General features: G+C 40.0%; 1 long non-coding RNA gene across 2 annotated transcripts; it reads right to left on the reverse strand.

Moving 5' to 3' along the window:
- Nucleotides 1-44,920: 44,920 nt before the first annotated feature.
- Nucleotides 44,921-56,383, reverse strand: LOC134357902 (uncharacterized). 2 transcript variants are annotated; one of them, XR_010020751.1, is made up of 4 exons: nt 56,212-56,383; nt 53,924-53,956; nt 50,895-50,989; nt 44,921-50,539 (listed from the first exon to the last, which is right to left on the reverse strand). It is a non-coding gene; the product is annotated as an uncharacterized LOC134357902 (long non-coding RNA). The 2 variants fall into 2 exon arrangements; XR_010020752.1 differs by lacking the exon at nt 53,924-53,956.
- Between the last annotated feature and the right edge of the window lie 15,706 nt (nt 56,384-72,089).

The following is a 72,089-nucleotide window of genomic DNA, read 5'->3' on the forward strand; positions in this document are numbered from 1 at the left end:
AGCGGTTGGGAAGATATCGGAGTCAATTATTGAGGATGAGGTCTCATGGTACTTGATGGCACATGAAGGCACATGATAAAACAGGCCAAAGTCAGCGTGCTTTCTAAGGGAAAATCTTGCCTGACTAATGTGTTGGAATTCTTTGAGGAAATAACCAGGATAGACAAAGGAGAATTGATGGATGTTGTGTACTTAGATTTTCAGAAGGTGTTTCACAAGGTGTTTAACAAGATCGAGCCCATGATATTAAAGGAAAGATCTTGGCATGAATAGAGGATCGGCTGATTATCAGGAGATAAAAAGTGGGAATAAAGGGAACCTTTTCTGGTTGGCTGCTAGTAACTAGTGCTGTTCCATAGGTTTCAGTGTCAGGCCCGCTTCTTTTTACGATATGTATAAAACGGTGGATATGCAATGGCAAGCATTTAAAGGTTGCATGGTTGAACTACAACAATTGTTCATTCCAGTTTTGCAAAAGAATAAATCAAGGAAGGTAGTGCACCCGTGGCTGACAAGAGAAATTAGGGATAGTATCAATTCCAAAGAAGAAGCATACAAATTAGCCAGAGAAAGTGGCTCACCTGAGGACTGGGAGAAATTCAGAGTTCAGCAGAGGAGGACAAAGGGCTTAATTAGGAAGGGGAAAAAAGATTATGAGAGAAAACTGGTAGGGAACATAAAAACGGACTGTAAAAGCTTTTATAGATATGTAAAAAGGAAAAGACTGGTAAAGACAAATGTAGGTCCCCTGCAGACAGAAACAGGCGAATTGATTATGGGGAGCAAGGACATGGCAGACCAATTGAATAATTACTTTGGTTCTGTCTTCACTAAGGAGGACATAAATAATCTTCCAGAAATAGTAAGGGACAGAGGGTCCAGTGAGATGGAGGAACTGAGTGAAATACATGTTAGTAGGGAAGTGGTGTTAGGTAAATTGAAGGGAGTGAAGGCAGATAAATCCCCAGGGCCAGATGGTCTGCATCCTAGAGTGCTTAAAGAAGTAGCCCAAGAAATAGTGGATGCATTAGTGATAATTTTTCAAAACTCGTTAGATTCTGGACTAGTTCCTGAGGATTGGAGGGTGGCTAATGTAACCCCAGTTTTTAAAAAAGGAGGGAGAGAGAAACCGGGGAATTATAGACCAGTTAGCCTAACATCGGTGGTGGGGAAACTGCTGGAGTCAGTTATCAAGGATGTGATAACAGCACATTTGGAAAGTGGTGAAATCATGGGACAAAGTCAGCATGGATTTGTGAAAGGAAAATCATGTCTGACGAATCTCATAGAATTTTTTGAGGATGTAACTAGTAGAGTGGATAGGGGAGAACCAGTGGATGTGGTATATTTGGATTTTCAAAAGGCTTTTGACAAGGTCCCACACAGGAGATTAGTGTGCAATCTTAAAGCACACGGTATTGGGGGTAAGGTATTGGTGTGGGTGGAGAATTGGTTAGCAGACAGGAAGCAAAGAGTGGAAATAAACGGGACCTTTTCAGAATGGCAGACGGTGACTAGTGGGGTACCGCAAGGCTCAGTGCTGGGACCCCAGTTGTTTACAATATATATTAATGACTTGGATGAGGGAATTAAATGCAACATCTCCAAGTTTGCGGATGACACGAAGCTGGGTGGCAGTGTTAGCAGTGAGGAGGATGCTAAGAGGATGCAGGGTGACTTGGATAGGTTGGGTGAGTGGGCAAATTCATGGCAGATGCAATTTAAAGTGGAGAAATGTGAAGTTATCCACTTTGGTGGCAAAAATAGGAAAACAGATTATTATCTGAATGGTGGCCGATTAGGAAAAGGGGAGGTGCAACGAGACCTGGGTGTCATTATACACCAGTCATTGAAAGTGGGCATGCAGGTACAGCAGGCGGTGAAAAAGGCGAATGGTATGCTGGCATTTATAGCGAGAGGATTCGAGTATAGGAGCAGGGAGGTACTACTGCAGTTGTACAAGGCCTTGGTGAGACCACACCTGGAGTATTGTGTGCAGTTTTGGTCCCCTAATCTGAGGAAAGACATCTTTGCCATAGACGGAGTACAAAGAAGGTTCACCAGATTGATTCCTGGGATGGCAGGAGTTTCATATGAAGAAAGACTGGATGAACTGGGCTTGTACTCGTTGGAATTTAGAAGATTGAGGGGGGATCTGATTGAAACGTATAAGATCCTAAAGGGATTGGACAGGCTAGATGCAGGAAGATTGTTCCCAATGTTGGGGAAGTCCAGAACGAGGGGTCACAGTTTGAGGATAGAGGGGAAGCCTTTTAGGACCGAGATTAGGAAAAACTTCTTCACACAGAGAGTGGTGAATCTGTGGAATTCTCTGCCACAGGAAACTGTTGAGGCTAGTTCATTGGCTATATTTAAGAGGGAGTTAGATATGGCCCTTGTGGCTACGGGGGTCAGGGGGTATGGAGGGAAGGCTGGGGCGGGGTTCTGAGTTGGATGATCAGCCATGATCATAATAAATGGCGGTGCAGGCTCAAAGGGCCGAATGGCCTACTCCTGCACCTATTTTCTATGTTTCTATGTTTCTATGTGTCAATGATTTGAATGAAGGAATTGATGGTTTTGTGTCCAGATTTGCAGATGATACAAGTATAGTGGAGGGGCAGGTAGTGTTAATGAAGCAGGAATGATGAAGAAGGATTTAGACAGATTAGGAGAATGGGTAAAGAAGTGGCAGATGCAATACGATATTGGAGTGTGTATGATCATGCACTTTGGTAAAAAGAATTAAACCATGGGCTAGTTATAAATGGGGAGCAAATTCATGAATCAGATGTGTAAAGGGTTTTGGGAATCCTTGTGCAGGATTCCCTAAAGGTTAACTTGTAGGTTGAGTCAGTGTTGAGGAAGGCAAATGCAATGTTAGCATTCAATTCAAGAAGAGTAGAATTTAAAAGCATGAATTTAATGTTTAGGTTTTATAACACAACTGGTGAGGCCTCACCTGGAGTATTGTGAGCAGTTTTGAACCCCTTATCTAAGAAACGATGTACTGACATTGGTGTGCGTTCAGAAGATATCACTAGAATGATTCCGGGAATGAAAGGTTCTTTATATGAGAAGTTTTAATGGCTCTGGGTCTGTACTTGCTGGAATTTTGATGAATGAGGGGAGATCTCATTGAATCCTATCAAATGTTGAAAGGCCCAGATAGAGTGGATGTGGAGAAGATGTTTCCTATAATGGGGGAGCCTAGGACCAAAGGGCACAGACTCAGAATAGAGGGATAACCATTTAGAACGGAGATGAGGATGATTTCTTGAGCCAGAGGGTAGTAAGTCTAAGGGATTTGCTACTACAGATGGCTGTGAAGGTCAGGTCATTTGGTACATCTAAGCTGGAGCTAGGCTGCTAGGTTCTTGTTTAGTCTGGGCACGAAGGGATGCGGGAGTTGGTAGGAGAATGAGGTTGACAGGGAAAGTGGATCAGTCATGATAAAATGGTGGATCAAATTTGATGGATCAAATGGTCTAATTTTACTCCTCCAGTATGTGTTATCATCCTGTGATCATGGGACAAGGTACAACTGAGAAATTGGTAGGGACAAAGAATAGATCCATGGGGGAACACCAGCGATAATGATGTATGTGTACAAAATGAAGTTATTGCAGGTTGTTTGCCTTCTTGTGAAAGACATTTTCCCAAGTACCGTCAGACTAAAGTCCAAAGTGTACAAAGTGTGAATAGTGCATAAATGATCTCATTTACCTGGAGGATTAAATGAGGAGTTAAATGCAGTTGCCAAGTTCAGAAAATACTGGCTCTTGGATCAAGATTGAGACACAGGTCATATGGGTCCATTTTTTAAATAGACACTGTACATCCTCGAAGAGCATTACACGTATGCATGGGATCTGAAGCTGGTTTCCCGAATGAGCGGCAGATGGCAAGTCAATTGGATTTCACTAACCACATCTGTAACACCTTGACTGATGGATTTGTGGCACATGCTGTCTACCCGTGAGCATGTGGGAAACTCAGTGTGCAGCAGAAGCCCACACCACAGGATTTGTTTTATTTTTGAGAAGGCTAATACTGCTGCTGTCCTTTGAGACAGCTTTATCATATTAAATGGTCTTCACCCCTAGCAGACAGTGCATACTGCTGTCCGGTGCTTCAGAGTTACATTTCATCTTCCCATCACAATAAGGAAGGTCGGTGGAAAAGTGACATGCTGCAGAGTTATTACGAGACAGGTATTTGCATGTTATAATGAAGCACTCCCAAAACAGAACACAACATGACATAATGTAACAGGTAATCTGGAAGAATAAAGAGCAGCCCAGCGGCCGTGTACATTAAGCTTAGCTTGAGCAGAGGGCTTTCTAATGAGCCAAGAGTACATCTTCAAGGATCAATTATGTTGAAGTCTCATCTTAAAGTATCAAATTAGGAACGGTTGAAAAAAGCTGAATGTAATCACTAACCTGCAATATCACCCCTCCTTATTTATTGTAGCAATACAGAAGTCATTCTGTGGAGAAAATTAAAGCACCAACATTTTTTTCTAGCACCAATATATTTTCCTGGTTTGGTGGAAATGCAAATTTCAAAAAAATTGAATGTTCTGTGACAATAACCTCATAGTATTACATAATTTGTTGAATGTTAGAAAGACTGCAAGCTTAAAGGCAGCACTAACTTGAGTTTAGTTGGAAGACATTGACATATAAACTGGGAAGCATTGGAATTTTGATACAGCAATATCTCAAGAGACTCTTGCTAGAGTAATAAAAAAAAAATCCAGATTCTTTTTTTTCATGGGATTCAAGGGGGATTGTAGAATGATTGAATGTCAAACTTCTTTTTTGAATAAAATAATCCAAATAATAACTGTCCTGGTCTTCCTCGATTTTAAAAGGAATTAGGAAGTGCTGCCAACATCTTTTCCTGGTCTGCCTTGTGTAATGAAGCTTCTGATACAATAGGTAGACCACCAAATGCCTGGAGAAACTTGTCTTTGTGCTTAATTTAATAATAATTTCTGTCTGATATTTCAAGGATCAAGGCAGCCTTATTTTAAATATTGTCCATTCATTCCCATGGCCAAGTACCACGGGAGTACAGCAATTAAAATAGGAAGTCTGAAAGTGACCAAGTTGTCGAAATATGACCTTACCTCAAAGCTCTGAGGCAATTACACCCGGTTTGTCAAATCTTAAACATGTAGCTCTGATAACATTTTCATAATTCAGGTTCATTTTTTATTATAGGTACTTATTCCAAACCACTTCTGCTTTATTTCTGTTACTGGGACATTAAAACATTGTAACATGGCTGGCCTACACCAACACAGGATTTTTGAAAAGGTGATCCTGATGATCATACAAAAGTATTAGTGCATTGCACCAGGTAAATGCCTCCCTGTATATAAAGCAATGGGGATCATGATGTTTTACTTGTGAATTTTGTTCAACTGTTAGCAATGAGACTTCAGCCATTCCCATGGTAGACTATTGGCACTAACATACATTAAGGTGGTCATTCAAGAGGGAGAGGATGCAAGGGAAAGGAGAAGTACTTCAAGGTTTAAGAACTTGGGTGACTCTCTCAGGCTGACTATCCACCTGAGCTGCCGTTTACTGTGGCTGCAGAAGGCCGCAGCAATTCTCACAATTAGGACTGAGACATTGTAGAAAGGCGCAATGCATTATAAGTATGTCAATTTACTGCATGTCACTCACAACCATTATTCCATGATATCACACTCCTGGACACAGAATCTTTTATCACCACAATTTAAGGAAAACTTGGCTTAGGGACTTTCCTGGAGAAAAATCCACACATTCTTACAGTGGTTATATTTCATTAGGAGTTTGAGATTTGGTACGTCACCAAATATTCTCACAAATTTCTACAGATATACTGTGGAGCATTCTAACTGGATGCCTCACCATTTGGAGTAGAGAGGCCACTGCACAGGATCAGAGAATGCTGTAGAAGATTGTAAACTCAGCCAGCTCCATCATGGGTGGCAGCCTCCCCACCAGTGAAGACATCTTCAAAAACGACGATGCTTCAAAAAGGTGGCATCCATTATTAAAGACTCCCTCCACCCATGTTCTCTTCTGGTTACTATTGTCAGAGAGAAGGTACAAGAGCCTAGTAACACACACTCAACATTTTAGGAATCAGTTTCTTCTCCTCTGCCAAATGGTTTTTTGAACCGTGAACACTGCCTCAATATTTTTGCACAATTTATTTTTTTTTTTTTAAATATACTTCATATTATAATTTATGGTATATTTTATGTATTGCACTGTACTGTTGCCACAAAACATCAAAGTTCATGATGTTTCGGTGATAATAGACCAGATCTTGATTCTGATTCACCTTAGAGGACTAAAATCAGGATTAAAAGAGGCAGGCATTGCAGACAAGGCTGGAGTGCATAGTCAGCTCTGTCTAGCTCCAATTCAGGAGATGGTCACATTTATTTTGTTTTCTTTCAGGAGGTTGTGCAAAGGTACAAAAGCATCATTTGTACTCTGGAGGTGATGCACACTTTTCTGCAGGAGCTTAATTGTAATCTCCACAGCAACAACAGGGTCAGGAAGCTGCAATCAGGTAGACACAAGTAGTGACTATGTGAAACCTGTGTGCTCCCATAGAGTCTCAGATCTAAGTGTTGTTCTAATCTCGGCAACCTAGGAACAGGTTATTGTCCTTCGTGTGATCTCACTTGTCAGCGGTTTCCTTTCACCCCAGACAGTCTTTCTCCCTCCATGATCACTCAATTCTCAATCAAGGGGCTGCATGAAGAGTTGAATCTGAGTAGACATCTGATAGAAGAAGGTAGTTTTGATACAAGACATCTCACTGTCATCTGGCACATATTATCAAGGTGGACACAATCGGAGTGGAGTCTGGGTCAAAAAAAGATTGGCACATCACTGCGTAGTAGTTTTTGTTTAGCAGACTGTGCTGAAGTCCTTTATAAGGACAGCATTTTCTCTTACACCACCGTCTCCCAAGCAACAGGCTCACCTTTGCCCCATAGCCAATTATCCTAGTCTGCTGTTACTTGTGGGAAAGAGCAGCAGTCTAGAGCTGGCTAAGGAAATGAGCTTGTGGTAGGTATCCGACATGGAGATTCACAGCCCATCAGTAGATTTGTTGCACCTATCATGGCAAAGTAGAGGAAGGTGGGTCAGAGGGGTGAGTAAGTGGGTGGAAAATGTAACATAGCTCTTGGTCTTAAACACCTTCATATATATTACTCAATGGGAAATGTCACTAGAATCTACCGGAAAGATACGGCTTGAGAACGAAGTTTCATTTCAGCCTTCATCCCCTTTATTTGTGGATTAATTTAAAAGACTTTGGACATCCCATTTATGTTGTAATAATTTTTTGGACAGCAAAGAATGATCTAACCACTATGAAATTAAAGTACTGCTGCCACTGATGATGCAGCTATACAGTGGAATTCACTGTGCAGACATTCAGATAATTATATTCCATAACAAAGAATATACCTTCACTTTCACAGTAAAAGCAAGTTTTCTTTACCACCAACTGGCAAATTCAAAACAGCTATGGAATTGCTAGGGTATCTGTGACTTACTATGTAAATATGCTTGCTGTGACCTTTACTTTAGTGAGGCTCAGTAACTGTTGTGGGGGTTTAATCCCACCTATGACAGACTATTTAATCTGCATTTTTACTGGCTGAACCTAGCTCACTAATGAACAATCAAATTATTGTATGTTATTCTGAGACTACCTTAAAAAGAGCCTATTAATGATTTTATGATCCTGTCCTCTCCGGAACTTCAACATTTTGCCAGATTATTAAGGGGTTAATTGTCCTAAAATGAGCGAAAAATGGTATTATGGTTCTCTGGAATTTTCTTCAAAGACAGATATAAAACTACTTTATCAATGACAGAATATCCAAGAAGGCAATCGACTACTTTAAGTTAAAAGATCCTCATCAATATTGTATCATTTTAATGAAACATTTTTCCCCAGAACACATTGCTATGGTTATGACTGAATGAAACCCTTGTCTGAAAGGCTCAATGACATGAATAAGACTTCACAAGCATCATTTCAAATCTTTCTTTACAGTACTGTAAATGCATAACCATGCAGCTGAGGATTTTCACAGCTTAAAGGTTAAAACCAATGGTGATGGCTTTGACTGTTTGAAATGTTTTAATGTCCAGGGTTTGCTTGTTGAGGTGGAAGAGCCATTTGATTGATATATAGAAAGTAGCAGTTAATGGGACTGGAATAAAAACCAACATCATTAGGCACCCATTACATTTTGTTCTAACGTCAATTGGATCAATTACTTTGAGTGAATTTCTTAACTCAGAGTTGTAAGAAGGTGCCTTTGTCATTGATTGAGCACGTGCATTAATGGTCATCCTTTCATAACAGCTCCTTACCCATTCATAGCAGCATATTATCCATTGGGGTACAAGTACATGGGGATTTCATAGACATCATTAGTTGCAGTGGTACTAGTTTTGTCTTTTCAAGGGCATTTGAGTGTCAGCAATAATGGGATCTTGTTATTTTATCCTTTCAAGCAAGTGATGCACGAAAGTCTTCTCACAGAGCTGATAACGAGGCACAGCATTTTATTTCAAAAGTGTTGCCTCCTCAGAAATATCATTAAGGACCCTCATCACCCAGGATATGCCCTCTTCTCATTGTTACCATCAGGAAGGAGGTACAGAAGCCTAAAGGCACATGTTCAGCGAGTCAGGAACAGTTACTTCTCCTCTGCTATCTGATTCCCAATTGGACACTAGCTCACTTTTATTATTACTGTGTTTGCACAATTTCAATTTAACTATTATACATATACTTACTGTAATGTATTTACTTATTTTTCTATATTATCATGTATTGGATTTACCGCTGCCACTAAGTTAACAAATTTCACGGCAGATGCCAGTGACATTAAACCTAATTTTGATTCTGGTTCTGATTCTGAAAATTTTCAACAACATCCTTGACTGCCTTCCATGTGATTGTCTCCAGATCCACTAGAAGTTCTTTAAGTTGCCTGTCATTGATGAGCTGCTTGACTTGTGGAGTGACAAAAATGCCTTCCTTAATCTTGGCATCAGTTATTCTGACTTGAGTTAATAATTGAAATAACAAATATAGGCAATTTTATAAAACTGGTGTGTGACATGGAAATTTCATGGTGATTTTCATGACTAAAATCCATAAGGTACCCCCAAAAGTATTCAAGAAGCAAAATCTTTGTTGTCCAGTGTAACCTGACATCAACCTTATGAGAACATTTATGAGAAGGGTTTTCATGCATGTTCTCCATAATAGAATGAGTGACAGAGTTACAAAAGCATCCAGTCTTTTGATTGACCAGATTCCGTTACAACGTTGCAGTAGAACTCTCATTAATATTATTACGTGTGGGGTATATTAACTGCAGGAAGAACTGGAAGATGTCATTTGAAAGCTACTACTGATATTGTTTGTATTGAAGACATAGACAAATAAATCAATTATAGGTTGACTACAGATAGGTCTCTTACGATGATGATTATCACAATGACGTTAAAATCATCCCATAATCAAATTATTACTTTCTGCATGTTGACACGTAACTTCTCTTCAGTGGAAGTCACACAGTGCCATGAGAGTATCGTCTACCTGCAGTGGCTCTTTCTTATTGGGTTCTTTCTCATCCTCCTATTCCAGCTGGTGGAGGCAATGGCAATTCATCTGTTGGATTTGTCATTGATGTTCTGGATGTGCAATCCTCACAGCACTGCTCAACACGCGTTCGGAAAATATAGCAATATCAAAAGCCACCTAGAGGTGGGTATTAATTGTCTCTCAGTCCCCAACCATCAGGTTAAACTGACAATAAAAGATCTCTGGCAAAACGAATTCCAAAAGAAATTAGAGTTATATGTGCTTCTAGAAATGTAATAGTGATAAACTTAAATGAGCACAAATTTATTCTATTCACAAAGCATTTTTGATCTGTTATGCTGGAGGTCACATGAGTGGGGGAAGAGGAGGGAGGCACATTGCTACATAAGCACAGTCTAGGACAGCTAAGAAAATGGGTAAGATAGCAGTCTACATGCAGACAATACCACATAAACCTTACTGAATCAAACTATACAAAATCATTTCTCCTCAAGCATAATGTGTCATTGGCGTCTCTAATCCTGTAATGAGCATAAAACTGGACTCCAAACTGAACTCAATAATTTTAAATAACTATCCTTTCTGGTTTACATTAGAGCTAGCCAAATCTGATGCAAAGCATTAACCTGCAATGTTAACAATGTTCTCCCTCTGTAGATGCTGCATGACTTGTTGAGAATTTCCATTATTATAAACATGAGAAAGTCTGCAGATGCTGGAAATCCAAAATTACACACACAAAATGCTGGAGGAACTCAGCAGGTCAGGCAGCATCTTTGGAAATGAATAGATAGTTGGCCTTTTGGGCTGAGACTCTTCTTCAGGGTCTATCATTTCTAATTCTCATTATTGCCTTTCATTACACATTTCTATCAAATATGATGTCTTCAGCAGTTTTATTTTTATTGTTTGCTCTCTCCACTGCCTTCCTTCATAGCTTTCTATTTGGCATATTAGTGTCACACATGGAATACCGTACAGAGAAAATTTTTTGCTGTGTGTCCAGACAAATCTGGACAGATTTTGCCATACATAATTACATTGAGGTAGTAAAAGGAAAACAGAAAACATCTTCTCCAGACAGAGGAGCTCTGATTACTAAACATTTGCATCCCCCCTCCACCAACACTGACACCATCAGTGCTATTTTTTTGCTCTGAAACAAAACTGGTAAGTCCTACATCATCTGGAGAAAGAAGAGTAGTTTTAATGCACCAACAGAGAGGCTGTATACAAGAAAGGCCAGAGTTGCCTTTACTTCCTGAGGAGTCTGAGACCCTTTGGTGTATGCAGGCCTCTCCTTCACATGTTCTACCAGTCTGTTGTCACCAGAACAATCTTCTCTGCAGTGCTGTGCTGGGGCAATGGTGATTGCACAGGTAATGCCAACAGGCTCAATAAACTGATTAGAAAGGCTGGTTCTGTTTTTGGAGTCATACTGAACACACTGGAGGCTTGGGTAGAACAAAGGACCCTATGGAAAATCCTAGCAATTCTGGTAAATGTTTCTCACCCTCTGCATGCCACCTTGGCCGAACAGGTGAGCACTTTTAATAATAGACTGTGCTGCTCCAAAGAGTGCTATATGAGGTCATTCTTACTGTCGGCTATTAGGCTCTATAATCAGTCAACCTATAGCTGGGGAAGTGATTACTTCCTCCTGGTAGACTGTTTGAGGTAACTTATTTTTTATTCTTTCTTTCTTCTCTTCTAATATTTGTAAATCTGTATACCTGTGCACTTGCAGTGCTACTGTGTCACTGTCTTTTCCTTTGGGATCAATAAAGTACCTATCTATCTTTCTATTTATCTATCTATCTATCTAATATTTCAGGTCAGAGACCTTTTGTATGAACTGGGAAATAAGGAAAAGAAGTTACTTGGGATAGAATGATTGGGTACATTGTCCCAATGACTTCTTTCCTACGAGCATTAGGACAGATCAACAAATGCAGGAACCTGGGTACCTGGTCAACTTTCAGTCTGAAGTACCTGGTCTGGGACCTGGTGGTGGGTTGGCACTGATCACGAATCCCTGAAAGAACTGAACATAGCCCAACTGCAGGGAATGTGCAAACACACCGCCTCTATAAAATATTCACTTATATCCCCATTTTTTAACTTTTTCTTGAATGACCCTCAAATGTTCAAGTCAGATACATGCTCTAACAGAATTTCAGAAGTGGTTTGCAATACTTATCCAACCTTCTGCTTAAAACAAATATGCTGTTCTCAATTTATAGATTTCTCTGAAAATTACAACAGGTAGGTCTTGGTCATCAACAGCATGTCAAAGTATTTGTTACACATGAAGCAGCCAGCAAAAGGATAGCGATAAGTTGAAAATCACAGCCAATATGCTATATATTTCTTCTTCTTCTATTATTAATGAAGCATTTGGTATTTGCTGTGTAAATCATTGAGACTACACAAGAGTGGCTCTAAATTTAATGGATTACTTACTGTCTATGATAACATTGCATTTAAGACATCATTCATTGCTAATGAATGAACATGAGTTCACATTCAATCTAGATCATTCAATAACGCCAAGATTTGCAGAACTCCAACTTTTTTCTTACTACAGATATTCAAGTTCTGATTATGGCTTGCTGATGACCTAGTATTTCGTCATGTATACATAGTACCTCACAAACTCCACTGGAGCCATAAGACAAAGGAGCAGCATGAGGCTATTTGACCCATCAAGTTCTCTCTGCCAAGGCTGATTTATTCTCCCTTTCAGCCCTAACCTCCTGCCTTCTCTCATATCCCTTCATGCCCTGACTAATTAAGAATCTATCAACTTCTGCCTTAAATATACCCAATGATTTGGCCTCCACAGCCCCCTGTGGCAACAAATCCCACAGATTCGCCACTCTCTGGTTTAATAAATTCCTCTTCATCTCTGTTCTACAAAGACATCCTTCTATTCTGAGGCTGTGCCCCATCTCCCAACCAAAGGCAATTTTCACAAAAATACAGTTAGATGTTAAAATCTGGCGTCCCATACTGATGAAACTCTGCAGAGCAGTAAATTCTATAGCTTTAATTTTTCAGCCTTGCACAACATGTGTCTCCCATCAAAGACTTGCATGATTGGACATGACTATTCATGTAAGTTCTTTGGACATGGAACTTTCCCACAGATAGCTTGGCGATTAAAAAAAAAGAATATCCAGTTGCTTATTTAATGGCTGCAGCCAGAAGAAGAGCAGCCAAGAGAGGGAAGAGAGAATTGAGAGATCCGTGAAGTTAGAGGATACTCCTGGTATTGTTGCCTCCACAGGACAGGATTTGAAACACAAAACAAGAATTGTTCTACCATTGCTCCCCTCCAGTAAAGGAATTCCAAGCTTGACAGATCCAAAGCATTGAACTGTTGCAAACAGGAGTATTGGCAAGCATTAGACCAGAGCTAATTTGTAGGAGCAACCTATTCTGATCACCTCCATTCTTATCTGAAGAAAAAACTCTACTTAACATCCTGTTGGACCAGTATTTCTTGTGTGGAGGAAACTGGCCCTCACCATACCAATTTAATGCCCTGAAACTATTTGATAATGCTGACTTTCCACTTCTGTGCATTTGTAAGTTCAATGTTAGGGCAAGTAAGTAATAATTTAGTGTGATGTTGAGCTACAAGAAGCATGCTGACAAATGGGAGTATTTTGTAGCTGTTGATGATAATGTCTCTGTCAACTTCATTCATCTGATGGCGTGCACACAGTGACACAGAAGATTGTTGGTTCAAGTCCAAACATAGGCAATTATTAAGTCAATGCTTACAGTGTCATGCAGTATTAAATAAGTGCTATGTTGTTTGAATTACTGCACTCTTTGGACAAAAGGCAGAGATACTTCTAGCTTTTGGGCCTGTTGATAAATAGATACACAATCATTTGTGGCTGTTAATGTGCAAATTGATTGTGTGTGGACACACAAAATAAGTTATTACAATACAAGACTAATCCTGTGACTTTAGAACACTTAGAGTATCTGAGAATGTGCTATGCAAACCAAATTTTCCTTATTTTAATTTTTCATTGTCAGACTCTTAGCAAAGAATAAACAATGGAAAAAATAGCAAACTATGAGACGTTTTTAAAATTGCATGCAATTTAGCATCCATTTTTAATTTTATAATAGCATCGTATTTCTGTACTGACCAAAGATAAGGTCCTGATACTATCCCAATAATAATGGAATAATATTGACATTTGTTTCTGGCGTTATGATATTAAGTTAAGCTGATTTTCCCTGGCTATTTTTATTGAATTTACTGTATCTCTGTTCACTTATGCTATAAACCTAATATAACAGTGACCCTGCATTGTACTCAGATTCTGAAAGTTAATTCATTGATATCAAGGAACCAAAGACAAATTACTACCCCCTTAAAGTCTATAGATAAAATGGAAATAACACAATAAAAGCTAACATCATTCACTCATTCACAAAGACATTTATAAAATAATTTTCACTTTAGTGGAATAATATACAAGATAAAGTAGATCAAAGAACTGTAGATGCTAGAATCTGAAACAATAATAGAAAATCCAGAAAATGGTGGGCACACTCATTAGGTCAGGGATCACCTGAGGGAAGAGCAACAATTTACTTTTCAGGTCAAGGATCCTTCGTCAACACTAAGGAGGAGAGAAAAGAATTTGGTTAAGCTATAAGGAAGGTGGATGAGGGAGAGTGACTCTGATAGGGAAGTCTTTGATGACCATAAGGGTAAGCTGTAAACAAGGTATAGAGTTATAGAGTTGTAAAACACAGAAAAAAATGCATCAGATTAAACAGTTTATGGTGACCAAGATGCCCATCCAATCTAGTCGCGCCTGCCCACAATTGGCCCAGATCCTTCTAAACCTTTCTAATCCATCACCTGTTCGACTGAATTTAAAAGGTTATGTGATCAAAGAGTGAATAGGAGCAGTTAGAGAGTGAGAACATAGACAAAAGACATGCTGGGCAAGTCTTCATGGTCTGCATTTCTACTATATGGAAATATTTCTATAGATTCTATAATAAAGAATCTCCAATGTTTTTTTCCTCTATATTCTCACTCCTTAACGATTCCCATTCACTCTCCAGCTAGATAACCTTGCTTACAGATTACGTCCCACAGTCATCAAATTTTTGTCCTGTTAGGGAAATCCTCCCTCCTGCACCTTCCCTGCTGCTTAATGAGCTTCTTTCCTTTCCTTCCCAGTTATGAAGCAAGGTCAACTGATCTGAAACATTACCCCTGTTTCCCTTCCAGCCTGCTGGTGTTTGCAGCATTTTTTTTATATATAGTTTGTGGAAAGAGAATCAGTTAACCTTTCAAGCCAAGGACCCTTTGTCGGAACTGGGAGAAAAATAAAACACGTAAAGTGTTTCCAGTGCTTTCTGTCCTATTTCTAGATGAAATTAATTTAATATCATAGAATAATACAGAACAGAAACAAACCTTTTGGCTCAACTGGCCCATGCAGAAGATAACATCCTCCATGCAAGTTCCAGTACCCCATGTTTGCCCCACAACTCTTCAAGACCCTTCCTCCATGTACCTATCCAAATCCCTCTTAAATGCTTCAATCGTACTTGCTCAATCACTGTTTCTGGCAGCTCATTCCAGGTTCTCACTGTCTTCTCTGTAAAATAGTTATCTCTCAGGCCCCCTTTAAATGGCTTCCTTCTTTTCTTAGATATATCTGTGCCCTCCAGTTTTGGATTTCCCAACCCTGGGGAAAAGGCTATGCCCGGCCAGCTTATCCATACCCTTCATGGTTTTATAAACCTCAATGAGGTCACCCTTCATTCACATGTGCTCCAAGGATTAAAGATCCAATGTGACCAACCTCTCCCTATAAGTCAGGCCTCTAGTCCAGGCAGAATCTTCGTAAATCTCTTCTGCACCATTTCTAGCTTGACAATGTCTTTCCTACAAAAGGGTGACCAAAACTGTATGCGATATTCCAAGTGTGGTCTCACCAACAGCTTATATATATGCACAATCATGTCCCTACTCCTAAACTCCATGCCTTGACTGACGAAGGCCAGCAGGCGGAATCCTTTCTTCACCAACCTACTTGTAGTGAACAGTGCACTTATACTCCCCTACCACTCCATTCCACAAAACTTGTTAGTGTCCACCATTCTCTGGGTAAGTCCTTGGTTTGACTGTCATACTTACCTAAAATGAAATTCCTTTGCTATTCCTCTGGCCGTCCCCCTAACTGATTAAGATCTCTTTGTAGTCCATTGAAACCTGCTTCACTATCAACAAGAGCCTCTCATTTAGTATCAGCAGCAAATTTGCCTACCATGCCATGTACATTTCTATCAAAATCATCTTCATACATCACGAATACAGAGGTCCCATACTGACTCCTGGACTACCCCACCTATTACATGCCATCAGTCGAAGAATCAGCCTTTAACCATCACTATCTGTTTCCTATCGTCGAACTACTTCTGGATCCGCTTTGCTCCCCCTGAATTCTATGGAGTCTAGCCTCCCAGATCTTTCTGCCATGCAGGGCCTTGTCTTGGCTTGTCAAAAGCCTTACTAAAGTCCAAACTGATAACATCCACAGCTCAAATTTATCTATCCCCTTTGTTACCTTTTAAAAAACTTGAAAAGATTTGTCAAACATGATCTCCCACAAACAAAACCATGCTGACTATTCTTGATCAGACATTGACTACCCAAATGATGGTAGATCTTGTCCCTTATAATTCGCTCCAGTAATTTCATTGAAGTCAGACTCACCAGCCTGGTTTTCTCTGGTGAGTTCTTGTTATCCTTCTCTGGAACAATGGAACATTAGCCACACCCCAATCTTCTGGAACTTTGCCAGTGGCTAACCATGAAGCAAGTATCTCTACAAAGGCCTGTATGATTTCTTCCCTAGCCTCCCATAAGATCCATGCTTTGTGCTTTTGGGATTTGCCCACCTCAATGCACTTCAAGCTGTATAAGACACGGTATACACCATACAATATGTCCTATCTCTAGGACATGTGCTGTGGTGCATACTTTGCAAAGCTCTTCCAATTAAGCTTTATAAATTAATGGGAAAGATGTGGTTTAACCGTTCATAAAGCATCTCATTTTGATGTTAGTTAGTTTTTTTTTTGAATTATGTAGACTGCTAAGTTAATTTCCTTTTTCATGATGTTTGGTCATTTCTGGCGATATTATCAACTCTTCATCACTTTAGCTCTAGACTCTATCCAAACCAACTACCAATTAATATCAATGAGATTTATATCATGTGAAAGGGAAAGATGGAGGTCATACTATGAACTCCAAATATTAAAACTCAAGACTAAAATGTTGAGGGGATTTTAAGGAGACTAAGAAAGGAAATTTAAAACATAAGGTCAAGGAAACAAGAAGTATAATCTTTGATGAAGAAGGAGAGACAGGAGAGGGGGGAGCCTGGAACATTTGGATGTTAATGTAACTCAAGATAGGAGAAAATTACAGATGTAGCAGTTTTAGGGTGAAGGTAATACTCCTGTTTTCACTTCAGTTCAACAAGTGAAATTCATGTAAGATAGTGGCAACAAATCCAAGCACTGTACTGTGCTGTTTAAAATAGATTCTTTCCTTTCTTTTTTATTGTATTATAATTCCACTCTCCTACATTGGTCTGGTTAGAACAAATTAAATTACTCTTCAGATAGATGGTCCTGAGCTCATTTCTTTTTTTATATAGATGACGACATATAACATAAGATTCTATTAAATCGGCAGCAAACTGTTTATTCCCAGTAGAGCTCTGCAACTGCATTTGTCCAATGAAAGCACATCACAGGAAACAACATGATCTGGACATAAGCTTTAATTATGACATGGTAGTCATCAATTTATAATGGTCATTCTTTTCACTATAGGACTCAAAAATTATTTAGTGGAGTAATGTTTTTAAAGCATCACTAAAACAAGCCTCAGAATTTTGATGTGAAATACTCCATGAGCTGCCACATAGCTGAATATCACGTTTTGCAATTAACGATTGACTTGTGTTATGCGGTTTAAATTATTTTATTAACAGTTTATGCTTAAGTCCTTAACTTCTTCATGGTTTTTGTTACTGATGATATGATTTTATTCAGTTAATCTGTTAAAAAATATAATACAAGAGACTTCATGCAATTTTGCCAATAAATAAGCACGATGCTTTGTGTCACTCTAAGTGTGTGTCATTGCAGAATACATGAACTGGGTCAACAATTGTTTATTTTATAATTATTATCTCTGTATGTAACCAATTATTGAGCCAGAGGATCAGGACTCATACAGGGAGAAATACATACGTCCTCTCACTGAAAATGCTGGAATCACAGCATTTGCTATCATGCACAATTTTCTAATACCAATCAACCAAGCAGCATGTACCTCATTCTTTATTCTATGATGTATGCTATACCTTTAATGAATGTTTCCACAAACTATCTCCTGTTGTTTCCATCTTTGTATAAATCTCTGAAAAACATGATCAATAAATCAATGTATGGCTAAAATCAAAAATAAATTAAAATATAATGCTGATTCTGAATCAGCAGCTAATTTTTCTCTTTGAAGGATAAAATAGCATTGTCAATGATAATAACTGCAGAGATTTTGGTAAATAATTAGTGTATAATATTTTAATAAATATCCAAGGACTAACTCAATCAAGTTGTGGTTCTGCTATATTCAGTAAGTCAAAGGAGATGGTGATGGACTTTAGCAAGTCTAAGCCTGTACCGCTCCCTGATACTATTGATGGTGAGGACGTACAAAGACCTGGGAGTGCACCTGGATGACAGACTTGAGTGGAGCAACAACACAGAGGCTTTGTACAGAAGGGACAGAGTTGCCTTTACTTCCTGAGGAGACTGAGGCCCTTTGGAGTGTGCAGGCCTCTGCACTAGTGTGCCGGGGCAATGGCATCAACACGGGTGATGCTAATAGGTTCAATAAACTGATTAGAAAGGTTGTCTCTGTTATAGGAGTCAAACTGAACATACTGGAGTCTATGGTAGAACAAAGTTCCCCAAGGAAAATACTGGCAATTCTGAACAATGTTTCTCACCCGCTGCATGCCACCTTGGATGAACAGAGAAGCAATTTTAGTAAAAGACTAAGACAACTGCATTGCTTCAAAGAGCGCTAAATGAGGTCATTCTTATTCTCGGCCATTAGGCTCTATAATGAGTCAACCTATAGCTGGGGAAGTGAGAAGCTGCTCCTGTTAGATTGTTTGAGGTAACTTATTTTTTTAACTTTTTTTTTTAATCTTACTTCCCCCCTCGTATTTATATATTTGTATATCTGTGCACTTGTAATACTACTGTGACACTGTAATTTTCTTTGGGATCAATAAAATATTTCTCTGTCTATTCAAAACAATTATTTGAAGAAAGGTGGTGACTAGGTGACAATTACAGAGAAAGTGCCTCACCTATCAAAAGTCTGGGCAGGGCAACCCTCACTAGGGTGAGGTTTGCAGTTTGAAGGCCTTTCATCAGAAATTAAAGTGAGAAATTCATTTTAAATATACCCAAAGACTTAGCCTCCACAGCCATCTGTGGCAATCAATTCTACATATTTACCATCCTCTTGCTAAGAAAATTCCACTTTATCTCTAATCTAAGGGGATGTCCTTCTGTTCTAGGGCAGTCTCTAGACTCTCCCACTGTTGAAAATGTCCCCTTTACGTCTATATCTCGGTCTTTCAGCATTCGGCAGGTTTCAAAGAGATCCCCTTCATCCTTCTAAACTCCAATGTGACAATGTTGGCCGTGCTACAGCGGTACCCTTCAGCAAGACCGTCCACGCAATGTGGAAGCTATGGCAATGGAGAAATGAGGGCTTGACTCAGGACCAGCGGTGGCGGCTGAAAGATCTCCTGGACCAGCACCTCAACACCTTCGCAACCAGAGATGAGGACTGCAGACTCATGGGGCTGGTCCAACACCACGTTAACACCAGGGACACCCAGACCGTTTGCCTTGTTGCCCCCATCGCCTGGCCCTCACCAAACACTAGGCAGTGAAGAACTGGAGCAGCAGATCAAAGGGATGGCAGCAGCTGGCATCATCGAGCCTTACGACAGCCCGAGGACAGACCCAGCAGTGTTGGTCAAGAAGAAAAATGGGTCATGGCAGTTCTGCATAGACCACCACTGTCTCAATGCTGTGGCCCAGAAGGACTGTTACCCAACACCCCAAATTGATGATGCCCTAGACCAGCGGTCCCCAACCACTGGGCTGCGGACCGGTACCGGGCCACAAAGAATGTGCTACCGGGCCATGAGGAAACGATATGAGTCAGCTGCATCTTTTCCTCATTCCCTGTCACACACTGTTGAACTTGAACATAGGGTTGCCAACTGTCCCGTATTTGCCAGGACATCCCGTATATTGGGCTAAATTGGTTTGTCCCGTATTTCCCCCGCTAAGATAGAGCATTCCTATGAAACCTTTCGTGCTGAAATGGCATGAAGCAAAGAAGCAATTACCATTAATTTATATGGGAAAAATTTTTGAGCATTCCCAGACCCAAAAAATAACCTAACAAATCACACCAAATAACACATAAAACCGAAAATAAATAACACTAACATACAGTAAAAGCAGGAATGATATGATAAATACATAGCCTATATAAAGTAAAAATAATGTAGTTGGGAAGATGAAGGCAAAAGCCATTTGTGGGGGGAAAAATCGGCACGTATGCGCATGTGCACGTCAGGCTTCATGGTCATGGTAGTCTTTCCTGGGGTAAAGTGTCCTGGGATTTGACTCCTACTTTTGTCCCTTATTTGGGAGTGAGAAAGTTGGCACCCCGAACTGTAAAAGACATGTTGAGGTGAGTTTAACCCTACTTGAACACCCCACCCCCAACCCCCCGCCCCCGGGTCGGCCGGTCTGCAAGAATATTGTCAATATTAAACTGGTCCGCGGTGCAAAAAGGGTTGGGGACCCCTGCCCTAGACTGTATCACGTGTTCGATCTGATTCAGCTTTCTTGAAATCCACAGTGGCTACTAGCAGGATGAACTAGCCCTGGAGAACCAGCCTAAAGCTGCCTTCCTTATAGCTAAAAGGCTGTGGCACTTCCAGGTAATAGCCTGTGGAATACCCTGGTCACTTCCACAAGACTGTTGGAGAGGGTGCTGGCCCACATTCCTTGCAGAGGTTGTGTCATCTATTTCAGCAATCTCCTGGTGCGCGCTGTCGTTTCTGATGATGCTCTGCAGAACCTGGAAGAGGTCTTTGCCGCCATCTGCCTGGTGAACCTGCACCACAATCCCACAAAATACTGCCTGCTTTTCCGTCAGACGAAGTTTCTGGCGCATGTGGTGAGTGCGTAAGGAGTAGCGATGTCCCCTGAGAAGGTGGTGGCAATCAGAATTGGAACACCCCCGCAATGTCTCCGAGCTTCACAGCTTCCTGGGGCTGGCATCATAGGACTGTCAGTTCATTAAGGACTTTGCCACCACCGCCAGCTCCCTAAATCAGCTCACTGAGAAGGGGAGGCCCGTCGCCTGGACTGATACCTGGGTTGCCGCCTTCGACCATCTCCAAGCTACACTCACCCAGGTCCCGGTGCCCCAATCCAGCATGCCCCTTCACAAGATGCCAGCAATGGGGGGTTTGGCACAGTGCTGTGTCTAGAGGGGACCAAGGAGAATGCGTTGTGGTGTACTTCAGTGGCCCTGAATGGAACTGTTGTGTCAACCTCCTTGAGCTCTTGGCCCTGGTCCAGGCACTCTACCACTTATGCCTCTACCTCTTCGGCCTACGGTACCTGCTTCGCACGGACCATGTGTGGTTGACCTGGCTGCTGAGCTTCCACAGTCCTGGGGAGCAGCAGGCGCGGAGGCTCTCCAAGATTCAAGCTTATGCAACTTCTAGTGAGGGTTCCAATGGAGCGTGTAGGTGTGGCCATCCTGAACCACTTCTCCCAGACCAATGCCAGAAACTGCAACGTTCTCATACCCATGGATTACTTCACAAGGTGGCCAGGGGCTTACGTGGTCGTAGACCAGAGTGCCACCACTGCTGAGAGGCTTGTGGAGGGGTTCTTCTCCCTTTCTGGTACCCATGAGGATCTCCATGGTGACCAGGGGTGCAAATTTGAGGTGCAGGTGTGTGGAGAGGACTGCAAGCGGCTGCGCATCAGCAAAACAGGGACCAGCCTTCCCACTTTATCCGCAAAGTGATGGGCTGGTGGAGCACTTTAACCGTACCCTGGCTCTGTAGCCTGCCATCCTTGTTGGATGGCACCAGCGCGATTGGGTATACTCCGAGTATTGTGGGCGTACTGGACAGCAGTTCAGGAGGGCACGAGGTGTACTCTGGATGTGCTCATGTTCGGGCGGGAGCTGCGCATGCCTGTGGTTCTAGTATTTGGCCCCCCACCCCTCCCAAGCCAAAGATTCCTGGGGAGACCGGGTTGGAGTACCTGCAGCACCAGCCGGCTGTTCACGATGCGGCTCAGCAGAACTGAAGTGCAGCGGGCGTCCGCCGAAAACGGGCTTACGATGCCCACAGCCGTGTACAGGACCTTACCGTGGAGGACCAAGTATGGGTTTACTGCCCCACTTGGAAGAAGGGACTCTCCCCCAAGCTTGGAAGGTGCTGGAAGGGGCCAGGAGAGGTGCTCGACCGCACCCCTGATGTGGTATACCCGGTGCAGCTGCCTGAGCAGTGGAAGACAGTCATGCTGCAGCGGGTCCGGCTGGCACCATATCAGCCCTCGGCCTCCACCAGCCCAACGAGGCTGAGGGAAGGAGGTACACTCCGGGTGCCCTGCCTCTTGCTTCCCCTGGGAGGGAGGGGGCTACAGACACCCCACATTGTCCCAAGGTGACAGTGACAACAGTACACTGGGACCTTTGGACTTTGTTGTGGACTCTGGGTTGCTGGGGATGGCTAACCCTGCAGGTGATGGTAGTCTGGTGCTCCTGAGGCATGGCTGACAACTTGCCCCAGCATTCCTAGTGGCCTGTTCTACTTAATGTACTTACTTTAAAATGCATGGCGTGCGTGTTTGGTAGAGTTATGGTGGGATATTTAAGTGATATCTGTTATTTGTTAAGTAGGATGCCGTGCACAATCAAGATTTGATGGATACAGACGTGAGAGTACGGAGGAACATCTGGAGAAACTTCAGAAATGCCTGTTTCGCCGCCGCTGCTACTGTGTGATCCAGAATCTCCGGAGTGGAAGGCCCTGAATCCTTGGCTTTGCTTGTTGCTCGGCGGCCGGGGCCGGGATCAAAGCGCTCGGCAGAGATGGTGCTCGGCGTTCGCTGTCGGAGGCTCGAAGTTTCCGGACGAACTCGGCGTCGGCTGCAAGTTTGCGGCGCTTCCATCTGCGTGAGATGATGGGGCTGTCGGGACTTGAGACGTTTTTACCGTGCCCTGGTCTGCTCTTTATCAAATTACGATATTGCTTTGCACTGTTGTAACTATATGTTATAATTATGTGGTTTTGTCAGTTAGTCTTGGTTTGTCCTGTTTTCTGTGATATCTTTCTGGAGGAACACTGTATCATTTTTTAATGCATGCATTTCTAAATGACAATAAACAAGGACTGAGTGTCCTCATAATCTAAATCTAAGTTCATTCGTTGTTACATTTTAGTTCGGGTTATACAGTTGTTTGCTTTTGTGCCACCCTGACTGTAACTGAGGTGTGTGATGGTAAGTGTAAACACAAAATAATCTGCAGATGCTGGGATCAAAGCAACACTCACAACACGCTGGAGGACCTCAGCAGGTCAGGCAGCATCCGTGGAAACGATGAGTCGACATTTCGGGCCGGAACCCTTCGTCAGGACTGAAGAGGGAAAGGGAAGAGGCCCTATAAAGAATGTGGGGGAGGGTGGGAAAGGCCTATAAAGAAGGTGGGGGAGGGTGGGAAAGGCCTCTCACCCTCCCCCACCTTCTTTATAGGGCCTCTGCCCCTTCCCTCTTCAGTCCTGACGAAGGGTTCCGGCCCAAAACGTCAACTCATCGTTTCCACGGGCGGTGCCCGACCTGCTGAGTTCCTCCTGCGTGTTGTGAGTGTGGCTGTGATGGTAAGTGACCTGGTTAGCTCTCACTGAGTGAATGCACTCTGTTTGTTATTGCAGTTGAGATAAACAAGCTTTTCTCGTCTGCCACAAGACATTAGCAGACTAGCACTGCCAATATAGCATCTGCATCCACAGTACTATAGACTATCAGATCCGTACCTACCTATACAACATTTCAGTGCTACACAGTAAAACACTTCAGTCCTCTATTAGTGTATACACAATACAGTGACTAACCTGTGATAAATAGTGTAGTAGACCAGGCCATAACTGAATATGGACCTGGATCAGGCAGGGATAAAGGATCAGGCTGGGATCAACATTGTCTTGTGTCCCTGCTCCTTGGTTCCATCTTAGATCTTCAGCTAAGGCTCCTGCATCCCTCATCTTGGTCTTCGTGCAATTCCCCTGATAATATCACAAGCTGCTCCTTTTAAATATTTGCATCTGTTCTGGGGAGACTCTGGGATGATAGGACAACCCACAATGAAGGCAGCTGGGATAATGAAAGGCCATGTGGGACAGTCAGGCTGCAGAGATGTGGAGTGTCAGCTAGATGGACCGAGCCCCTGGGATGCATATGGCCTTCCAGTCATATGTGGTTATAGTTAGGAAGTGCCTTAACACGCTAAAGAATAGTACAATTTAGAACTGCAAAGCAAAATTGTTGTTTTTATTAATCTTAAATTTGAACCTGAAAGCACTGTGTTAACAAACACAATTAAGCAAACAGCACAGGTAGGTGTAAGGTTATATGTCTTCCATTATCTTATTAAATGGTGGAACAGCCTCGAGGGCTAAATAGCTTACTCCTGGTGCTACGTTCCCATGAAATCTGAAAAGATTGAGTGAATTGAGCCAGTTAACAGCAGGTAAGCATCTTGTCATGGCAAGTTAATAATTTAGTACACCTTACATTTATATTTCTTTTACTGCTACCATGATTTTCCCATCTGAATAACAATGTTCACAAATCAAAATGTTCCACTTGTCTTGAAAAATGATGAAAGGTCCATCAGTGTGCGCTAATAAATTGGCAAGACTGCAGCAAGCAGTAGAGGTAATATATTTTTTTAATAATATAAGGCAGAAGAACAAATGGATGTGGAAATTATAGGTGGATTAGAATTGGAAGAGTCACCTTGCTAATTAAAAACTAACAATTGCTTTGTTACACAATACTTGAGACTGTTGATTTGTGGACTGCTCAGTAAAACAGATATTACACTTGCTGTTTTACCCATGTCTTCTGAGCCTCTAGTGTTTCAAGAACTTTTTACAGGAAAAACTTTTGTATTTCAATTCAATTAACAGCCTGTGGGTGCTTTGGTTTCCTCCCACAATCCAAAGACAAACCCTGTGTTAGGTAAATTGTCCCATGATTAAATTACCTTGAATATATGGTCTCTTCTTCACTGAGATAATCAGTCACTGGGTGTCTGTTTCGCACAACCATTTTCTCAGTCCTCAATGTGTTCCCAAGTGTCTGATTAACAACTCCTAAATCCTCTGGCCCACTCTCACTCTGACCTCTCTTTACTCAGAATTCTGAACTGTTCCACAGATATTCAGCATGTTCTCAAGAAACTTTCAACTCCATATATTCTAGCGTTCTAAAAATTATGTTGAGTTCGACAGTCCGAAAGCAAAAATATAGTAGATGCTAGAGGTTTTCCTTCACTCATGCTGATGAGCAGAACATTTTACACCATTTTCTGTTCTGTTATGAGTTCAACAATGTTAAAGAAAGTGCTTTCTACTTCCATTTACACCTTTCCTATTAAACCTACTGTTCTTTCATTTGACCTCTGTGGTATGAAAATATTGGGTTCAATCTCTGCTCTGACATCCAGAGATCAGGGCCATTAACCCAATGATAGGACTTCAAATTTCTCATGAAAGATGGGGAATTTAAACTTCAATTATTGTTCAAGTCTATTTTTTTTTAAAAAAAAGTAACTAGTAACAAAAGCAGGAAACTTTCAGATTTTTGTGGAAAACCTGGTCAGGGAAGCAAATCTGTCATTCTAGGTTGCTTATGACTTCACACCGGTATCATAACTATTTCCTCAGTTAAGGGACAAGTAAAGACAGAATAAATGCCAGGATTTATCTTCAGTGATGTCCGGCAAAGGGATTAAAGAGAAAGTTTGTAATCCCTGTTGCTCCATCACAGACCATCCTCTACGTTCATTGCTAACATTTTCTCTTGTCTATGTCTTTGTGGTTACAATAGGATGTTTTAACAGCCTCTTAGAGCGGTACATGGAGCTTAGAAAAATAGAGGGCTATGCGGTAGGGAAATTCTCGGCTGTTTCTAGAGTAGGTTACACGGTCAGCACAACACTGTGGGCGGAAGTGCCTGTAATGTGCTATAAATTTCTATGTTCTATGTTCTATGCACAGATTTTGCTTGTTGTGACTTTATCATAGAATTATAGAATCATAGAAATCTACAGCACATTGAAGGCACATTGTTGTGCTGACCATATAACCTGCTCGAGAAACTGCCTGGGATTTCCCTACCGCAAAGCCCTCTATTTTACTAAGCTCCATGCACCTATCCAGGAGTCCCTAAAAAGACCCTATCTTAACTCGTACAATTGTGTTTGGCATATATTAAGATCTTGTTAAAATCCTCTGTTCAATTCCAAATTCATATAATAGCCCATAGTGGTAAATTCCTAATTAGCTTCCATTTTCCTTTTGGATATGTGTTGGTGAATACACATTTTCTGTACAAGTGAAAGATTTGAATCCAAAGGATGTTATGCATGATTGACAAGGGTTCCTTATCTGAAGGAAATTAATACATTCAAATAGATTTTTACATTTGTCAGACACCTTTGTGGTTGGTTTAATTGGCGATACCCAGAACTGACCATATAAAAGGATAATTTCACAACATTGCCCTGGTCATATCAGAGCTTACACTTGCTGCAGTGATGAAATATAATGGATATTGGGAATGTGAAATTTTACTAAAACAGAAGTTCTAATGTAGGGTCTTAGCCCAAAACATTAGCTGTTTATTCCGCTACACAAATGCTACTTGTCTTGCTGAGTTCCACCATTTTGTGTCTGTTGATAGGAAAAAAAGTTGCAGGTCAGGTGGTGCCTGTGAAAAAGGGGCAAGAGTTCATATTTAGGATCAAATTCAACACTTTTGTTCTTCAGAGCTGATAAAAACTTAACTCTTTAACTCTCTGCGTAATTACTGACTGACTGCTGACAATCCCCAGCTGTGTTCTGCATTCATTTTGTAGGCATTCCATTATTGATCCATCATGCAAAGAAAATTCTTAGCTCACAAAACTGGATGCGCTCTTTTCGTTGTTTTGCTGAACAATTCTATCACACGATCTTGGGTTTCTGAAATTGTTTTCAATAACAATGCAGCATTTAAAAAGAAAAGTAAAAAGGCCAAAAGCTTTGCATTAATTACAAAGTTTTTTTGACATGACTGGCTAATTAATAAGAGCAAACATGGCAGCATAATCCACTGCTATTTTCATTGTTGGAAATTAGCATGCTGCTGCTCAGAAACATATTATGTTCAGCGATCAATCCTCTACTAATTTAGAGGTGTAGCTATCAAACTGCTTGACCAGTCTACAGTTTCAAGGGTTAAATCAACTCAACTTAATGTAATGCTAGTCCTTCCTAAGGGTTGCTAATTTCACACTTAGATGATTGAGAAGGTGGGCTTTGTTAACATTAGCAAACCTGTGCCCACACTATATATCGCTTCTGGTTTTTGGCGCTTTTATGCTTCAACAGAAGCTTCTTTCAAACAGCCATATATTATTTGTAAGTGCTCTCAGGTCTGTATTGTGTTCCTGACTGTGACGAAGAATTGAGAGAATCAGCCAACTAGGCCACATTGGCCACAGATATTTTTTTTAAATTAAAATACTGTCTGGTATTGCTGCTAAGACCTTTGCTACATAAATAATGTAGTACCAGCCATTATTAATCATTCATATAATTTAGAAGAAAGTCATTTTTTAAAAGTTCAACAGTTCTGTCTCTGCAGACACTGCAAACAGAGTTATTGGAGACATTAATAAGATGATTTTTAATATCTTATTTATTTTTATTTGTATCAGCTTGAAGCTAAATAATGTGAAGTAATTAATAGAGATAATTCATTTTTGATATGGTGCATTTTCCTGACAGCCAAGTACTTTCTAATGTATTAAAATCAATGCAAATTGGTGGTATTTAAAACAGATGACCTGTGAAATGGGACTAATCCACTAACACCAGTGTGACATACTTAACAAGATTCATTTGAATGAGACATGACTTTCTGTTGCAAGTGGACAGTAGTGCTCTCTGCACATCCACCTTTATTCATTTTTACTGCAAGCTGCAATTAGCTAAGTGCTTAATATGAATACATACAGCTCCTGCAACAGTCTATTGATTCTGAATTGAAAGTTCTTTTGACAAAACGGAACAAAATGCATGATGTAACCCTTTGCTTTTAATTTAACAGAGATCTGAACACTTCCTACAATCCTTTGGAGTCTGAAAACAGTCTTTTTGGAAGGCATGAGGCTTTGATGTTCATGTAGTTGATGAATATACCAAATGAAAATAAGTGCTTCAATTCAAATCCCTGTGCACTCAAGCACATGGAACAAAACCTTCCTTTATTCAGTTACGTTTGGCACTAATTGGAAGGAGTAAACGTTTCACTATTGGTGAAGTCCAGTTAGGATTAGAAAGAAGTATAAGCTTTCTAAAAGTACAGACATAATTTTTGAAGTAAAATGAGATTGACAACCTATTGGGATGGGTTCTGCCTGATGTGGAATAGGATTGGATTCCTGGCACCTCCGATCAGTAGCATTGCAGCAAAGATTTTTGAACTAAAGGACACTTAAAGCTGAAAATGCATTGACGATGAATGTAAAAGTCATGATGTGCTTAAGAATGAGTGTGACACAGACAAGTATTGTGAAAAGTCTGTTCACAATCATTAAAACAATTAATAAAAATCATATTTAAATACATGCATAGACATCTCCATTACATCTGCAATAAAACAAGAGAGCTGTTAAAGGGTCTAGGCTGCTGAGTTCCTCTTGCTTTTTGTGTTGTGTTGCCAAGAGAACTGTTGATATTTATCTGTAATGAGAACCTAATGTGCAAAGGAAAAGTGAAACATAACCACTTCAAAATAAAGATCGATGATGAAGGTTATACCCTCCTTTAAAATTGAATTAGAATTGGGCAGGGTTGTGGAGGAGAGGAAGCAAAGTAGATATGAAGGGTTAGATAGGACAAAAAGATAAGAGTCGCTGTACTAACTGGAGATAGAAACATAGAAAATAGATGCAGGAGTAGGCCATTCGGCCCTTCGAGCCTGCACCGCCATTTATTATGATCGTGGCTGATCATCCAACTCATAACCCTGCACCAGCCTTCCCTCCATACCCCCTGATCCCCGTAGCCACAAGGGCCATATCTAACTCCCTCTTAAATATAGCCAATGAACTGGCCTCAACTGTTTCCTGTGGCAGAGAATTCCACAGATTCACCACCCTCTGTGTGAAGAAGTTCTTCCTAATCTCAGTCGTAAAAGGCTTCCCCTTTATCCTCAAACTGTGACCCCTCGTTCCAGACCTCCCCAACACTGGGAACAATCTTCCCGCATCTAGCCTGTCCAATCCCTTTAGGATTTTATACGTTTCAATCAGATCCCCCCTCAATCTTCTAAATTTCAACGAGTACAAGCCCAGTTCATCCAGTCTTTCTTCATATGAAAGTCCTGCCATCCCAGGAATCAATCTGGTGAACCTTCTTTGTACTCCCTCTATGGCAAGGATGTCTTTCCTCAGATTAGGGGACCAAAACTGCACACAATACTCCAGGTGTGGTCTCACCAAGGCCTTATACAACTGCAGTAGTACCTCCCTGCTCCTGTACTCGAATCCTCTCGCTATAAATGCCAGCATACCATTCGCCTTTTTCACCGCCTGCTGTACCTGCATGCCCACTTTCAATGACTGGTGTATAATGACACCCAGGTCTCGTTGCACCTCCCCTTTTCCTAATCGGCCACCATTCAGATAATAATCTGTTTTCCTATTTTTGCCACCAAAGTGGATAACTTCACATTTATCTACATTAAATTGCATCTGCCATGAATTTACCCACTCACCCAACCTATCCAAGTCACCCTGCATCCTTTTAGCATCCTCCTCACAGCTAACACTGCCGCCCAGCTTCGTGTCATCTGCAAACTTGGAGATGCTGCATTTAGTTCCCCCATCCAAGTCATTAATATATATTGTAAACAACTGGGGTCCCAGCACTGAGCCTTGCGGTACCCCACTAGTCACTGCCTGCCATTCTGAAAAGGTCCCATTTATTTCCACTCTTTGCTTCCTGTCTGCTAACCAATTCTGTATCCACATCAATACCTTACCCCCCATACCGTGTGCTTTAAGTTTGCACACTAATCTCCTGTGTGGGACCTTGTCAAAAGCCTTTTGAAAATCCAAATATACCACATCCACTGGTTCTCCCCTATCCACTCTACTAGTTACATCCTCAAAAAATTCTATGAGATTCGTCAGACATGATTTTCCTTTCACAAATCCATGCTGACTTTGTCTGATCATTTCACCGCTTTCCAAATGTGCTGTTATCACATCTTTGATAACTGACTCCAGCAGTTTCCCCACCACCAACACGATGCAATTGAAAAAAAAAGTTTTAAATACTATAGAAACAAAATCCATAAGAATATCAGAATCAGGTTTAATATTATCAGCTCATGTCGTGAAATTTGTTAACTTAGTGGCAGCACTACAATGCAATACATGATAAATATAGAAAAAATGAATAAGTGGGTAAATCAATTACAGTAAGTATATATGTGTATATTACATTTTTAAATTTAAAGTAGTGCAAAGATGGAATTAATAAAAAAAAGTGAGGTGGTGTTCTTGGGTTCAATGTCCATTTAGGAAATGGATGGCAGAGGGAAAGAAGCTGTTCCTGAATCAATGAGTGTGTGCCTTCAGGCTTCTGTACCTCCTTCCTGATGGTAATAATGAAAAGAGGGCATGTCCTGGGTGATGGGAGTCCTTAATAATGGATGCTGCCTTTCTGAGGCACCTTTCTTTGAAGATGTCTAGGATACTTCAGAGGCTAGTATCCAAGATAGAGCTGACTAATTTTACAACTTTCTGTAACTTCTTCAATCCTGTGCAATAGCACCCACCCACGGCTCCTCCCCCCCATAACAGATAGTGATGCAACCTGTTAGAATGCTCTCCATGGTCCATGTGTAGAAGTTTATGTGTATTTTAGATGACAAACCGAATCTCCTCAAGCTCCTAATGCAATATAGCTGCTGTCTTGCCTTCTTTATAGCTGCATCAATATGTTGGGACCAGGTTAGATCCTCAGAGGTCTTGACAGCTAGCAACTTGAAATTGATCACTCTTCTCCACTTTTGATCCCTCTACGAGGATTGGTTCATGCTCCCTTGTCCTCCCCTTTCTGAGGTCCACAATCAGCACTCTGGTCTTACTGACGTTGAGTGCAAGGTTGTTGCTGCGGCACCACTCATCTAGCTGGTATATCTCACTCCTGTACGCCCTCTCTTAATTTACAAAGATTAAGAGAAGATTGAAAACAATAAAGTCTTTTCTAATGGTCAAATTGTAAAGAGAGGTTAGTATAAATGAACATATCGGCTGTGTAATGAAATATATAAAGGAGGCATAATAGTAAAACAACAATAACAATAATTATGAATAATAATGAGGGATTGCAGCACACATTGAATGAGTTGGCAGGAGTTGGAGAAAAAGAGAAAGGGAATGTTACAAGGTATTGAGATGTTTCTACAAGAGTGATGAATTTCTGGTGATGCAGATGTACAGGATAAAGTTTTGTAGTAATTTAGATTTTTAATACATTTGAGATCTCATTCACACAGATGCATTTAGGACGTTAAATTATTTCTTTTTCTTTTAATTTGCTCTTATTGTATGTCCTGTTAGCTATGAAAGGAAGTCTTTCTTCATCAGTGAGTTGCCCTAGTACAAAGAGCTGAATATGTTGAGGTTACCACTGCTGTGTTACTAACACTGTTATTGAACGAGAGCTGATGAATTTGAATGTGGAAAATACTTTCCCACAGAAAAGGAGTGTGGTTGAGAATAATTGAAAGCACATGCACAGCCTTCTATATACTAACTACTATCATTTCTAATGAGTTCTTTTCTAATTGGTGGGAGCCAAGATGACTGTCAGACATTTAAAGTGGCAGATGCAAAATTGCTTAAACATGAGCAAATGACAGTGCAAAAAGATATACTAAATTTGTCCATTGAACTGCAGAGAATTGCTGTGTTGTAATTAATTTTTTTGTTTACAGTGTTCTCCAGAACTATTTGCCTTAATGTGCAAAATAATCTGCTTCTAGACATACATATAATATTTCAAATTCTCATTAATGTTGACATTAATACATTGATACATGAAAATTCAAAAAGCCTTGAAAAATGAAAGATACACCAGATAATGCAAGATAATGACCAGAGATATACTGGTCATTACCGACATACTTGTCTTGAAAGGGAAGAGGTGAAAAATGGAAGAAAAAGCATCACAGTGTACTTTGTTGGAACAGTGTGGAGAGAGATCAATCTTGCATTCATTTCAATAACATAAAAGTTGAAGAAGTGGTAAGACTGACCTTGGCTAAAAATTGAAAAAAAAATCACAATCTCCTTTAGTTCAAAAGTAAACAAACATGTAGTTATAAGAACTCAGCACCACACTGCCCTCTGACAATAGAGTTTTGGCACCAGTCCTGGAAAAAAATAAACTACCCATATCTCATACATTGATGATAAAATTTACCAGAACCTTTAATGCAACTACACAGACCTTCATCACTTGAGGAAAATAATATTTCAAGATCAACTCCTCAGATCCAGCACAAAACCCATGGTCCACTGACCAACAGGAATGCATTACCAGCTGACTACTTGCCCAGCCTATCAGCCATCATCTGATTTATCTGTGCAAGAGTCTCCAGGTCACATATCAGTCACTTCAGAACCCAAGAAATCGGCGGATGTAAGATATCCTTTACTCTCAAGGTATGCCTTAGCAGAAGAAAGAGTAGAACAATTAAGGAAATACAAAATATATCATCAGCACTTTCAACTGAACTCAATCTTATCCTTGCCTGTTATATCTATGAGCTTCCTGTTACAGATCTCTTGGTTGGCAATCAACTCTTATTCCTTGTGTTTTGCTCCTTATGGGGATTTGAAATGAATTCTACCATCTCTGTTTAGGATGAGCTGTCACGGTATGGATATTTCTTGCTACTTTCCTCTTCAGTTCCATGTGTCAGTGTGGGAGTTCACCACCAAGGTATTGGAAACGCATATGTGCACTTGAAAATGTGATCTAGATCACGTTTTCTTATTCTTATCAAATATTAAAATTGTCTCTCTATAAACCAGAGGTTCTTAATCTTGGGTCCGTGGACCCCTTGCTTAATGGTATTGGTCTATGGCATGAAAAGGTTGGGTACCCCTGCTGTAAATGAGCATTTTGTCATAATTCTGACAGGAATTTACTATTCACCATAAAAAAAACTACTTGTCATTTAACTCTATCGACAGATTGAGATGTTGGCATAATTTATTTTACAATCATCCTGGTACAAATGAACTTTAAGTGCTCAACTTATTGAATACTGCAATACATTAAAAAATTATTCACTTGTGATATTACAGTTCCTATACCATGTATCAGATTATTTCTATTGTCAAATCAGGTTTCTTATTTGACTATAATGTTGGACAAAAAATATGATATTTATTGGCTCAAGAGTCCAATAAATGTGATGATTTATTCATGGATTCTCCAGGCTGTAAGTTCAGACGCCTCTACAGTGTTGCAGCCCAACAATCTGTTAACCATCAGATACTGTGCAAACAGAGTAATTGTCTTAAAACAGTAATTATCTTTTAAAGCCAATGCTATGTATAATACATTCATAGCATACAAGCAAAGTAAATTTAGAACTGCATTATGGTATGTGTATAAAGTAGCTTATCATTGTGTAGAAAGTTGAAGTAGTGGAATTTGAATTGTAAGTCAAAGAGTTGGCTCAGGACTTACTTCATGAGCATAAATTATTTACCATTCTCCCCCTCCCCACATTGATATGTCATCTGCCAATCTCTAATTAACTCTCTGCACTCTCTCTGGCTATCTCATCAATTCCTAATGCGGTAGCTCTACAGCGGGGACTATACCTTCAGCGGCCGAACTGGGATACTCCTGGGACTGGAGGACTGTTTGTTTGTGCGTGTTGGTTCAGAAGGAGGAACTAGGTTTGTTTCACTGTTGCTGTTGTTCTTTTGATGTTGTTGTTACTGTTATTCTGTGAACAAGGTAGTTATGCTATGTTGGTGCCAGAATGTGTGGTGACACCTGTGGGCTACCTCCAGTACATCTTTAGGCCGTGTTGGTTGTTGATACAAACAATGCATTTCACTATATGTTTCGATTTACATGTGATAAATAAATGAATCTGAATACGAACATCCAAATTTTCCATCTTAAACCTGTTTATTTTTCTTTCCTCCTTTAATATCTCCCTTAAGTCTACTACTTTGAAGCAACTTTTGATTACATTGGACAAATATTTTCAGGTGTTTTTTTGTTCATGATAAACAGCTTGAAGCTGAACACAAATATAATTTCAGACTACTTGTATCATGTAGGAATTTGAAGAAACAATAAATTAACTTTTATTGAATATAATGTGTTTAATTGCGTCGTAGTGCTGACACCTTGTAATAGTTCAACTAAGTTAAAAATGTTGATGATTTTCATTTGTACTCAATATCTGAGGCTTCTCGCTTAAGTGTCCAACAATAATCAGCCAGCATTGATGGATTCCAGTTGACCTGATACCACTTCTCCATGACCACAATGATCTGGTGAAAACATTTAGCATGTTCATCATTGACCGTGTCAAGATTTTCAGGGAAGAAGTCCAAATAGGAAGATAGAAAATCAATATTTAGTGACATGTTGCACTTCGTGGTTTTGTATACTCGAAGCATGTTGTCAACCAGCTGTTCATAGTTTACTGTTCTGCAGTTACTAAGAGAATTTTCAACAACATCCTTGTATGCCTTGAATGAGATTTTCTCCTGTCCCACTAGATGTTATTCTAATTGCCTGTCTTTGGTGAGCTGTTTGATTTGTGGACCAACAAAAATGCCTTCCTTGACCTTGGCATCAGATGCCAAGATTAAGGAAGGCATTTTTGTTGAATTGTGAATTAAAATAACAAATATGGACGATTTTGAAAAACTGGTGCATGTTAGGAAAATTTCATGATGATTTTCATGATCAGTAGCTCAAAATCCATAAGATATACCCATTAGTAATCATGAAACAAAATTCTTGTTGTCCAGTGTTATGTACACCATTATTTCCTTTTTTTGTGTTGGCTTTCTAGTGATGCACCTTAGGAAGTTTCTGCTATGTAAAGATGAAATATAAATTAAAGTTGTCAATCAAGTAAAGATCTGGCTCAATTTCCAAGCTAAATTTATACGAGTGTTTCAATCTGATAGAAAGCAAACTACTTCACAATGCTACAATTGAATGGTATATATTCCTATCATTTCCTCAATTAATAAACAGGGGGTTTGTATTTTGATCTTATCCACTGGAAATATTTGATGTTTACAGTGCTTTTAATTTGAATGTCAATTTGTTCAAGTGAATTAATTCTTGGCAGAATTAGTACCCCTCTGAAGCAGCATAGTGAGTATGAACATTGACACTTTCATTTCTAAAAGCTTTTTGTATCTTCATATATTAATGCATTAATGTCAACATTAATGAGAATTTTAAAAATATGTATGTCGAGAAGCAGATTATATTGCACATTAAGGCAAGTAGTTCTAGCGAAGACTGTAAAGGAATTAAATAATTACAAAGTAGCAATTCCCTGTAGTTCAGCAGACAATTATTTCCCTGGTCTTAATTTTTACTAATCCAGAAATTTGTCTAGTGTTTTCCAATTTTAGAAAAGCTATCAATTCAAAAACATGAAATATATTATGTATTTATTACAGTTCAACATAGTTTATAACTTAAGTTGTGGGGTTAAAATATGGTGGCAGCGAACAATAATTCTTATTGAGGAATTTTTGGCATGAATCACAACAAAGCTCTGTTGCTCCACAATAGACCCTTTTCATTTATTGTTTGATATATTTCAGATCTTTTCTGGACAAAAGGACAAAAGTTGAGAAGTTGAGATGGTGGAATGATAATACGGATCAGGCAGGGTCTCACTGAATCTTAGATCAGCTTTACAGGCTGAATGGTCTACTTCCTGATCCAACATGATAATAATCTTCCAGTCCCTAAATCCCCAGCTTCATTGTTAAGCTTCCTGTTGGTCATCTATCTCATTTTCAACATAAACTTTGTGAGCACTTCAACCCACAAGCTCCAATTCACTTGGACTCTGGCCATCTGTATATTATCATTAACATTAACAGCTCAATCTACCCTAGTCTATTATTGACCACTGTTTCTTCTTCTAACTTGTCTTCATGGACTCTTTAAAACTGCCTTTCATTGACATATGCTTGCAATCCAGGCTGAAGACTCGGTAAACTAGACAATACTCTTTTTTTCCTCTCTACTGGATATTTTAAATAAAATTTGCTTATGCTTGAAGAAGCTGGTTAATTTTTCCAAATGTCTTGACTAATGTTTATTCCTCAACCAACACCTTAGTCAAAAGTAAGTGACTAGATGAGGGAGATGATCAGAAAAGCATTAACTGATAAAGAACAGTTGTGAGGAAGAATTGGAAAAGGTGGGTAGATCAAGAGAGGCTGAGCAAGGTAACATACAGAAGAAGGTTTAGAGTGATGACAGACAATAAATCTTGGGTTAATTGTAGAGCAGAAAGAATGACTCATGCTTCTGTTCTTGGAAATGGGCTCTTTATTGCTACTCCATTTTAATATCAACCTTTGATAACTCTTTAGTGTAGGTTTCCTCTTACTCTGAAATCAAGGATAAAAATAGACACAAAGTTTGGGAAAATGGTCCTGGGGAAAGTAAATATTACATTGATATGGTAGGGATATATTTAATTAAAGAGATCAACACACGCAAAATGCTGGAGGAAATTAGCAGACCAGGCACCATCTATGGAGGGGAATAAACAGTTGACGTTTCAGACCACGATCCTTCTTCAGGACGGGAAAGCAAAGGGGATGAAGTTTGAAAACAAAGGTTGGAGGATGGGAAGGACTACAAGCTGGCAGGTGATAGGTGAAGCCAGGTGAATGGAAAGATGAGTGGGTGGGTGAAGGGGGTGAAGTGAGAAGACAGGAGGTGATAGGTAGAAAAGGTAAAATGCTAATGAAGGAACCTCATAAGAGAGGAAAGTGAACTATGGGAGAAAGGGAGGAAAAAGGGCACAAAAGAGAGGTGTTAGGCAAGTGAGGACAAGAGAAGAGGAAAAAGGGGAACCAGAATGTGGAATGGAAAAAGAGAAAAAGGGGTGGTGGTGAAATTACAGGAAGTTAAGAAGATCAATATTCATGTCATCAGGTTGGACACTACTCAAACAGAACATGAGGAGCAACACTTGAGAATGTGAGGTATTGCTCCTCCAAAACTGAGAATGGCCTCATCATGGCAGTTGAGGAAGCTATGGACCAACATGTCAGAATGGGAAGCTGCTCACAAAGCAGTCCCCCAATTTACTTTGAGTCTCACTGAAGCAGAGGATGCCACACAGGGAGCACCAGATGTAGTAGACGACCCCAACAGACTTGCAAATGAAAGATTGCTACAATGAATCTGTATTTTTCAGCATTTCTTTTACACTCATCCCAACTTATTGTCCAAAATTGCCATTAACTTCCCCCAGATTGTACTATTCACTTGCACACTGGGGACAATTTGCAATAGCCAATTAACCTATCAGCTCGTACTTCTCTGGGATGGTGAGGAAAGTGGAACACTTGGAGGAAATGCATTTAGTCATAGGAAGAACAACCTCCACAGAGAGCACCAGAGTGTTGGCTGTGAAGGAATTAAAATATGAATAAAATACAACTGGAACAATGGAAGACAACAATACTAATATCCATTTTTTCATGCCTTGTGGTGGAAAGGATGGAGACCACCATTCACCATTTTTGTGACAGGTCTGCAACCTTCGCTTTGTGAAATGGTTTTGCTCAAGCAGAAATATCTGCATCAAAGCAATTAAAAGTGGACACAATGAGGCCCCTATCAATACTTCCAATTTAGTAGTTGTCTGTCAAGAGGTCCATTGGTAAGACCAAAGATGCAGGCTTATGAATAGTGCTCTCTGTGTCTGTGATCTGAAGTAACCTCTGTCCGGCAGCTATCTAACCAATGTTCCCTGCAAGGTGTGCGCATGCACACATCTTTTGCTACTAGTACACAAAGAAACTTAAACCGCGCACAGAAGTTTGTCACCCTCTACCTCGTTGGCATGTTAAGTATATTTCATGATCATTCACGATCACATTTTCTTTTGGTTTCTGATGCGGACAGTGTTGGCAAGGTGGAGTATGCAATGATTTGTCTGTAGATTTTATTGAAAAAAAAATATTGATTTAAAGAAGCAAAGGGCGTGAAGTACAAAAGAACTGCCAATTCATTTAAAACAGAATAGCTTAATGAAACAGTAGAAACTGCTACACCGAAAGTTCATGAGGTCAGAAATGTGCAGCTACTAGAAATACTTATGAACATTTCTAGCTGGTAAAATAAATACCTCTTTTTTTAAAATTCAATGCATACTTGTTGTTGTCACTGGGCAAACAAATTGCACAGCAGTAGATTTTTGTGCATGCTGGTCATTACAAATTAAAGGGAACAATGTAACTAACCTGACGAAAATGGTATGAACTGGTTTTGCTCAGGGAAAACAAAGGATCATGAAGCATGAGCTATTATGTGGGAGAAGAGCAATAAAGTAATGGTCTTTATTGATTACAGCTCAGAAGTAACACTATCATACGCTCAGTTCTAATCAATAAGCTCCAAAAACTGGGCCCTGTACCTCCCTCTGTTCATGGAACCTTGACTTATTCATTGGGATACCACAGGCAATGCAGATCAGAATCAACATCTCATCTTCACTGCCAATCAACACCGGTGCACATGAAGGATGCATGCTTAGCCCATTGCTGTACTCTCTCTTCACCCACAACTGTGTGGCTGGGCACGGCTCAAATGCCATCTATAAATTTGCTGATGACTCGACTATTGTTAGCAGAATTTCAGATGGTGATGAAGAGGAGTACAAGAGTGAGATAGACATGCTGGTTGAATGGTGTTGAAACAACAACCTTGTACTCAACATCAGGAAGACTCTAAGGAATTGATTGTGGACCTCGGGAAGGGGAATTCAAGGGAACACACACCAGTCGTCCTCAAAAGACTAGCAGTTTCAAGTTCCTGGGTGTCAACATCTCTGAAGATTTATTCCAGGACCAACATATTGATGTAATTACAAAAATGGGATGACACTCCATTTCATTAGGAGTTTAGGGAGACAAAGACTCTCACAAATTTCTACAGGTGTACCGTGGAGAGAATTTGAACTGGTTGCATCACCATCTGGTATGAAGGGGCCACTGCACAGGATCAGGAAAATCTGCAAGTTACAAACTCAGCCAGCTCGCTCATGGGCACTCCTCTCTCCAGCATTGAGCACACCTTCAAAAGGCGATGCCACAAAAAGGTGGCAGCATCGTTAAGGACTCCCTTCACCCGAGACATGCCCTCTTCTTATTGCTGCCATCAAGGAGGAGCTACAGAGCCAAAAGACACACACTCTGTGTTTTAGAAACAGCTTCTTCCACTCTGCCATCAGATTTATGAATGTACAATGAACCCATATATACTGCCCGACTATTTTTTGCTTTATTTTTCTCTCTTTTTGCTCTTCTTATCTACTTTAATATTTATACATGCATTTCTTATTGTAAGTTATAGTTTTTTTTTAATCATGTACGACTGCTGCTGCAAAACAACACATTTCAAGACATATGCCAGTGATACTAAACCTGATTCTGATCCTGATGCATTGGACCAGAGCCAATGGAAAGCTGACACAAAGCTGACATGCCAGAACCAGAGAGAGCAGAGCCAATGAAATTCAAATTAAACAATTTAAGATGATAAGGAAGAGAATAAGAACAAGTGCCTTCAGATGTGAAGCAGCAGCAACTACTGAGAGCTACTATTGAGAGGAAGATTCCCATGCCAGGGACGGGGAAAAGGAGGATTAATTTGGCCAATGGGAGATCCCCTATTTCATTGTTATAAATTGGAGTGTGGTCTGAGCGAGCATTGGCACACAGGGAACAATAGCATTCAGGATTTAAATGAGTGTCCTGGTGTCAATGTAATTATGTGCACAGAGACAATAAAGTGCGAGTTTTGAGTTAATTAAGATCTATGTCGTGATTTGCCTAATGTAAGTCAGTTTGTTATAGGTCAACAAGATGAGATGACTGAACCTACATCTCTCAAGCTGTAAGGCAACAGCCCTACCAACCAATCCACTGCGCTTGATTGTGGAATTCAAATCAGGAGCCCTACTGACAAGATAAAAATGGGTATGCATTAAAGGCAGGCAGTCCATGGCTAGTTGTTTTCAGAAGAAGCCAGCTCATGAAAGTAGCATACAAGTTTTAAACTGCTAATCTGCTGTAAAATGTGTTTCATTTGCATACACAAGAGGGTGCAGTCATTGAATTTGTAGGCCTGAATTTGAATCTGAATATAATTTCATTGCTTGTTATGGAATTTTGTTGAGTATATATTTTGCACAATTCAAAGGTGATGGCATTTCACAGTACAGATCCTCCCCAATTTATGGCAGTATTCCATTCCCAGGAATTGTTCCGAATCTGAACTGTTTACAAGTCAGAAACATCTTTGTGACCGAGTTCCCACATGATAGAACATTCCTGTAAAGGTGGGTTGTCCCACAGGAATAAGTAGTCTGTAGAAGTACTTAAAATCTCATTTTGTCACTCTTAATCATAAAGCTGTTACTAATAAATTTAGCCCAATACTATCACAGGCGGGCTAATAATTACATATTTTTAAAAGATCTTTCTGCAGGTAAAGTTGTAAGTACTATAAACAACAGGAATTCTGCAGATGCTGGAAATTCAAGCAACACACATAAAAGTTGCTGGTGAACGCAGCAGGCCAAGCAGCATCTGTAGGAAGAGGTGCAGTCGACGTTTCAGGCCGAGACCCTTCGACAGGACGTCCTGACGAAGGGTCTCGGCCTGAAATGTCGACTGCACCTCTTCCTAGAGATGTTGTAGGTACTACTTATGTTTGCTATTGATAGACTGAATGGAGTTGTCTCTAGATAGGACTCACAAAATGCCATAACCTCTTGCAAAGCTAAACCTTGTGACAAAAGGGACAGCTGAGCTTTGCCTTCATATGAGCTTCATGCCATCTATGCTTACTTTGACCATCAGGACGGGTAGGAATCATCGTGCACCCCACCCTCCACAATGTCTCCCGATGATCCTTTGATCTCAGTATCTGAAGATGATGTGCAGGATGCCTTCAAGAAAGTGAATCCAAGGAAGACATCCGGTCCAGTCTTCAGTTCCTGGATCAGTACTGGAGATCTGTGCTGACCAGCTGGCAGGTGTATTCACAGATACCTTCACTCTCTCTCTCCGGCAGTGTGTGGTAACCATCTGCTTCAAACCGGCTTCAATCGTACTGGTGCCCAAGAAGAGCGTGGTAACCTGTCAAAATGACTGTCGCCCAGTGGCACTTACATCCAAAGTGATGAAGTGTTTTGAGAGGCTGGTGTTGAAGCATATTAGCTCCTGTCTGAATGGTGACTTGGATTTGCATGAATTCACCTATTGAAGCAACAGGTCTATAGCAGATGCTATCTCAATGGCTCTTCACACAAACCTGGAACATCTGCACAGCAAAGATGCATACATCAGGATGCTCTTTACTGATTACACCTTGGCATTTAACACCATCGTCCCCTCAAAACTAATCAGTGAACTCCAAAACCTGGGCCTCAATACCCCCTTGTGCAATTGGATGCTGGATTTCTTCACTTGTTGACCCCAGTCACTTTACACCTATAACTGTGTGGCTAAGTGGAGCTCCAAAATCATATATAAGTTTGCCGATGACACCACTGTTGTGGGTTGTATCAAAGGTGGTGATCAATCAGCATACAGGAAAGAGATTGAAAACTTGGCTGAATGCTGTAATGACAACACCCTCGCACTCAATTTCATAAGACCAAGGAACTGATTGTAGACTTCAGGAGAGGGAAACCAGAGGTCCATGAGCCAGTAATCATTGGAGGATGAGAGGTGAAGAGGGTCAGTAACTTTAAATTGCTTAATTCAGAGGACCTGTCTTGGACCCATCATGTGAACATGATTATGCACAAAACATGACAGCATCTCTGCTTCCTCAGGAGTAAGTGGATGTTCGTCATGTCGGCAAAAATCTTGGCAAACTCCTATAGACATGTGGTGGAAAGTGTGCTGACTGGCTACATTATGGCCTGGTATGGGAACACCAATGCCTTTGAGTGGAAAATAGATAGATAGATAGATAGATAGATAGATAGATATACTTTATTGATCCCGAGGGAAATTGGGTTTTGTTACAGCTGCACCAACCAAGAATAGAGCATAAATATAGCAATACAAAACACCAAACAACAATATGCAAACTATGCCAGATGGAAACAAATCCAGGGCCAGCCTATTGGCTCAGGGTGTCTGATCCTCCATGGGAGGAGCTGCAAAGTTTGATGGCCACAGGCAAGAACAACCTCCCATGACGCCCAGTGTTGTATCTCGGTGGAATATGGCCGGAGTCCAACAGCAAAAAGTTCAGTATCCGGGCTACAAACAAGTTCCTCAATCATAATATGACCAGGATTGCACCATCCGTTGTTAACCAGAACAGTAAGCACTCAACTCCTTTACACTTACCGCTCTCAGTGCACTTCCGGTCCGCCCGAAGGGTCTGGAAGCCTTCCACAGAAAAGTTTTGGTCGGGTATGTCCTCGTTACGAGTTTCAGTAAAACACATAACACTGCTCTCCTAAAATGTTCGCTGACTCTTGGCTAGTGCCGTCAACTCGTCCATTTTATTACCCAGCAATCTCACATTGCCCATAATGAGAGAGGGAAGACACGGCTTATAACTTCTCTTCTCCATAAGGCTCAGTTGTCTCGACCTGGTCCTCTTTCCTTGCCTTTTTGATCCCCCTCTGCATCCTCTGTGTTTTCCTCCAGATTTCAGCTGGGGTGTCCACTGCTCTGTTCGCTAAACTGGCCGGCAAAAACGCAATCAGCTGGTCCCTGGAATAAACAATGTGACCATACTGCTCCCACGCTAATGAGACGTGTCTGAATGTAACTATTTCCAGCGCTAAAGACCCAAATAAAACTCTCTCCACCAGCATGTTAGAGAGGGTGCAGCTTCAACGTGTTACCGTGAAAAAAAATACAACAAATAACGCAAGTTAAAAAAGTAAGAAAACTAGTCGGAACGGCTGTAACAGGCTACATACACGACCGGATACAAAATCCTACAAAAGGTAATGGATTTGGCATAGAACATCATGGGTAAAACCCTCCCAACCACTGGGCACATCTACATGAAACATTGTCATTGGAAATCAGCATCCATCATCAGAGATCCTCACCAGTTAGGCCATACTCGTTTCTCAGTGCTGCCATCAGATAGAGAGTACAGGTGCCTCAGTACTCAGACCACCAGGTTTAAGAACAGTTACTACCCCTCAAACATCAGACTTTGAACAATAGGGGATAGCTATGCCCATTTAAGGACTCTGTTATATTGTTATCTCATGCTTGTAATTCATCGCTACTTATTTACATCTGCATTTGCACATCTGCATTCATTTACAGTTCATAGTTCCTGATGTTTACATTTTACAGTTACTGTTCTATAGATTTGCTAAGTATGCCTGCAGGAAAAAGAATCTCAGAGCTGTATGTGGTGACATGTATGTACTTTGATAATAAATTTCACTTTAAAATTTGAAAAATGGTAATCAAGATGTTAATTAGAATGTATTTCTCTTGGGCTCCATGCGGCAAAATTCCACCTAGTGTCAATGACAGTTGTCCGCAGACACTCAGCAGGCACCAAACCCATCTTGTTGGTCTCTCATTCATGTGTATGCTTGTGTGCTCACTGTTTACACAGCTTGGAGGATTGCTTCATTCAGCATCTTCTCTTCATCCACCATAACAACTAAGATCTCCTGGTGGCCAGCCATTTTAATTCCACTTACCACTCACATACTGACATATCTGTCCACTGCCTCCTCCACTATTAAATTGAGGCTAGGTGATGATTAGAGGAACTGCACCTCATATTTGGTTTTGGTAGTCTCCAACCCGACGGCATCAACATCAATTGCTCAAACTCACCACTCCCCTCCCCCCTAAACACCTTTGTTCTCCCTTATTTCTGTGGCTCTATTGCCTCCTCTCTTTCCTCTGCTCCACCCTCATGATCTGCTGATTACCAACAATTCCCCACCCCTTTCCCTTTATTCCAACTGGGCCATAAGCTTCTGCTGTCAGATTCTTCCTTCTTCAGATCTTTATCTTTTCCATCTACCACCTCCCAGCTTATTGCCTTATTCCCAATTCTCCTCCCCACCTCCCCACTTTCACCCTCTCATGAGAATTTATCCATCACCTGCCAAGTCATGCTCCCCTCTGTCACCCACCCTTTAATTCTGGTATCTGCTCTTGTCCTTCCAGTCCAGATGAAGGGGCTCAGCCTGATAAGTCAACTGCCAGCTTCCCTGCACAAGATGCTGCCTGACCTGCTGAGTTCCTCCAGCATTGTTTGTATGTTGTTGTATTCCAGCATCTGCCGTCTTTCTTTTGTCTTTGTATGTGTGGGCTGTACACAAGTTGAGCATTCTCAAGCTAGGAATGGTTATACTTCACTGTTCATAAATCATGAGCTCTTGAAATCTTGAAAGGCATTAAGTAAGTTCATTTTTATTTTTGAACCATTAAACCTCAGTAAGGCTAGCAGCAGTGCAAACTGACATGGGACTCAAAATTTGGGGAAATGGTAAGAGAGAGGAGAAATACTGGAGGGAGATCTGCATCAATGATTTTTTTAATGTACATTGTTGGCTTGAAATCAAAATTCCACTCATTTGAAAACAAGGTTGATTTCTAGATAGATTTTTACTTAACCTACCTATTCAGTCAATACTAAGCATAACAAAAAGCAACCCTTTTATGTATCAATCTATACTTCTGCAGTTTTAATGAATGTGAAACAACCTTGAAATGTAGAAAGCAATTGATAAATATAGAAGTGTACTAAACTCTATGTGTGCTGTGGAAGTATTCAGTTTAACAGAAACAAGAGTTTTAAATCTAAAATAATCATGAGCACTGAATGATATTCACTGGAACGTTTCTCATACACATCGCTCAGTAATGCATATCACTCATTTAGCTCACTGTTTTATAAGACTCTTTGTCCTGATGCCAACAGGTTACTCTGTCAACCAGTAATATTAGCCGTGCATTACCTCATTCTGAGATGCAGCAAAAAGATACTCATTGTGGTGTCCCTGCTGTTAATGTTACACTACCCCTCTTACGCTTCTGTTGAAGTTGTCAGAAAAGATTAGATCAAAGGGGTGATAAAAGGAACTAAACTAACACGGGTTGCTGTGAACTAATGCAACAAATGCTTCCTGGTCCCAATTAGAACAGATGCAATATTTCAACTGAATGGTGGGATGGTGTTGGTAGTGGAAACAGTGCAAAATTCAAGTGCACATCCAGAACCACATTTATGTTTTTGAACAGCATGTAGAGGTATCCTATTCTTTTAACGGAGAGATGGTGTGCACAATGAAAGTGGGCAATCTCAAGTAAAATCCATAGAGATGTTAAGAAAGACATTACTCACTAAGTACTGAAGTAGTGCACTTGCTGGAAAATAACACCATAGTTCCAGGACCAGATTTACAGTATAATATGCTTTTTCAGAGCAATGTAGAAGCCAAAGTAAAAAAAAATCTTGGAAGAATTGACGATTCTTGCAGTACTGGGGAGATCATGCTGACAATCCAGTACAGTATTAACAGTATGCCACAGTTGGAGAGAAGCCCCTCCATCTTTTGGATTTGATGTTAACTTGTTTGATTCTCAGTCGGGTGCAACAGATCCCACAAGACAATTTCACAGCAAATAAGGGGAGGTGTCCTCAGTGTCCCTGCCAATATTTACTCCTTACTCAGTATGACTATATGAAAAAAAAATCTCATCTTTAAGTTCTCACTCTTCGTGGGTTCCTGCTGTTCTGAAATTGTCTCCTGTATTCCATACATTACAGCAGTCACTGCACAAAAAGGAATTATTGCTCTTCAAAGACTAGTCCTTGATTTTGAAGGCCCTGTAGGTGTAGTAAAAGTATGTCTTTTTATGAGATATTCATTAATTATATCCAGTAAAGAAACACATCCAGTGATCCAATGACTATAAAATATATAAAAAAATAGACACTCTTGCAGTAAAGTTGTCGTCTCCATTCCCTGTGGATTGTCCATAATTTCCAAAACATTGTATCTTCAGTACTATTAAAGTCCACCAGATGTTGTGCGAAATTGCAGTTGAATTCAGGGGACGTGCATCAATTATTTAACCTAAAGCATATACTGGATTGCACAACAGGAAATTGGTGAAATAAGATTATCCTGGATGCAGAAATGTGTAGGCAATAGAGATACAGAACAAAGCAAGGCTTTCAACAATTTGGAAGAGCACAAACCCAATGAAAAAGCAAACACTTTGGAAAGTAGGCAACTAGAAATATTCATATAAAACCTGGTGCATTCAGAACTAATGGTGCTATATTTCATTTGGTTATAATCTGATAAATAAAGAACATGTAAACACAAGACCCTTATGCATTCTTAATCATTCAATAAGAACATATCCAACATAGAACAGTACAGAAAAAGAATAGACTCTTCAGCCAACTATGACTGTGCTGACCATGATAAAAATTTAAATGAATCCCATCTGCCTGCACTTGATCTATATCCCTCCTTCCAATGCCTGTTCATATGCCTGTCATGAAAAGAAGTCTTGATAAAGGGTCACGGCCCGAAATATTGACTGTTTACGCTTTTCCATAGATGCTGCCTGGCCTGCTGAATTCCTCTGGCATTTTGAATATGTTGTCCAATCTCTCTTTACAGTGAATACATTCAAATTCAAGTAACATCCTGGTAAACCTCTTCTGCACCCGCTTTAAAAACTGCCATATCATTCCTGTGATGCAAATCCTCCAAATGTGGCCTAACTGAAGCTTTATACCAACCAATGAAGGCCTGTCACATTCTTTAACACCGTATCTTTATGTGGAATTCTGGAAATATCTGCCGGTCAGGCAACAACTATGGGAAGAGAAGCAGAGTTATATTTCAGGGTGAAACTCCTTTGTCAAAAGTATCTCTATCTCCCTAAATTCTCAGTGCATCCTCCTCACATAGCATACTGAACTAATAAGGGTCATTCACAATGGAACAATTAATGGTAACCATCATCATGGTGCTTTATCAGTCCTTGTCCTTACTGACATCTCTGTGACCTGATAGACCACATACTTCTCCAACATATTGTCTGGGTGTTAAAACCAAATCCTTTTCTCCAAATTTCACCAAGACTTAAAGCAGATTTGCAAAATTGCACAATCTTTTGAAAAAATCATCTGTTTGACAAAAAGACAGTTTTTCTTCTTTCAATAGCACATAGGAATAGAAAGAATTCTGGTCATAGATCCTATCTCTTGAGGTCTAATTGCTCTATAGCTCCTTGAAAAATCTGATAAACAATGATGATAGATCTTCATTACTTTCTCATTTGGAGATGATTACATTCGCTAAAGGAATATAATCTTTCTGTTGTTGGTGACTTGCATGAAAATCAAACATCTTTGTAAATTGTGCTACTTCTAATCAAATTCTACAGTGTCCATGGTATAATATATTGATCATCCCTTCAGTGGGCTGTAATTTGATTACATCAAACTATCATCAGTAGTCCTTGTGACTTTAAATAGCTCATTCAGAGCAATCAATCAATATTGCGACACATTTAATAATTTCTCAGTAAAAGACTCAAGGAAATGATTTTAATCACCAGAATTCTGAAACTGCATAGACCGCTTTCAATTTTTAATCATGTTAATTCAAAAATTAAATCCATTCTGATGAAACAAAACATTACAGTCTATTTTCTTCATTGGCCTTGAGAAATGGTTCCAAATTTGGGAAGATGTCTTGTTCAGATTTTGATGAAATTCCAAGCATTTTTTGAGATTGAGTTTTAATTCAAATCCACTCTCTATAATAAGGATGAAATGCTTCTCTCTATTGATGGAAAGATGTCTGAGATAGAGATAAATTTCATAATAAAGAGCACATGAATTAATTAACTACAATAAAATTGCTAGGTCAATTTATAATCGAGGCATAGAAAATGACATAGGGGCATATTTTTAAAGTTCTTGGATGGAAGTTGGTACAAAGTGGGTGTCAGGGTTAAGTTTTCCACAAAAAGAGTGGTGGGTGTGTGGAATGCACTGCCAATGATGGTAGTCGAGGTGGATACAATTGGGTCCTTTAAAAGACTCATGGATAGGTACACGGAGCTTAGAAAAATAGAGGGCTATGCGGCAGGGAAATTCTGGGCAGTTTCTAGAGCAGGTTACATGATTGGCACAATATTGTGGGCTGAAGGGCCTGTAGTGCATTCCAGATTTCTATGTTTTATGTTTTAAAATTGATTCTGTTTGGAACAGTAGGTCTTTGATTTTTTTTTTGCTACGTTTATTTGATGGCAACAGAATGGACTCAAAACAGATGACTTAATACAGAATCGTTATTGTATGGTTCATCTGTCCTGATTTTCAGGTGTAATTTCATTTAATTAGTCTCAGATCCTTCCCTAGACAGTCAATAATCTCATTAAAGTGAATAAATAACAATTATTGAATGACAGAGAAAATACCCAATCTACTTTTGTCTCTGGGTTGCTGCCATTGTTTCCTCATGCAACGCAAAATCAAAGGGTGAATTTGAGAAGTTATTTCCAGATAATGAAAGACATTCCGTGGTGTAACAGCTAGGAAGTTCAAACACCAGTCATCACTCTGGTTGCCTTGGAGGTTCAAGTCCTGAAGGTTTCCTTCAATAGTCATTGAGCTGCAACTTCTATTATCTCTTCCCCCTCATTAAACCACACACAATTCTGCTGATCCTATTGAAGAATATGCAGCTAGTCCACTTTGAGAACTCAATGGCATTATGTTTTCCAGTTGCTCGGGGCCAAGACAAGGAGCTCAGTTATCACCAGCAGCTTAACAGCTCAAAGTGAAAGTGAAGCAGCCAGTGGAACTAATCAGACCAACTGTTAACTCTTGGGGTGGATGCAAACAGATATTGGTGTTGGTGATTATTTGGTTGAACACAAGAACACAAGAAAATCTGCAGCTGCTGGAAATCCAAAGAAACACATACGAAAGGCTGGAGGAACTCAGCAGGTCAGGTAGTATCTAATGAAATGAATAAACAGCTGATGTCTCGGGCCAAGACCCTTCTCCAGGACTTTTCGTTTGCATAGATGATGCCTGACCTTCTAAGTTCCTCCAGCACTTTGTGTGTATTGCTGAGAATGAAATAAGTGCTGTTGGAGATAAATATGAGAAAATCTGCAGATGCTGGAAATCCAAGCAACACACACACACAAAATGTTGGAGGAACTCAGCATGTCAGGCAGCATCTATGGAAAAGAGTAAACAGTTGAAATTTCAAGCTGAGACCCTACATCAGAACTATAATTTACAGCAGGAATCAATAATCTATTGGAGGAGTCAATAATCTACTGGAGGAGTCAATCGATGGATTCAATCTATAGTTTACGGAGTCAATCTGTAACTGAGGGAATCAATCAACAGTCTGGGGACTGAGACATCAGCTATTGCAGTCTACATATGGTTGGTGGATTCAGTCCTCAGATGGATGAATCAAAATCAGCTGCTAGATTCAATCAACTGCTGGAAAAATCAACAATCAGTTGGTAGAGTCACTCAGAAGTTCATGATCAGCAGCAAGAGTTAGTCATGGAGGGTATACACATACTTGAGTCGTCAATCAACAGCTGGCGGAATCAGTCGTTAGCTGGAGCTGTCAATGACCGCTGGGGGTGTCAATCATCAGCTGTAGGATCCAATCATCAGGTGAAGGAATCATTCATCAGATGGGACTGTCAATGACTGCTGAAGGTTCAATCAACAGCTGAAGGAATTAGTTATCAGCTGGAGCCATCAATCATCATTTGCAGGAACCAATCATCAGCTGGAAGAATGAGTCAGTGACTAGAGATGTCAATCATCTGCTAAAGGATTCAGTCATTGGCCAGAAGTGTAATTGTCAACTTGAGGAATCAATTGGTAGCTACTGGGGTCAATACATAATTTCCTTGCATCATAGAAAGAGCAGCTCTGACTGTAGTGTAAGAACTGTCTTGTACAATTTGTTTTCTAATCACAGAGTTTCTCCAGATGCTGGAATTCCAGAGCAACACACGCAAAATGCTGGAGGAATTTTGCAGGTCAGACAGTATCTATGGAAATGAAAAACAGTCAACATTTTGGGTTGAGAGTCTTCATCTGGACTGGAAAGGAAGGGGAAAATGCCAGAATAAGAACAAGGTACCAGGGTATGAACTGGGGAGGGGAAGGAGTACAAGCCAGAAAGTGATAGGTGAAGCCATGTGAAGGGGAGAGGGATGAGGTTAGAACTGAAAAGTGACAGGCGGAAAAGGTAAAGGGCTGGGGAAGAAGGAATCTGATAGGAGAGAAGAGTGGACCATAGGAAAAAGGGAAGGAGGAAGGACAGGTAAGTGATAATAGGAGAGCCAGAGGGGGTTGGAGAAATTGATGTTCATGCCATTCCAGTTATAATGTTACTTTTCTCACCAGCCAGAGACATGATGAACACTAGAATGTCTGCAGGTGCTAGAAATCCAAAACACACACTCAATGATGAAGGAACTCAGCAGGTCAGGCAGCATCTATGGACATAAATAGACAGTCAACGTTTCAGACTGAGACCCATCTACAGGATTGGAAAGGAAGAGGGAAGACGCCAGAATTAAAAGATGGGGAGAGGGGAAGGAGGCTAGCTGGTAGGTGATAGGTGAAGCTAGGACAGTGGGAAAGATAAAGGGCTGGAGAAGAAGGAACCTGAAAGGAGAGGAGAGTGGATTTGTAGGATAAAAAGGAGGTAGGCACCCAGTAGAAAGTGATAGATATTAGTTCATCTTATATTTCCCTATGATATAGCTGATAGCCACCTGGCACTTCCAGCTTATGCTGTCTTTCAGAAAATACCATCAAACCTATTTGCCATATATTGACCTGTAACCTATTCTCCTTCAGCTCTGTCTTCATTCTGCTCCCATCACCTATATTCTGAATAGTTCACAAGAACCAATTAAGACATCAATCATCACGTCTTTGTGATATAGGAAACTGGAACACCAGGTACAACACACCAGGATTTACAATGGGACAGAAAGACAGCAACACTGCATGCTGCACCATGGCACTGTCCTGCTGGTGGTCAGTCGCTAGGCATGTCATTAACTAACCAGTGGATTCAATCACCGAATAGTTCCATCATCCAATGGAGGATCACAAGAAACTGGTGTATCCTAACTTTAGTAAGAGTAACTCATCAACTGGAGGAAAGAAATATCAAACAAGAGAAAAGCTGCAGATGCTGGAAATCCAAGCAACTCACACAAAATGCTGGAGGAACTCAGCAGGCCAGGCAGGGTCTATAGAAAAGAGTACAGTCAATGCTTCTGGCTGAGACCCTTCAGCAGGACTGGATTGACAAAAAGGATAAGGAGTAGATTTTAAAGGTGGGAGAAGGGAAGGAAGAAACACAAGGTGATAGGTGAAAGTGGGAGGGGTGAAGTAAAGAGCTGGGAAGTTGATTGGTGAAAGAGATACATGCTGAAGAAGGAGAAATCTGATAGGAGAGGACAGAAGGCCATGGAAGGTGTTATGTTCATGTCATCGATTTCTCGAACTTCCGGTAATGCCCCCACACCTTCACCATTCCCCATCCCCTTTTCCCTCTCTCACCTTGTCTCCTTGCCTGCCCATTGCCTCTGTCTGGTGCTCCTCCTCCCTTTTTTCCTTCCATGGCCTTCTGGCCTCTTTTCAATTCCCCCTTCTTCAGCTCTGTATCTCTTTCACCAATCACTAATCAAAGCTCAAATCCATTTAGCATTAAGTGATCCACTTGATTGGTGCCCTACAACAACCTGAAACATTAACTCCCTCCATACTAGCACGCCATGGCTGTAGTGCATATGATCTACAAAATGCACTGTGATTGTTCACCTTGACCATTTCAACTACAGCACCCAAATCAGCACCCTGACAACCAAGAAGAACAAATACACATGAGGCACATGAGAAAACCTCCAACAGATTCCCCTCTGAGCTGCTTACCTTCCCAGCTTAGAAAGTTATCACGGTTGATTTATTATTACTGGTCTAAATCCTGGAACCCTGTACCTGCTGGAACTGTGGGAGGACTTTTACAAGAAGCAACTTCATTTCAAGAAGGTGGTTCACTACCATCCTCTCAGTAACTATTAAGGATGAGCAATAAAGTCTGGCTTCAACAGTGGCAAGTCCCAAAAAGTGAACAAGTACATAAAATATAAATATAGAAAAATGAAATTCTGATAACTTTCTATAAGCAGCAACTCTGTATAAAATTCTTAACACTGAAATGGGTTTCCTAGTCCAGTACGATTTGTGTATATCTGAGCTTGCAAACATTATTGCTGTAACTATTATTAGTTCTTGGTGGAATCATTAATATCACATTGCTGCCTGAGTCTGTAAAACTAACATCAGCTCTGAAGAATGCCTGCAGGCCCAAAGTACCTGTGCATACATAAATCAATGAAATGTAAATCATTAAAGTTGTTTCTTTCGATAAACTTCATTACTGTTCAACCAAGACATAATCTATTGAAAATTACTTTCTCGTTTCTTCAATTCCATAAATTTTCTGATCATAAGAAGACAGTTTGTGAAACCAATAACAGAACCTGGAATTCGTAAAGCAATTTCTAATCCCAGTCAGAATGACGGCCAGGTCTGATGCTCCATTATAACATGAGGCATGGCATGTAAGTGCAGTCCAGTTAATGTGTTGATGAATCACTCCAATTTAATTCAGGGCCTACTTCATTAAAACAAGTTTTTTTTTGCTTCTAAATATCAAAGTTCATCCACAGATTGGGAACAGGTGAAACATTTTCAAAGAGTGAATTCAGGATTTTGTCAACAATAAGGAGCTACTTGGATAATAAGCATGAGTCTGAGATATAGAAAGCAAGTAGCTTGAGAAACATTATACAAGCATAGACATTTTTAAATTAAATACATATTTAATTTTCAACTCTTGCAAAGGTTATAAGAATAGATGAAATATGAGCTGGAGTCGACCAGCTGGGCCTTCACAACCACTTGATAATGTCATGGCTGAAATTTATGTTACTTTCTTGGCATGACCTTTATTCCCTCAATGTCCAAAAATCTTGCCAGCTCATTTTGGAACATTATAGCATCTGAGCCTTTTCATATTTCTGGGGGAGAGAATACCAAATATTACAACCCAAAATTTATCTTCATCTCATTCCTGAATTGCAGACCATTTGTCTGGGGAGGATGACCTAACTTCTTGACTATCTAGTTAGATGAAGCAGTTTCTTTGCATCTGCTCAAGTTCTTTAGCAGCTGAATTCTTCTTCCAAATTTGCAAATTCTAGAGAGTGTGGGCCTAGCCCCTTTGCATGAAATGACCCTCATATTCCAAGGATAATTACAATGGACCTCCATAGCATTGACCCCAAAGGGGTACATCTGTCTTTTTAAAAGAATCCAAAAACAACTTGGCACATTAGGTGTGAACTCACCATATCCTCAATTGTTACTCTTCTATTCTTGCCCTGGAAAAGAAACTAGCATACCATTTGTTTTCCTTCATACTTGTACTTGCATGTTAACTTTGTGTGACTTGTATTCAGAGACATTTAAAGAGTTCCGAATTACATTTATCTGATTTTCATATTTTAATAAGTTCTCTACATTTTTTTTCATTTTTCTGACTCTAGTAGATCATATTGCACATTCCACTTTAGATTGCATTTTCCGCTGTAAACAATTGCTTAATAAGACTAGACCAATATGCTTGTGTCTTCCTCAAATCCTACTTTGAAAACATGAATGTTGATTTGAATGGCAGAAACGATTAAGGCTCAGTCAAAGAGTGATCTAGGAAGGCAGAGAGGGAAAGGTAACAGTGTAGTGTAATGAGGGGTAAGGTAACACGATATTAACCTTTTACAGTGCCAGCAATCCCAGTTCAATTCCCACCACTCTCTGTAGGGCGTTTGTACGTTCTCCCCATAACCACATGGGTTTCCTCCACCGCTCCAGTTTCCTTCCATATTCCAAAGACATATAGGTTAGGGTTAATAAATTGTGGGCATGCTATGTTGGCGCTGGAAGAGTACTGTCACTTGAAAGCTGCCCGCAGGACATCCTCGAACTGTGCTGGCCATTGACTTAATTGCAACATGTTTCGATGTACATGTGACGAATAAAACTAACCTTTAAAGTTTAATCTTTAGCAACAATTCCCATTGTTACTGAGAAGGAGCAGAGTATATGAACATAAGAATACATCAGTAAATTAAGTCAGAATAAAGAAAGATGCCAAGATCAGATTAAGAGCTCCTTATTTGTATTCACACAGTATTCATAATAAACTCATTGAAGTGTTGACACAAATAGAAACAAACAGAAATTATCTAATAACCGGTACAAAGGCAGAGTTGACAGAAGTACAAAGATACAGATGCAGGTACTGAGATAGAAAACATTGTAAACACTCACCAAGTTGGGCAGTCTCTGTGGAATATAGTTAATGATTCAAGTTGAAGACCCAATATCAGAACTTAGCAATGTGACCAAGGCTGGGAACTATGGTGGTGTTGTGGTTAACACAATGCTTTACAATACAGGCCACCTGGGCTCAATTCCTGCCATTATCTGTAAGGAATTGTTACATTCTCCCCATGATTGTATGGGTTTCCTCCCACAGCCCAAAGACCATCCATTTGGTAGGTTAATTGGTCATTGTAAACTGTCCTGTAATTAGGCTAGGACTAAATCAGGGGATTGCTGAAGGGCCGGAAGGGCCTATTCCACACTGTATCTCGATAAATAAATACATATTCAGAGGCAAATGACATTAAAAAGGATAGTCAGAATGAACAACTTGTAGCTCTCTTATTACTTCATTTAATGACTACAATGATGACAATAACATAGTGCAGGAAGGTAAGACGTGAAATCAGTTTGAATGGAGGTAAAATTTAATGAGTGTAAGAAGATGCTGGAGAGAATTGCCATTCCACCACATCCCCACCCCCACCCTGACCAACTAATAGTTATGATGTAGGACAAAGTATAAATAGATAAATAATGGGGGGAGAGAGAGTTTTAAAAGTTATTGTAATAATTGTGGGTGATCATAATTATCATATGGATTGGTGAAAGCAAATTGTCAAGGGCAGCCTTGAGGGCAAATTCACAGAGTGAATTATGAAATACTATTAATTAATGACTTCTTTGTAAATTTCCTTTAGAAAGGGTAGTATGGTTGAATTGTAACTTTAGTCTCAGGTTGAAAGTCCTGGGTCTAAACTAAGTTTCCTAAGCTTAAATAAAGGCAGTTGCAACAAAATAAAGAAAGAATTCACTAAAGTGGAATGGGGAAATAGGTAACATGGTCAATCAGCAGTCACAGACATTTAGGGAGATATTTCATAAATGTCAGCAAAGATTTATTGCAGTGAGGAAGAATGGTTTTATTTGAAGGATATACCATCCATGGCAAATTAATGAAGTTTAGCATGGTGTAAAATTGAAAGAAAAGACATACACTGAGTTGAAGATTAGTGGTAAGCCAGAGGATAGTGAAATGTCTGCAAAGCAGCAAAGAGTGACTAAAATAATTATAAGAGCTGAATGATAGTGCAAGAGACATCAGAAATAAATGGTATAGAACAAACCATGCCATCTTTTATAGGCGTATTTAAAGGAACAGAGAAGCTAAAATAAATATTGTTTCTTAGAGAATGACACAAGAGAATTAATAGTGGGAAATAGAGAATTGAAAAATATTCAAAATACTTACTTCAGATTTGTCTTATGGTAAAATCTCCAAAACATCAGATATCAAGTGGTTTTAGGGAGGAAGGAACTTAAAACAATCTCTTTCTCTTGAAAAAATATGACAAGACCCTTGGATGTGATAGTCTGCACCACTGAGTCTTAAAGGAGTTGGCTGCAGAGATAGGTGCATTAGTTTTAAACCACCGATCTACTGTCCTTACCCTGACTAGCCTAATTATGTTTCAAGGTCCACTTCAGTATGGTTGATTCTTAACTGTTCTAGTAATCTAGTAGGCCATTCCGTTCAGGGACTGACAATCAATGATAACTTTGGCAATAACACCCACATTCACTGAATAAATGAGTAAAGAAACAAACTGGTCTGTCCCACACGGTCTAACCATAGAAATCGACATTATGGGAGATCCTTTGGACAATGGAACATGTCTTCCAAATATCCTCTTACTTACTTCTGTTCTCGAATAAAGCGACAGAAATTTTTATGGACTACTTGAGACGAGGACATATTATATGCTACCCCAGCACAATGACTTGAATGAATGACTAAATGAATGAATGAATGAAATTCATTTCGGTCAGTACAAACATAACAAAAAGCATTATTTTCGACGATGACTTTATAGCGATGATTTCATGAGACAAAATTAGAACAAAAAAAAAACATAGATATTCTTTAAAACAGACCGAAATGGTGTAGGCTGAAGCTACAGCTTATTACGCCTACCTCTCTTACTTATACAACAACATATTTGCATCAATCATCACATCAAAACAAAAAAAATCATAATCTTTTAACACAGAAGCCAATTCCAAGTATCATTTATTTACATTACTCCCATTCACTTTAAATCATGTATTTTATATTTGTTTATTAAATTATTTTAAAATAATTTTTTAAACTGTTAAGTGTGGTGCATTTAGTTTAAACATCTAAAAGTAAGCTTATAGCTGTTTTGGATAGTCATTCCAGCAAAACAAAAGTACAAAGTCTTCCTATCTCATCCAGTTATTGTCCCTATATACTCTCTAAATGGATCGTGCACTATAGAAAAACAGAGATGATCAAAATTGGAGACAGACTATTTTTTTCTGTAAGAGTTCTTTTTTTGTCTTTTTAATTGTTCTACAGTGGCAAGTGTGCGAATGTTTCCCTTCTTCATCTGATGATTGCAATCACTTTCTAATCTTTGCAGCTTCAATCTGTGGAAAATCACATCTATTGTTCAACCTCCAATTACAAACCAACATTAACTGCCCAAATGCCTCAAGATAATGGAGGTAGCAGATGCCTAGATCCCTCCAGTCACATAGTGTAGTTGCTTCTTCAGAGCTTTCAGGCAGAGTGCTCGGGAACTTAATCCAATGAAAATGAAGTAACAGCAATATAGTTCTAAATCAGCATGGTGTGGGAGTTGAGAATTTGCACAGAATAGTGTTACCATGCACCTTCTGTTCTTGCCTTTTTGGTGGGGGGATGTAGCTTTAGAAACTGGTGTCAAAGAAGCCTTTTGGTTGATTTCAGTCCATCTTCTTTCAGTATTTTGGGAGATGAAAATACACCTAAACACCAAGAGCAAATAGCATTCCTCTTGGTGCTCCTACTTTCTGCTAAGCTTAATGTGGGCCAAAGTGCTAATTCCTTGTCACCTGTTTTGAACTATCTTCTCAGAATAACTTCACACAAACCCTCCAATATCTGAGAACTCAAGCTTTATAAGATCTAACCACAAAATATGTAGCTATCTCATTTATTCTAGTTTAAAATATTGCTGTTTTACTTTGCCTGTCACCTGGGCTTACTATTATGAAACAATTAAGTGCATTTAGTATTTGTGAAAAGTACTTTTATGAATGGGCCCATGTGATAATGAGGATAATGTGGAAACTCACTGGTTTGCACATTAAACCAATTAATGGACAAGCAGCTCCAATTTTCACTGTGTTTTAAGACAATGCAGAGCTTATTACACTATTGAAGGTTCCTACTTTTCTACTAAACTGGTTCAAATGGATACACCTACACTGAAAGTTATGGGGATATATTCACGCTGGATTACCAGCATTAAATACTTGCCCAAATATTAATCACCATTTATATTTAACTCTGTGCATTCACGTCCAGCTGGGGTTGACTGTATAGAGGTAAACACAAACAGCAGCTAATACTCAGACAAGTGATTAACAATGGGACACAAAATAAATTTTGTTTTCTTGTGTCTCAAATTTTAGTTTCATGTGGCTCAGAATCAGATTTATTATCACTGACATAAGTCATGAAATTTATTGTTTTATGACAGCAGAACAGCGCAAGACATAAAGGATTTAAAATAAACAGAACGAAAGGGGAAAAGCGACATATTGTTCATAGATTCATGGACTGTTTAGAATTCTGATGGCAAAGGAGAAGAAGCTGGTTTTAAAACATTGAGTATGGGTCTTTAGGCTCCTATACATCTTCCCTGATGGTAGTAATGAGAAGGGGGCATTCCAGGTGGTGAGGCTGCTTAATGATGGATGCCGTCTTGGGGTATTGCCTACTGAAGATGTCCTGGGTGATAGGTAGGCTCGTGATTGTGATGGAGCTGGCGGAGCCTACAATGCTCTGGAATTTCTTTTGATACTGCACATTGGAGCCCCTGTACCAAGTGGTGATAGAACCAGTCAGAACGCTGTCCGCAAAACATCTGTAGAAATCCGCTGGGGTCTTCGGTGACACACCAAATCTCATCAAACTCTTCATTAAGTAGAGCTGCTGACATGCCTTCTTCATGATTGGGTCAGTATGTTGGGTCCAGTATAGATCCTTTGAGATGTTGACACCTAGGAACCTGAAGCTGCTCACTCTTTCCATCATTGACCACTCAATTAGGATTAGTGTGTGCTCTCCTGACTTCTTCTTCCTGAAGTCCACAATAAATTCTTTGGTCTTGCTGATGTTGAGGTAAAGTTGTTGATGTGACACCCTCAACTAGCCAACCTGTCTTGCTCCTTTATACCTCCTTGTCGCCATCTGAGATCCTGCCAACAAATTTATAGATGGTGTAGAGAGTCATGGGTGTAGAGAGTGTAGAGCAGTGGGCTAATTATGCAACTCTGATGTACGGCTATGTTGATTATCAGCGAGTAGGAAATGTTATTAATGATCTGCACAGAATGCGAACTCTCTAGGAAATCAAAGATCCATTTGTAGTGGGAGGTACAGTAAGAGGTTAAAAAGGTCCTCGAACATTCCAGCCAGTTGGTTGGCCCAGGTTTTCAGTACCTGTGAGGTACACCAGTGGGGCATGAAACCTTGTGAGGGTTCACCATCTTGAAGAATGTTCTGATATCAGACAGAATATTGCCAGCTGCTATGGAATCCTATGACTCTATAAGACCGTAAAGTCAAAAAACATAGGAGCAGAATTAGGTCATTCAGCCAATCGAGTCTGATCCGTTATGTCATCATGGCTGATTTCAGACCCACTCAACCCCATGCACCTGCCTTCTTGCCATAACCTTTGAAGCCCTGACCATTCAGGAAACCACCAATTTTCGCTTTAAATATACCCACGGTCTTGGCCTCCACAGCTGTCTGTGGCAGAGCATTCCACAGATTCACTACTCTCTGACTAAAAAAATTCCTCATTACCTCTGTTCTAAAGAGTCGCCCCTTAATTCTGAGGCTCTGCCCTCAAGTGCCGGACACCCCCACATTGGAAACATCCTCTCCACATCCACCTTATCTAGTCCTTTCAACATTCAGTAAGTTTCAATGAGCTCCCCCCCCGCCTTCTTCTAAATTCTAGTGAGTACAGGCCTAAAGCCACCAAATGCTCCTAATATGTTAACCCCTTCATTTCCAGAATCGTCGTCGTGAATCTTCGCTGGACTCTCCAATGACAACATACCCTTTCTGAGATAAGGGGCTCAAAACTGTTGACAATACTCAAAGTGTGGCCCGACTAGTGTCTTACAAAGCCTCATCATTTCTTCATTCTTACTATATTAAATTCCCCTTGAAATAAGTGCCAACCTTGTGTTTGCCTTCTTTACCACAGACTCAATCTATAAATTAAACCTCTGGTAGTCTTGCATGAGGAACCCTAAGACCCTTTGCACCTCTGTTGTTTGAATTTTCTCCCCATTTAGATAATAGTCCGCACTATTGTTCCTTTTACCAAAATGCATTATCATACATTTCACAATACTGTATTCCATCTGCCATTTTTTGCCCATTCTTCTATAATGTCTAAGTCCTGTTGCAATTTCATTGCTTCCTCAGCACTACCTACCCCTCCACCTATCTTCGTATCATCCGCAAACTTTGACACAAAGCCATCAGATCCATTATCTAAATCACTGACAAACAATGTGAAAAGTAGTGGTCCCAGTACTGATCCCTGAGAACACCACTAGTCACTGGCAGCCAACCATAAAAGGCCCCCTTTATTCCCACTCACTGCCTCCTGCCTGTCAGCCATTCCTGAATACATGCCAGTATTGTTCTTGTAATGCCATAGCATTTTGTCTTGTTAAGCAGCCTCATTGGTGGCATTTTATCAAATACCTTCTGAAAATCTAAGCAAATGATATTCCCTGCCTCTCCTTTGTCCACCCTGCTTGTCACTTCCTTAAAGAACTCTAATAGATTTGTCAGGCAAGATTTCCCTTGACAGAAACCATACTGACTTTCACTTAGTCTCCAAGTCCTCTGAAACCTCATCCTTACTAATAGACTCCAACACTTTCTCAACCACTGAGGTTAGGCTAACTGCGTATAATTTCCTATCTTTTGCCTTCCTCCCTTCTTAAAGAGTGGAGTGACATTTGCAAACTTCTGGTCCTCTGGGACCATCCCAGAGTCAAGCGATTCTTGAAAGATCATAACTAATGCATCTACAATCTCTTCAGTAGCCTCTTTCAGAACTCTGGGATGGAGTCCATCTTGTCCCGATGACTTATCCCCCTTAAAGCATTTTTCCTTCATCATAGCAATGGCACTCACTCCTGCTCCCTGACACTCACAGACCTCTGGCACACTGCTTCTATCTTCCATAGTGAAGACAGGTGCAAAGTACTTATTCAGTTCATCTTCCATTTCTTTGTACCCCATTACTACCTCATCAGCATCATTTTCCATGGTCCAATATCAACTCTCACCTCCCTTTTATTTTTCATATATCTGAAAAACTTTAAGTATCCTTTTTCATATTATTGGCTTGTCTGCCCTCATCTTTCATCTTTTCCCTTCTTATAGCCTTTTAGTTGCCTTTTGTTGGATTTGGAAAAACTTCCCAATCATCCAACTTCCCACTCATTTTTGCTATATTATATGCCCTTTCCATGACAGTCCTTAACTTCCTTTGTCAATCATGGTTTCCTATCCCATTTGAGAACTTCTTCTTCTGTGGGACATATCTATCCTGCGCCTTGTGAACTATTACCAGAAGCTTCTGCCATCTCTGCTTTGTTGACATCCCCACCAGATTCCTCCTCCAATCCACCCGTGCAAGCTCTTCTCTCATGCCTCTGTAATTCCCTGCATTCTATTGTGATACTGATACATGTGAATTATGCTTCTCCCTCTCAAGTTACAGGATGAACGCAATCATATTACGATCACTGTCACCCAAGGGTTCCTTTACCTTATGCTCCCTAATAAAATCTGGATTATTACACAATACCCAATCTAAGATAGCCTTTCCCCAAGTAGGTGGAAGCACAAGCTACTCTAAAAAGCCATCTCATAGACATTCAAAAAATTCCCTCTCTTGCAATTCGACACCAAACTCATCTTCCCTATCCCCTTGCATATTGAAGTTCCCCATTACAATTGTGACATTTCTCTTATTACATGCCCTTTCCAACTTCCTTTACAATCTCAACCCCACATCTTGCTTACTATTTGGAGGTCCATATATGATTCCCATAACATTTTTTTTTACCCTTGCAGTTTCTTAACTCCACCCACAAAGATTTAACAATCTCTGACCCTATGTCACCTCTTTCTAAAGATGTAATTCCATCCCTTACCCACAGGGACACACCACCACCTATGCTTTCCTACCTGTCCTTTCCATACAAAGTATTTCCTTTGATGTTAAGCTCCCGACCAATCTCTAATTGCACCACAAGTTCATCCACCTTATTCGGAATACTACATGCACTTAAATGCAGGACCTTCAGCCCTGCATTCTTCGCCCTTTTGAATTTTGCCTCTGTGGTACAACTTAACTCTTTGCACTGTCTGCATTTGTACCCAGTCATTGGTTTGTTCTTCCTTACATTTATGTTACATCTATCATCTACTTGTAAACCTGCTGGCTCATCCTCAGCTCTTCCTATGCTAGTCCTATCCTCACTGCCACACAGTACCGGCAGCAATCCCAAGATTAATCCCCTTGAGGTTCTGCTTGTCATCTTCCTTCCTAACTCCCTGTATTCTGTTTTCAGGATCTCCTGCCATTTTCTCCAATATGTACCATGACTTCTGGCTGCTCATCCTCCCTTCTGTGTGCATTCAGAAACAACACGGACCCTGATACCTGAAAGGCAAACTACCATCCATGTTTCTTTTTCATGTTCACAGAATCACCTATCTGTCCCCTAACTATAGAATTCCCAATTACTGCTGCCATCCGCCTCAGTTCTCTACTCTTCTGAACCACAGGGCCAGACATGGCTGCTGTTGCCTCCCTCAGGTAGGTCCCCCCCCCAACAGTACTCAAATGGGGTACTTATTGTTGAGGGGGTTGGCCACAGGGGTGCTCTCCATGATCTGACATTTCCCCTTCCCTCAAGCTCCTTGATGCCCATCAAAGAGCTGGAAGCTTCCTGGAAATACCACATCTGACAGACAGAACACTGGCCTTGCAGACATATCCCTTATTCTTTCAAGAGTTAAATAAGAAAAAAGAAATAAGGAATAAACTTACTTACTTTCTTCACCTTCACCTGTTCTTGCCAAAGCCTTACCACTCTGACTCAGAGCACTCCTATGATGACTGCTCCGCTAGACTGTACCTCTCTTTTATGGAGACAGGGTTTTTCAAATCGGATTTGCATCTGCGCAGGAAGACCTTCTACTACATCTTCACTCACTGCCCAATCAAAGGCTCCTGCTGAAAACTGTCTGCATTTTCAAACTCTGCTCTGGACCTGCGGGGGAACGCTTCTACTGTGGTTGTGACACTGTCCAATCAGATGCAGTTTTTGTTCTCCATTTCAAAGTGTGCATAAAAGGTGTAATATGTATTGAATCAACCTGTATCATGCAGAACTGCAGAAAACTTGCAGTATAGGAACAGGCAATTCAACTCAGATAATCACTATTCTTCCTCATTTCATTCTTTCAGAATGCCTTCTGTTTTTTTCTTCAAGAATTCATCTAGCTTCTTTTTAAATTTACACACACTCATTACCTCAAAACTTCCCTGCTGTTGCAAGTTCTACATTCTAACCAGTCGTGAGTACCTCATCAGATGTATTGTTGTATTCTTATATTTCTATCCTCCAGAAGACTTTGGAAATTGGAATTGCTTCCTCCATTTCTTCTGAACTTGGGAAGTATAAACTTGCCAACTACTTGCATTTCAAGGTGACAGTTTTTCAACAAGGAAACAGCTGTTAGTGTTTAACATAGAAGAAGTTGCACTGGGAATAAAGGTTGTCAGTATCTACTGATGAGATCACAAGAAAGGCAAAGCTGGAAGCCGTTTATTCATTTTCTCCAGAATTTCTGTCTTTTTTCACTGTAAGTGGTAGCCTCATTCGAGCATTAGACGTGTAGAAATATATGCTTAGGCACATAGAGTAAACACATGTCATTTTTATTCATCAACAAACTGAAGTGAGAGACAAAATTCAGCCAGTATTGGAGTTGTATAAGGAAGGTAGAAAGGGGTTAGATTTTAATCCTCAGGTGCTGAATCAAATGGAGTATACCTAAGTGTCTGTACGCCATCTATAGAATTCAGATTAATTACCACCAATACTGCCAATCAGCCCTACTATGCAGAGGTCAGAGCACAAGGATAAAATTCTGCCCTGTCTACTGAAGAGCATTTAGCTGATGCTAAGCTGGAATTTTAGATACCTATAGAATGTACAAACATAGGTAAAGGATAAATTCAATGACATAGGAGAAGCAGCATCTTTGGGATATCTAGGAGCAAATCACATTGGATTGAAGGTGAGCCTTTAATGCAACATGGATCCAATGACGAGGAACTTCTGCAATTTTAAGGAAGAAAGTTCAGCTGTTTGATCATATTTGAGCCAAGAAGCATTAAATCTCAGAATCAATCAGATTGATTGTAAAACAAGTGTGTGGATAATCATAACTAGTTTAGACATTTGACTGAGAAGTACAGGGTCACTGAAGCCAGAAATGCATTACATTTACCTATTACCAGAAATTAAAGGATATAACCTTTTGCTGTTATCTATCGACATCCATTTTAAAGCCTACTATGAAAGATGAAAGAAAAACTTAAAAAATGAAAGGAACCATTCCTGATATCTGTGAAATTTCTGTAATCAAAGCCATTGACAAACAGGACTCTGCATCAGAAATGGACTATTTCTGAACCATGCATTCCTGCAATTTCGGCTAAATGTACGTTGACGGAGGTTTGACTCTATTTGCCTTTTGCCCTGGGGTACAATAGGGATCAAAAGTGACCAGGTTCCTGCTTGGTGTCCATGGCAGTATGAACACTAGTACAGAGCTGAGCACCAGTTTCCTGATCCCTCCCTGCATTGATCTTAACTGAGCGTAGCATGTGCCAAATCATATTCCCTGCTTTCCTTATGTTCATCACCAGCCAAACCAGAACTTCTTCAAGTCAGTATTCTCATATTCCAGTTCTCCTCAGCTTCCCTCTTATCCTGGGCCATGGAGGCCCCTTTGTAGATTTTAACTGACCTTGCCATCCCACATCCATCTTCATCCACGTAACTTTTATATGCTTCTATATTTCAAATGCTGAAATCACACACTTGAATCATATTCAGGTTAATTCCTCCCATTTCTTTCCCCTTATTATTCTATTTATGTGCTTTGCAGCTAACGTAGACCAGACTGGACTGACCTCATGTGAAAAAATTCCCATGAATATCCTAATCCCTGATTTTACCAAATATCTTTCATTTACATCAGAAAATTGACTTAAAGACTTCACTTTCCTTTTTACAGACTTGTATTTGGATTTAGAATTGGTTTATTATTGTCACATCTACCGAGTTGGAGGTACTTTAGCCAAAGGAGGGTGAATCTGTGGAATTTATTGCCACAGAGATGGCTATGGAGGCCAAGTCACTGGATGTATTTAAAGCAGAGTTTGATAGGTTCTTGATTATTTAGGGTATCAAAGGTTACGGGGAGAAGGCAGCAGAATAGGGTTGCGTGAGAAAATAAATTAGCCATGATAGAATGGCAGAACAGACTCTATGGGCTGAATGGCATAATTCTGCTCCTATGTCTTATGATACTGTCAAAGTCTTGTTTTGGATACCATTCATATACTGTAGATAAATTCATTACACAGCGCATTGAGATAGTAGAACATAAAATCTATTTTATGTTTCTATTTCTTATGTTCTTATGTAGCTACAAAGACACGTTGTGCAAGTTAACAATAAGGTGCAAGGACAAGGTGGATGATGAGGTCAAGAGCTCAGTTTATCAAACTAGCAGTGTGTGCTTTCAGATTTTTGTATCTTCTGCCCAGTGAACAATGGGAGAATAGAGAATGTCTGGCTGGGTGGGATCTTTAATAATGCTGGCTGCTTTACCAAGGAACATAGATACAGTCCATGGAAGTGAAGATGGTTTCAATGATGTGCTGCACTATATCCACTGCTCTCTGCAGTTTCTTGTGTTATAGGTAGAACAGTTGCCATAAAAAATTGTGATGCATTGAGAAAAGATGCTTTCTATGGTGGATTGATAAAAATTGGCAAGAGTCTACAGGGACAAGTCACATTTATTTAGCCTCCTGAGGAAGCCGAGACCCTGGTGAACTTTCATGGTGATGGTGTCAACATGATTGGACCAAGACAATTTATTGGTGATGTTCAATCCAAAGAGTGTGAAGCTCTTAACCCTCTCTGACTCAGATCTAACCCTCACCCCACTCAACCACTTCCTGAAGTTAATGACCAGCTCTTTTGTTTTGTTATCAGTGACAGAAAGGTTGTTGTCATAACACTATGAGATCTCTCCATCTCCTTCCTGTATGCCAACTCATCATTATTTGAGATGCAGCCCACTGCAAACTTGTAGTTGTCATTAGGGCAGAATCTGATCACACAGTCGTGAGTGTAGAGGCAGTAGAGTAGAGGGCTGTGGATACAGGCTTGAGGAAGATCAGTGTTGAGAATAATTGTGGCAGAGATGTCACTGCCTATCCTTACTGATCATAATCTTTTGGTTAGGAAGTCAAGGATCCAGTTGCAGAGGGAGGAGTTCACTCCCAAGTATCAGAGTTTGGTGGTATGTTTGCTTGGACTTATAGTATTAAAGGCAGTACTGTAGTCAAAAACTATAATCTTTGGAGAAAATTCCATTCTTTATATGAAACAAATAAAATAGCAGACGTGGAAATCTGAAACAAACAGAAATGATGGAAGAACTGAACATGTCAAGCAGCATCTGTAGAAAAAGAAACGAGTGAATATTTTGGATCAGTGCCCCTTCATCAGAACTGGGGTGCGGAGTGTGAGTAAAGTGGTATCAGTTTTCAAATCAGAGGTGGGCTCAAATCACTGATTCACTGGTATTTCTTTCAATCTATTCTATGCTATTTGTTGTTCACAGCGTGGCCACCTCTACGGTGGAGAACCCAAATCCATGTTGAACTTTGGTGAGCCTGTACTCAGTCTGCCTGGGTGAAGCTGAACCTCTTTTGTCTCCTCCACTACTGCACTGAGGCACAACATAAATGAAAAGAACATACTATCTACTAGACAACCTTCTTGAAATAACACTGAATTTTACTTCAGATAGAATGGCCCCTCATCTTCACCTATCATAATGCTCATAACCTTTCTCATCATTCTATAAAATACCTCGCTACTTCTGCCCTTATCTCATGCACAGTCTTCGCATCCACTCATATCTAATCAACATGCCACCTTTTGTCTTAAACCTAATTTCTTCCACCATTTCTACTTTGAAGACTAACTCCCGTTCACTCTAACCCCCCCAGCCCAATTCTGAGGAAGGGTCGTTGACAGGAAATGTTAACTTTCTGTGGTTGCCATTTGAATAGGTTAGATTCCCCAACATTTCTGTTTTTATTCTAGCCTTTACATGTCCTAGGCAATGTCCTTCACCTTCAGACTTTTCTTCATAAAATCCATTGTCTTTCAGCCTACAAAAATCATAGCCTTCTTACATAAAAAGAAAATCATGGACTATAACATAAGACTTTTCACTAAATTTTTCTATTTGAATGTTAATAACAATTACTTCTCTTTATTCAGAAATTGATTAAGAGAGAAAAATTTCCAAAGGCACTTCACAAAGGCACACACGGAGAGAAAAGAGCATAGACAAACAAGAACTATAGTTAATCACATTTCTTGGAAAGCTTTTTTTTAAGCCACGCTCATTTATAAGCAAGACAATTTACATTTATGCTCCTATTTTTTGCTATGTGACATTCAATGGGATAATAGCACTTTTGCCTGACCATGCACATTAATTCAAAGTGGCTCTATGTTTTGTTACAAAATTTGAAATTTATTTCTAAGGTTCTTTTAAAAGGGGATCAAAATAGAGGTGCTCAAAAGATATATTGTGATAATTTATGCAATAGGTTTTGAAATCCTTTCTGTATGTCTATCAGAATTAATTGGATATGTTCTTTCCTTTTAGTTAAGCCTATGAAATATTTGGATACTTCTTAAAAACTTATTTTCTCACTTTTCAATATTCGCGAATCATTTAAACTTTGGAAATTTGTGTGCGATGTGATCAAAAAGATCAGAAAATTTAATGGAGTTTCTGATAAAAGAAGAATCATGGCCTTAAGAAATCATAAATTATATTCAATAAATGCTCAAATGTTTTATGGTATCTGCAGCACTCAAAATATGTCATTATATCTGACCATAATGTGGCTATTTTTGTTTTGCTTTCATTTGCAGAATGTGGCCACTGTAAACTTCAGCATTTATTGTCCATACCTCATCACTTTTGGGGAGGTGGTTGTGAGACAATGCGTTGAACCTCTGCAGACTATATGGTGAAGTTGATCCACCATTTTCAGTTTATGTCCCAGACTCTCAATGCCTGGAACACACTGCCAGAGGTACCGCTGGAAGCAGATGCAGGAGTGGCAGTTAGGATCTATTTAGACAGCCATGAGAATATGCAGGGAATGGAGGAACATGGATCATGTGAAGGCAGAAGTAATAAGTTTATTTTGCCATTGTACTCGGTACAGACATCATGGGTCTACGGTCTTGTTCCTCTTCCGTACTGTCTAAGAGAGGGAGTAACCAGATAGTAAAGGAACGACTATGTGGATCAGTTGTAGCAGTAGAAACTAAATACCAGATAGGTTCAGAGACACAAGAGATTCTGAAAATGCTGGAAATCTTGAGCAACCTACTTATTTACACCTACCTTTTTGTACTACATATTTATATTCTTTAAATACATTTGTATTTATAATGTAGTATACTTGTGCTATGTATTGCACTGTAGTACTACTGCAAAACAACAAACTTCACGACATACGCCAATGGTAATAAACCTGATTCTGTTTCTGAAATACTGCAGGAGCTCAGCAGAACAGGCAGCATCTATGGAGTGAAATAAATAGTCAATATATCGGGCTGAGACCCTTCATCAGGTGTTTTCTTCCCCCTTTCTTTCCTATCCTGAGGAAAGCTTAACTGTTTATTCTCTTCATGACCTGTTGAAATCCTCAAGCATTTTGAGTGTGTTGCCATATGTGTTGTCCAAGAATTGATGTGTTGACCATTCATGTCACTATCCAGGTTGCCAGATGGGACTGCAAAATGAATTAGAAGGTGCTACTCTTTGAATTACTAGCTGGGCTGCGACCAAATGGCAATTGCCCACGTGTGAAGTATGTTGCAGAATATAGAGGCTGGGAGAGAGCATTAAAACAATTAGTCAGAAGAGAGAGCTGTGGCATCCAGTGTGAGTTATCTAGAACCCAGACTGAATAAGGGGGGAAGTAATCTTCCGCAAAGAATAGAAAACTGCAAGGTATTACATCATCCTGAGTTATAAAAGTTTCCTTTTAAAGAAACGTAGAAACATAGAAAACCTACAGCACAATACAGGCCCTTCGGCCCACAAAACAGTGCCAAACATGTCCTTACCTTAGAACTACCTAGGCTTACCCATAACTCTCTATTTTTTCTCAGCTCTACGTATCCATCCAGGAGTCACTTAAAACACCCTATTGTTTCTGCCGCCATGGGCAGCCCTTTCCACGCACTCACCACTCTTTATTTAAAAAAACTGACCCCTGACATCTCCTCTGTACCTACTTCCAAGTACTTTAAAACTATGCCCTCTTGTGCTAGCCATTTCAGCCCTGGGAAAAAGCCTCTGACTATCCACATGATCAATGTCTCTCATTATCTTGTACATCTCTATCAGGTCACCTCTCATCCTCCGTCACTCCAAAGAGAAAAGGCTGAGTTCACTTAACCTATTCTCATAAGGCATGCTTCCCAATCCAGGCAACATCCTTGTAAATCTTCTCTGCACCCTTTCTATGGTTTCTACATCTTGCCTGTAAGATATCTCTATCCAAACTGGCTAATTTATTATTAGGTGGCAATTTTGGAAATACCAGAAATATTGAAAATGAAAAGATAGATTTAAGTGGGAATGGGAAGCATATGAAGAAATGGCCTGTGGACTCTGAAAAATGAGAGGGGGTCCAAAATTGTGTCTTGATAGGTGGTCACCACATGGGGATTTTCAGCTCTGCTATTTTCAAGACAGTTTTAAATTATCAATGCTTACAAAACAATATAGCTCTGCAAGTTTTTAACTAACAATGATGACAATAGATAGTAAAGTTTCAGGGCAGGTATTAATTAATGAATTAAATTATTTATTTTTTCCAGATTTACAGATTTAAGCAATTATGATACATTGCAAGATCAAGCAAGATCGATAATCTATCTTGGATAGATGAACCTGTTCCTATCTCTGTTTAATAATACATTAAAAAAGGTTGTTATGATTTACTTAATTTATTTCCACTAACAATGCTATGTTGGTTTCAGAATATGTGGTAACACTTGTGTATCACCCCCCAGCAGATCCTCAGTTTGTGTTGGTTGTTAACGGAAGAAGAACACACTGTACATTTTGATGTTCATGTGATTAATAAAGAAATCTAAATCTAATTCTAATTTTCAAAATTTTTGCTACTTATCTTTTATTGTTAATCTACATTTCATTTGAGTGTAATGCATACAGAATATGCATTAACATAATCAAACATTGTTCAAGTTCACTGTTGGAAATATTAATTCATTAACACAACAGAAAGATATGGATGAACTTTTATTCTAGTGAATTTCTAAATAGTTTACTTGAGATACTTCGATAAAAAATATTTTTTATCTATTGTATATTATGTTACCTCTACATTCTGCATCTTACACAACTTTAACCCTCAATAGTAATGATAATAACTATTCACATGTACAGTAAATGTCTCTAACTATTAAACTACACTTTATACCGTCTTCATCCTGTTTGCTTGCTGCAAGACTATGAGCTATTTGAAACACGAACACTTAATGTTCATTCATTAGAACTAGAAAATGGCTTGATAGTTGGGTCTGCTGGGCCCTCTGGTGTTTGTCAAATATATTAATGTATAACGTATGGATGAGAATGTAGGTGGGATGATTAGTAACTTAGCAGATAACTTCAGAATTGGAGGTAGTGAACTGTGAAGCAGGTTGTCTGAGATTACAGCAAAATACAGATCAACTGGGGAAGTGAACAAGGGGGATAGTAGGTAGAATTTAACACAGAGTGCAGAGTGATGCATTTCAGCAAGTTAAACCAGGACAGGACAAAGTCAGTCTCTGTGGAGGGCTGATGGAGTACAGGTACATAGTTCTCTGAAAATGGAATCGCAAGGGCTCAGGGTCACAAAGAAGTTGCATGCAATGCTTGCCTCCATCAGCTGAGACATTGAAGTAAGACTAGGGACGTCATGTTATTGTCATACTAAACGTTGGTCACAACACTTATAGAAAGGTGTGATAAAACTAGAGTGGGTGAAGTAAAAGATTCACAAGAAAGTTGCCTGGTTTGGAGGGGTTGAGTTACAGGACAGACTGGATACCTCTATAGGAGGCCTGTTTCCTTTGGAAAAGAGGAGGCTAGGAGTTGATATTATGAAGGTATACAAAATTATGTGAAGCATAGAAAGAGTCAATAGCGAATGTCTGCTCCCCATGGTAGGGTGACCAAAACTTAAGGGTATAGGTTTACAGTGAAATGTAAGGGGTTTCAAAGGGATGTGAACGGAATTTTTTTTTCCACTCAAGAAGTAGTTGGTATCTGGAATGAGCTGCCAGGGGAAGCAGGAGCTCTAACAACATTTAAGAGGATTGTGGACAAGTATTTGAATGAACAGGGCACAGAGAGATAATAGAACATAGTGAAGTAATACAGACAAGTGGGATTAGTATACATAGGCATGTGGTCAATGTGGTTGAGGTATTCTGTTTCTGTTCTGTACATCTTTATGACTCTATGACACTAAAAGTTTAAGCTTATCTCTATTCCACAGATTTAGTGTATGGGTTTCATGTTGGCATTAAATGTGAGAAATGTGTCTGTATTTGCAGGTTCTTTAGGATTTTCTCCGGTACATG

Source organism: Mobula hypostoma, chromosome 17 (assembly GCF_963921235.1).
Source record: "Mobula hypostoma chromosome 17, sMobHyp1.1, whole genome shotgun sequence".
NCBI classification, from domain to species: domain Eukaryota; kingdom Metazoa; phylum Chordata; class Chondrichthyes; order Myliobatiformes; family Myliobatidae; genus Mobula; species Mobula hypostoma.